The 69514-nt window shown below is 33.2% G+C and overlaps 6 protein-coding genes and 1 pseudogene across 8 annotated transcripts in view; 5 read left to right on the top strand and 2 right to left on the bottom strand.

The window, feature by feature from the left end:
• Positions 1-6433, bottom strand: part of EMB3144 (AAA-type ATPase family protein) — a 12028-nt gene extending 5595 nt beyond the window's left edge. For all 3 annotated transcript variants that reach the window (XM_022884918.2, XM_022884917.2, XM_089766317.1), the window contains exons 1-5: positions 6063-6433; positions 4646-4901; positions 2123-2498; positions 1646-1904; positions 680-811 (exon numbers count right to left, since the gene is read on the bottom strand). In XM_022884918.2, coding sequence (XP_022740653.2) covers positions 680-811; positions 1646-1904; positions 2123-2498; positions 4646-4901; positions 6063-6332 — 1293 coding nt within the window. In that variant the 5' untranslated portion in view covers positions 6333-6433. The remainder of the gene's footprint in view (positions 1-679; positions 812-1645; positions 1905-2122; positions 2499-4645; positions 4902-6062) is intronic.
• A 545-nt stretch (positions 6434-6978) lies between these two features.
• Positions 6979-13353, top strand: LOC111292881 (O-fucosyltransferase family protein). Its single transcript, XM_022885500.2, has 11 exons — positions 6979-7247; positions 7460-7538; positions 7742-7809; positions 9405-9493; positions 9602-9779; positions 10405-10533; positions 10792-10928; positions 11472-11685; positions 11820-12004; positions 12385-12480; positions 12698-13353. The coding sequence occupies exons 1-11, from the start codon at positions 7035-7037 to the stop codon at positions 12822-12824; spliced, it is 1515 nt and encodes a 504-aa protein (XP_022741235.1). The 5' UTR covers positions 6979-7034; the 3' UTR covers positions 12825-13353.
• Positions 13354-16383: 3030 nt separating this feature from the next.
• On the top strand, positions 16384-17407 carry LOC149516319 (chitinase 2-like). Its single transcript, XM_089767247.1, has 2 exons — positions 16384-16450; positions 16587-17407. Exons 1-2 carry the CDS (start codon positions 16384-16386, stop codon positions 17405-17407), a joined length of 888 nt encoding a protein of 295 aa, XP_089623373.1.
• A 718-nt stretch (positions 17408-18125) lies between these two features.
• LOC111292447 (putative indole-3-pyruvate monooxygenase YUCCA10) lies at positions 18126-20456 on the bottom strand (annotated as a pseudogene).
• Positions 20457-25361: 4905 nt separating this feature from the next.
• Positions 25362-35469, top strand: LOC111292353 (transcriptional corepressor SEUSS-like). The gene is made up of 9 exons (XM_022884683.2): positions 25362-26958; positions 27041-27160; positions 27906-27954; positions 29115-29329; positions 29427-29495; positions 30002-30099; positions 31691-31784; positions 33325-33394; positions 34122-35469. Exons 1-9 carry the CDS (start codon positions 25933-25935, stop codon positions 35057-35059), a joined length of 2679 nt encoding a protein of 892 aa, XP_022740418.2. The 5' UTR covers positions 25362-25932; the 3' UTR covers positions 35060-35469.
• Positions 35470-52566: 17097 nt separating this feature from the next.
• LOC111293190 (uncharacterized) lies at positions 52567-62730 on the top strand. Its single transcript, XM_089767246.1, has 17 exons — positions 52567-52684; positions 53398-53598; positions 53812-53891; positions 53969-54064; positions 54140-54261; positions 57986-57987; positions 59017-59075; positions 59170-59238; positions 60504-60571; positions 60686-60782; positions 61488-61562; positions 61734-61832; positions 61973-62116; positions 62197-62226; positions 62321-62383; positions 62482-62559; positions 62653-62730. Exons 5-17 carry the CDS (start codon positions 54179-54181, stop codon positions 62728-62730), a joined length of 945 nt encoding a protein of 314 aa, XP_089623372.1. The 5' UTR covers positions 52567-52684; positions 53398-53598; positions 53812-53891; positions 53969-54064; positions 54140-54178.
• Positions 62731-63502: 772 nt separating this feature from the next.
• On the top strand, positions 63503-65436 carry LOC111292728 (AAA-ATPase At1g43910-like). Its single transcript, XM_022885248.2, has 2 exons — positions 63503-64648; positions 64791-65436. The coding sequence occupies exons 1-2, from the start codon at positions 63650-63652 to the stop codon at positions 65196-65198; spliced, it is 1407 nt and encodes a 468-aa protein (XP_022740983.1). The 5' UTR covers positions 63503-63649; the 3' UTR covers positions 65199-65436.
• Positions 65437-69514: the final 4078 nt, after the last annotated feature.

The raw sequence follows: 69514 nt of genomic DNA, 5'->3' as shown, positions 1-69514 counted from the left end.
GCTTTACAAGAAAAAAGTTTGGTAAAGTTAAACAAAGCTAAAACTTAACGCTGGCAAGAATGAAATAATCCAGGTGAGTGATGGATACTTGTGCAACTCTATCCTTATCATTCTTCTTCCTTTTCTAGCTGCAGCCAGCTGGGACTGGTTAGGAATCAGATATTTTAAAAGCATTAGCTAAAGTGGAAAATGAATGGTATGCAACTTACTAAGCCTGATTTAAAGGTCAAAATCCTAAATCCAAGAAAAATTTTATAATTTCTATTGGAAGTTTAGAGACATAGTTTGACAGTCGTCTCAGATTTTATTGGAGAAGTTAATGTTTTCTTTATATATAAATTCAGATTTCTAGCATCCAAGAGCTTGCAGCATCTCAAAATTCAGGAAAAGTCCAGATCAATATACTTTTAGAAAGTATTGTGATTATAATGATTAATAAGGAAAAATTGGTCTTAGTATTGTTATCTTTAACATTGTATTTATCAGAAAGAAGAAAAATCACTGTAGCTAAAAGTAAAAGGTTTTTAGGCTTGTAATGTTATTACCACTTAGGGGTGCCAATTGCTCAAGTCGAAAATAAAGACCCAGGCCCAAATCCCAAGCTTTTTCCCAAAAGAAGAGAAATAACGATAATAAAGGTGAATTGTCTATTGGCCAAAAACATGGTTAATTGTCTTACACCGCCAATATCAGGTCCCCCACGCTTGCTGCCAATAGCATCGATCTCATCAATAAAAATTATGGAAGGTGAGAATGATCTGGCATTATCAAACAAGTCCTTTACACGTGATGCTGCAACGCCAACAAACATCTGGCAAGTTAAATCACTGTCAGCCAGATTTCTAGTTCCACCAATTTCAGATAGATTCCAATAACATTAACAACAACAACAACAACAACAACAACAACAACAACAAAAACAAAGCCTTATATCCCATAACTAGCTATATAAAAGGCCAAAAAGGGGGTCATGTTAGGTCGTAGTTTTGAATCTTCCAATAACTTTAAAAAGGAAAAAAAATACAATGTGGATAAAGGCAAATCAAAATTCAAGAATATATGCAGACTAAGAGGCTTGTCTTGAAAAATTCTGGGCCATTAGGGAGGCAACATGAAAACTGTTAACAAGCAAAGTATCAAAACTTGGCCTCTTAGAGAAGTAGCAGAAATCATGCATGACAGGAATCATGCATTAGACAAGACTCAAACAAATGCCTTGAGTTGCAAAATTTATATGTGTGAAAGATAAAATAAAAGAACAAGAAAGAGTAATTATCCAGTGTCAGTGCAAAAAGCCTTGGACTGACAATGCTGAGGTATGGATTCAAGTCAAGAGAACAGCCATAGACAAGCTAAATGATCAGACCATATTCAAAATTTCCCTACCTATGACTCTTTATGATAAATAAATAAATAAAATATCAAGATTAACAGCAATCCCATGTATGAAGAACAAAAGAAGTATATAAGCTGAAAAAAGAGCAAAAAAGCAATTAAAATATCTCTTCCAAATTCATTTGATGTAAGGCCATATTTTCCTAAATATGTTTAGGATAAAGCCTAAAAATAAAGCATCCAAAAAACCCAAAAGATAACTTTGATAAATTGAAAGCAATGAGAATTTTGTGAAGAAACCAGTCCTCACCTCTACAAAATCAGTTCCATTTGCTGCAAAGAATGGTAGTCCAGCTTCACCAGCAATAGCTTTGGCCAGTAGCGTTTTACCAGTCCCAGGAGGCCCATGGAGCAAAACACCTTTTGGGCAATAGATACCTCTACTTTGGAACTCTTCATCATTTTTTAAAATTCGTACAATCTCTTGTAGTTCCCTCTTTATATATTCTTGACCAGCGAAATCATCAAAAGTAACACCAGTTCTTTCCTCTGCTGATATAAATTTGGCCCTGGTTAAAAGCAGTAAAGTTAAAACCCTGGTAGAATGATTAGTTACCCCCAAGTAGAATGATTTGTTACCCCCAAAACTATATTTACAACATAACTGCCTAATCTCCTTTTGACCCAATAAAAAACACTTTCAAAAACAATGTAGGCATCACTAAATATTCATGACAGCATTGACTTGTTATGAGGTGCAAACTCTATTTTTTGGAGGACTACTTACCGACTCTTGCCTAATGATCCCAGGGCATGCTGCTCAAGTGGTTGCCTAATTGTTTTGCTAGGAGCTCCCAAATCACAAGGTATTAGCTTTGCATAAATGGGCCTCATCATATTATCAATCCAGAGATATAGTGCAATCGACAAGGCAAGTCGCATAGACCATATAACTGCAGTTGCAACAGTGGAGTAAACTTCTGCAGATACAGTGTTGACATTCAGGACATCAACATTCACAATTTGTTGGTGAAGCTTTTGCCAAACATCATTCCAACAATCAATGGGCATGCGATCCACCACATGGCGCCGAAAAATTATTTCATTCTTTGAATTTCCCACTGTCCCATCCGTTTTCCTATCTTTGTAGTATGGCAAAATCACTGCAGGACGCTCAACAGAGTTCAGAGAAAAATAAATAAAATAACAAGTAGCTAGAGACTTTGAAAATCTACAGGATAATGAAAAAATGGTGTAATCCAGCTAAGTTGAGCCAATCCAATAAAAGTTCGGGCAAAACTCAATTACTGGACTCAAATCCCAAGTTTATCCTGATCAAAGTCAAGCATTAATGATATGCCCAAACACGAGTCAAAAATAATAACACTACTCTAGTCGGACCAATTTGGCTCAATCATAATTGACTAAAGCAACAAATTCAAAATCAACATCAAGCTCAAGCTACAATGAAAAATGTACATTGATTATACAAGGTAAGATTGCAACTATAAAAATAGATATTATATTTCATTTACATATGTATATTACATATAAAGTTCATTTAAAATATATTTAAAAATTTTAAAAGCTCAATTTGGCTTATAAGCAACTCAAGCAAAATGCTCAAAATCTCAAGCTCAACTCTTCAGCTTGACTCAACAAAGGAATGAGACAAGCTCAAGCATTCATTGAGTCGAGCCTGAACAGTTCACAAGTTACTAGACTCGCTTACACCCTTAGATGCAGCCATAATGAAGGGAGACCAAATTAACAAATAGCATTTAGTTCAAGCCATTAAGAGTAAAAACATCAAGCAAATGGTTCAAATCAGAATATCATCTAACCAAACACGCATCTTAGATATGCAAAAGAACACAAAAAAGCAACAATCTATGTTACTTGAACTCGAGAATGAGAGTCAGATAAGGGTATGTGTCCGACATGGGTACATTCGATTTTAATTTTTTATTATATTTGGGGGTCAAACCTCCATGCCCATGTCTGTTGGATTTGTGTCAGACACGGGCAATTCAAGAAAACTGAAGAGTCGGAGCACATAGGCTACAAGAGTACAGAACAAAGTAAGCAAAAGAATCATCTTTAGTCTGCAAAATATGAAAAAATAATAATAATAACATATAGCCAATTGAAAGGTCCATGTGTCAGTCAAAATACGCATACCCAGAACTCATGTAGATAATCAAGAGTACAAACTAGGATCTTAAAGTACGAATTTAGTAAACTACTTCCAGTATCATAATTGCTAAGACCAACATACAAGATACAACATAATTTGAGTATTGAATATTTGGATTACTTCACCAAATATATTCAATAAGTATTCTTGACTTCCACAACCTAATATGAATCCTAGAGTCAGCAAATCCAAAAATTGTGTGAGGCTCGTTAACAGAGACAAATAAACAATATACCCAAGTATATGTGGACACAATCAGCCAACTTGTCTATTGCACAGTACAGGTTACTCCTAATTTTGATGCTATTTTCTTGTTTGTTTCCCTCATTCTGGTTCACGGTAAATAAAATGATATCTGAGTTCTTTGAAAATTCCTTGAGCTGATGGTCCACTTGGTTTTAGGACAATGCACCTGTTGTTCAATCTTATTTACTGATGTACTAAAATCTTAAAATTGAAGAGATGAACAACAATAGCTGTAGAACAACATAAAATCATTGTGCTGCACTACCATTCTGTAATGTAATCCACCAATCTAGGTCAACAGTATTTAACTAAAAAGAACTGAGGAATTCAATTCAAACAGCTACTTATGGATGAATCCAAGCATAACGCTCTATCCCAATCCTTTGTATTAACATGCATGATGTTGTGCCGATGCAATCAGTCAAAATAACATCTGAAAAAGGTGTCACAGAAACCCTTCACAATATGTGAATAGCAAAAGCTTAACACTTTGAAATCAGTTACAAAATAACAAATAATATCAATATACATAGATATAATAATTTTAGTCTACTATTTTAGTAGAAATGGACAGCAATTAGCCCTTCATTCTACATTTGCATCTATGACACCCTGAATAAGACCTCTCATAGTCAATACCTAGAGCAGTTATAAATAAAAAAAAGCATTATGACCTCTACATTATCAAATAGCTCAAAGATAATAACCTTATAAATTTGGTCACCTAAGTATAATTACATTTTATTGTGCAGTGCAAGCCAAAAACCATAATAAAAGAAGCCGCAAACAGATAAACAACAACCAGAGATTAAGTGGAGAGCAAAGAGCCAAAGGTTTAATGTAAGACGTTTAGAAAAACTTTCTTACCTGAAATTGTCTGACCATAGTTCGAATACTCCATAAATTGGACATTGTTCGAGTTAAGAAGTCCCATAAAGTCACTAAAGTCAATTCTATGTGAATTCTCAGGATCCCACTCTGTCCCCTTCAACTTTCGACGCAGGGTCAACAGGGCTCTGCTCCAACAGGAAGCCATGACAAGCTGTCTCTCTAACTGCAAGTCAGCCTTCCTTTCAAGCTCTTCCAGTTTATTTATTCTTTGTCTCTCTGCATCCTTTAATTTCTGGAATATTATGGAAATTAACAAAGGTTAGACAGAACATTCAATCATTACAAAACCAGTGGCAAACCTAAAAGAAAATGAGGGAAATGTAATTCTACAATCTGTGATCCTGACTGCTTAAAGTGCAAATTCTGGAGGGAAAAAATGCCCACATCTTAAATACTGATTCAAGCAAGTTTTTAACTAAATTTTTACAAGTGAGAACAAAAATTCTATGAGATGAGTGATTATACTTAAAGGTCAGATACCAGATAGTAGCATCATATTTATAGATAGAAACAAGAAAAGCACCCATATCAGCTGTAGAAGACTACAATAAACTCTGATATAAAGAACTTATTCCACGTTTTAGGGAAAATGAGTCCTAATAGTTGGACAAAAACATTTTGCCTATTTGTGCAAAATACAAAGAGCTTATAAGAAGTAAAGTTGGTTGTTCTTAGATTAAATCTACAAAATTATCAAAGATAACAAAGGATGAAACTTCATACACACCCATTTTAATAATTAAAAACTGCACAAATTGATAAATTATTTCAAATAAACAAAATCGCTAAACATTTCATAATCTATAACAAACAACACAACATATTCTCCACTTGGCATCAAATACCAGTAGACCTATATATGTAAGGTATCATGGCTGTTGCTTTTGCAACTTGCTTTTTACTTCATCAAACATACCAAAAATACGATATTATTTGTCATTATTTCTGCTACTTGTTTTTTACTTCATCAAACATTGCTAAAAATGTAGAATCGTATGTTGTTGTTTTTCCTACTTAGGTTAATTGCCCCCTCAAAACTCGCCAAGAAGTAAAAGAAAAGAGTAAGAACCAAAATCATATTTGATTAAAAAAAAGAGCAAACAGTAAAAAATGCAGTACATTTTTAGACATAATTGTTCCATAGGAAAGTTAAATGGCGCCTATTATTATTCACAGAAGTTAAACTTTTAACTTTCTAGTCATTCAAAATATATTATTTGCCCTTTGCGTCTGAAAACTAAAAGCAACAAGCAATAGAGAAACTTTTCCATTTCCGCTTTCCGCAACCAATATTGTTTTCTCATTGACCAAATAGGCTATAACATCAGTAAAAGATAATTGCAAATGAGGGAAAGAATAACAATAACAATAATAATAATAATAAAAAGGAAACCTCGAATAACTGAGTGGACTCGGCATCTTCATCTTCGACTTTGGTGGAAGCGACAATTGAGCCGGAACTCGAACTGGAAGTAGAAACATTGGAAGCAGTAATAGTGATATTTTTGCGTTTAATTAAGCTTAATTTAGGTTTGAAAGCATTTTTACAGGATGTATTACGAGAAAAAGAATAGGGGAATTTAATGAGAAGAGTTTTAGATGAGTTGCAAAAAATTGTTGGAGCTTCGATGAAAGTAATTGGCTTGGAGAGAGGACAATTCATTTTCCTTTTCTATCATAAAAAAAATATATTTCTGCTTCACTTTCGCTCACTCTCTAGTGCGGGAAAAAGCAGGAGAAAATATTGGACTTTATCTTTGCCTCGTCGAGGGATGCTGAGAACTGGAGTTCTTGTGTGGGTTTTGGAGATGAGAGCCAAACGCTGCGTTTTCGTAAACAATCCAGTGGAGTAAAGAACCGTCTCTGTAAAGAAGTAAAAAAAGAAAGAAAAAGAAAATGGATAAATGTAACGTCGCCGTTTTACTGCTGTTGGACAAGTTTTGGGCGTTTTGGCAGTGTTAAAAAACTGGACCAGCCGCTTAAATCCGTTGAATTGAGAACCGATGCTCTTCAATCATATAAAGGCTTTGGGTTGGGGATGAACCCGGTGACCCTGTGAAAATTTTGCCCAATACGTGATCAGGTTGGACCTGAATAGGCCCAATAGTATTAAAAAATTTTTAAAATTACTTTATTATTAATATTTTAATATTTTAAATATATTTTTAAAACTAAAATTAAATAAGTGTCTCGTTTTATTGAATGAAAAATCTTCTAAAGTTAGTATTAATTAAAATTAATAGTATGCGGTATTTTAATATTTATATTTAATATATTTTTAAACAAAGTATAGATATATATAATAATGATACTGGTGTTGCCAGGTTGAAAAACAGAAAGTGATGCGGGAGATCTGCTGGTTGGAATGGTAAACCACAGAGGCCCGTCTCTTATGAGAATCGCTTCAACATCCAAATTTCTGTCTAGAAAACAATCTCCCAGGACCATTGCCCTTTACGTAGTCTTCCTCTTTACTTTCTCAATCTTCGTTTTTGTCTTCAACGCTGGCAACATTGTGGAAGACCAACACAACCCAAATGTCTCCCACGAATCCCAACCTCAACCTCAATTTCTCCAGGTCTGTTAATGGGTGGTTATATTTGAGGCTTTTGAAAAATGGGTCATTGTCTTTTTACACTATCTGAAATTATATACACAATTTGACAGCCATCTCGGCATTGTTCTTATTATTAAATGTATGATTTTTGTTTGGAAAACCGTTGTATTTTGTTTAAGAAAAAGGGAATTCAAGAATAAATTGCTTCTATAATTTCTTCTTGACTTATGCAGATAGCTGATGAAGAACTTTGGGATGCTCCCTCCGGCCATGGTTTACGTCCATGTGTCAAGCCTACGAGCAGATATAAAGGTAAAATCTACAAATATGTTAGTTTTTATCTTACTCCCTCCGCACATAGTTTTAGTTTGTACCATGTTGGAAGACTATCCCCTTTCTTTTGGAGCATTTGTTTTGTTTAGCCTACTCTTTTACTCAATGTGCAGTTATTTTTTGTTTATCTGTTTGTAACCTACAATTCTGTTTTTCTCTGATTCCATTTTATGCTATGTCAGCTGCACAAGGATCCAACCGCTATTTAACAGTGAAAAGTAATGGAGGATTGAATCAAATGCGCACTGGTGTATGTTCTCTTATATCTATTTCTTTTGTTTAGTTTTGTTTTGCCTACTTTTTCCATACATGTGTCTAATTACATCCAGAGTCACATGCTATGATTTGATAGAAGTAGAAAATTGCCTGCATGGTTAAGAATTAAGATAGTTTTTGCCACCCAACATAGAATTTTCTTCTCTTTTATAGGTTTTATGCCTTAGATAAATGCGCTTATCTTCTTGCATGTTAACCTTTCACAAAGTACTAAGATGTGCATTTCCTAGAGGCAATTAGAGAACTTTTGTTCTTTCTACCCCTCGCACAAGAGGAAGTTAGTAGTATTTTCTTGTATCATTCCAGCTCCAATTTTTTCATTTTAAATTACAAAAATGCATAGACTAGGAATGCATCAAGGTGTATACTTTTGTGAGGATGGTTGCTTCATTACATGAGCTACAAATGGTAGAACAAAAACTTCATACCTGTATAACTAGTTGTATTTGAGTTTCCCTACAAAGCTTTTCCTTTCTTGAAGTTTCAAATAATTTGGATCAAGAAAAACTTCTTCATTTTAAAACTTTAACCTAGAATATGAAAGTTTGGAAGTTTCCCTATATCAGCATGAAAACTTCCAAATTATAAGCGATTGTGGCGCTCTAATAATTTATGGTAAAACGTTTTAGTTTATATATTTCATATCATACATGATCTAAGGAATGACAATGAGGAGGAGTGGGGTTAGGCAGATTATTGCTAGCCCAATCCTGTTTGAACTTGCCCCAAGCTTGGGCTACCATTTGCAATACTCCCTGCCAGCGAGGAAAATCTGTTCCTTGTATCTGCCCACTCTGCCGTGAAAATTTTATTTTTTTATTTGTACTTTTTCTTGAAATTATGATCCTCTTGATATAAGCAATATATAATTTTTGGCCGAGATATAAATAACATATGAAATACATCTTATTGCTTGAATAATCTTTCATTGGCATCAAACAACAAAAAATATGAGTATGTCTGTTTATACATATGTACTATAAATGTGAAACTGAAGAAATGTTGAAAATTGTACTTATTATATACCCTAGAGTGAGGAGGGGCAGAGCAATCTAAACCAGCCCAGCCCTCATTCTTCAAATAAAAACCCCCTGAACCACAGTGCGGCCTGTTCGGCAACCTTTTTTTCTAACATCCCTTGATGATCCAATTTTTTAGGGTACTTGTTTAGTGACTTAAAACTATTATAAACAACAATTTGATCAATTTCTGTTGAAACCAGTGGAGTTTTTTTCCCAGGTTTAAGAACTTTTTATTGCTGCTGTTATGGAATGGTTTAATAACTTAGAGCTATGCACTACATGTTCAGTACTCTAAGAGTAATGTGCATATTAGTTTTTACACATTTAATCCGGGTTGGGGGTCTATAATTATTGTTGTCGAAAGCTTTTAATAGTTAGTGTGTTGAAAAAAATTTCTCTCGATGTTTAACCTACTTGACTGGCTTGAACTTGTATTTGAATGAGTGCGTTTGTTAGCTCTGTAATCTATACTTGTTTTACTTTCAAGTTTCACAGATGCTGCCTTGTTGGTTCATTGACCCAAAATCCGGCAACCATTCTCTTGTAGATATCAGACATGGTGGCTGTGGCACACATAATGAATGCGACCTTAGTCATTCCACAGCTGGATAAACGATCCTTCTGGCAAGACTCAAGGTATTCTCATTTGTTTCTAGCTTAAGTCCAATAAGTTTGTAATTGTTTTGGTCTTAATTTGCTTGCTGTTATTACTTAAGGTCTCTCATCATGAATTCCATGAAACAGTGTGTTTTCTGATATATTTGATGAGCTTCATTTCATCAAAACTTTACAAGGAGATGTGAAGATTGTCAGGGAGCTTCCCAAGCAACTGGAACTTGTTCCTCGGGCCCGAAAGCACTTTACTTCCTGGTCTAGCATAGGTTACTACAAAGAAATGATGCAGCTGTGGAACAACCATCGGGTATATAAACCATGTTCTTTGCTATACTTGATAGCACTATATGTTTTTGGTTAAGGCCATAGTTTTAAATACTCTGCAACAGAGATATTTTAGATGTGATTGATCACATAATGATGCCTTGCAATCTGTCCCAGTTAACATTTGTCAAAATATAATTCACTATTAATTTTTTGTTTAACGCAGTATTACCAAGAGGAAAGGAAAGCATTCTATTTACTAAAATAATTTCTATGTAGTTTAATATTGAGGTGAAGTAGTCCAAATTATAATTAATAAATTTCAAAATTGCATGCTCTTTCCCCAAATTATGTAGCATGTATATTCATTCAAATACATATCCTTTAGGTATTAAGGGAGCCAAGAATACATGTGTTTGAACTAACATTATGAAAAAATGAATAGTCTCAAACTGGACTTTAATACTCCCTAAGTTCAGGTGCCCTGTTCAAATGTCATTACCTTGTCATATCTATGTTATACTGCTGCTAAAACCTTCTCATACCATTCATGATGATAGGATAAATATCATGCTTGCATGTGATTCAATCATCAAATTTTAGCCTTTTTTTTTTTTAAATCAAGGAAAGTTTTGAATCCAAGGATGCTGATCAATTAACATTTGCAGATAATCCATGTTGTTAAATCAGATTCTCGACTTGCAAACAACGATCTTCCTCTTGACATACAGAGGTTGAGATGTCGAGCTCTATATCATGCGCTCCGCTTCTCTCCCCCCATTGAGAGCTTGGGAAAGGTGAATTGCTACTCTTTGGTGTTGGTGCCCCTGTTAGTTTACTGCCTGCACACATGTACACTCATGAAAAGGCATGGAAAGCTTTTGCATTGCAGCAAAGAATTTAAGACTTCATAACAAATTCATCGTGTAATGCTAGAATATTATTAAGCCCAACACATATTCATGTTTACTTTCAGTATTGATGCATTTAAGAGGTCTCCTATGGGGCTTCCTTTTTAAATTAGGTTCTGAGTATGCATGATGATGACACCACAGAAGCTGGTGGATCACCTGAGAATGCAGAGTGGAAGATACATTGCACTTCACTTAAGATACGAGAAAGACATGCTTGCTTTTACTGGTTGTACTTATGGTTTGACTGATGCAGAATCTGAAGAGCTGAGAATAATGAGGTGACAACCTCTCCTTTGGGCTCTTGCATTTACTTTCTGGTTTAACGGGAATTTTTTTCTCCTTCATTAATTTAATTTGTCTTATTGAAACACATGGAAGAGCTCCCTACTTATGCCTTATGAAAGCAATCCAGTTCAATGAGGATATAGGCCTCTGCATTATTCATATGGTCTGGGTTATTATTGTGTCAATTACTGGCCATCTGTTGAACCATATATCAATTCCCTGGTATTTAAGAAACATAGAAAAGGAATTTTTACCAAATAAACCTGTTGGAATAAACTAACCTGATAATAGTTTCAATATATGGACTTTAAATTTTTGTATTAAATTCTTTGAAGCTTTGGAAAACGTTAGCCAGTTTCACCTTATCCTTAATGTGCTTATTCCCAGAATGTTATGGTTTGTTAGTCAAGTTTACTAAAAATTGGGGAAGAATGTGACTAAATTGACCAAGTTAATCATGGAAGAAGTCATCTTTTTGGTGTTTAGGTACATTTGCATATTGTAGCTTATACTGCTTTTTGTAAATATCTTTCCAGGGAGAACACAAAGCATTGGAAGGTTAAAGATATAAACTCTACCGAACAGAGAATAGGTGGCTTTTGTCCACTAACCCCCAAGGAAATGGGAATATTTCTTCAAGCTATTGGTTATCCTCCATCAACATTAATTTATGTTGCATCTGGTGAAATTTATGGTGGTGATGCTCGCCTTTCAGAGCTTAGGTCTTGTTTCCCAAATCTAGTTTTCAAGGTTTGTAAGTCTTATTTTAGCTTAGTTGCCTTGTTATATATAGCATGATGTGCATAATCTGCCATGAGGATGTGGTGCCTTCATAACTTGGTGAATTTGTTGCCTTCCTGACTTGGTGCTTTTGTCAATGACAGGAAAAACTGGCAACAAAGGAGGAGTTGAAAGCATTTGCTCAGCATCCATCTCAAAGTGCTGCACTAGATTACATTGTTTCTATCGAAAGCGATGTGTTTGTTCCATCATATTCAGGTAACATGGCACGAGCTGTTGAGGGGCACCGCAGATTCTTAGGCCATCGGAAGACTATCACCCCAGACAGGTAACAAATATTGAAAATATTATTTGAGTTCTTTTAGGAAGAGGTTTTCTATAAGGACGTGAATCATTGATCTTTGACTTTAAATTTGGAGTTACTCTTTTGTCCTCTATATGTTTTGCTTTTATGTTGAATTCCCAGAAAACCATTTGAAGACATGAATGTGACTTAAAGCAATTCATTGATCCAATTTATTTTTCTGACTAATTAATTTAAAAAGACATGAGCAGTGAGCGGTTCAGTCTTTCCTAGAAATACTTTGTATTGTAATGAGTGACACCCCATAAATACATGTATCTGTGCTCTTTTTTTCCTGACAGAAAATATCATGCTTATTAAAGCAATTTATATTCTTATCTCCAGTATTTTTTTTTTTTTGGCAGGAAAGGACTTGTCAGGCTTTTTGATGAGTTAGAAAATGGACAGCAAAGAGAAACATCCTCATTCTCTGACCTTGTGCGGCAGATGCACAAGAACAGGTAGCTATGTTGCAACTAGCAATTATCTGTTCTCCCTGAATTAGACCGATTGTACCATGCCTCTATGAAGTACCTAACACAACTAGGCCCTGGAAACTTGTACAAAATTAAGTACTAAGTGATAACATAATTAAAAATTGGAAGTATCCTATTGCAGTGTCCAATGGAATGGCATAATTTTGCATGAATTTTGATGTAGTTTGTATTTATGTTGCAGACAAGGAGCTCCAAGAAAAAGAAAAGGCGCTTCACCTGGAATCAAAGGCAAAGAACGTTTCAGGACTGAAGAATCCTTTTATGAAAATCCATACCCTGAGTGTATATGCAGTTCAAAGGCTGTATAAAATAAGCCATAAACTGATTTGGTTTGACCTCCGCAGTATGAGGTCAAAGTTGCTTGAATGAAAGGATCCTCAGTTGAGTGGGTATCGAATGTTAACCAAGATGGAAGGTGCCGTGAATACAAGCTTGAAGCAATGGATATGCTGCTATTTGACTGACCCAAAGTTGTAGATGCAGAACTCAGTTACACTGCCATAGCCTTCTTACTACAGTTACCTCGCAGAATGTTGTAGTTAATTGCTGATTCAATTTCTTGAACAACCCCTTTCCCCATTTCCTCTTATAGGATTTACATTCCTCTGGCAGGGGAAGCTTGTAGTATCATTTTTTGGAAGTTAACATTTTAGTCTGTGAATTCCATTGGAGGTAATCTCTTTTCTTTTTCTTTTTTTTTTTTTTATCTCTTTTTTCTCAGGTTTAAAAATATGATGACGGTGTCATGTAGTATTAGAAGACAGATAAGAGCCAACGATGATGTTAATGTAATTAAATAGTTTAATTAATAGACAGTTTATATTTTATTCCTCCTTACTCTGGTTCTCCCCTTCCCTTATACCGTTCACATCCCACCATCAATTCATAATCCCTCTTACCTTCCGCTAATTACAATTTATCCTTTTGTTTTGTTTTGTTTTCTCTTTCTCATATTTATCTTGAATATTTGGTCATTTAACTATTAAGATTTAATTTTTAACAACCAATCCAAATATGAAATACTTGTCCAATCCTATGAAAGATAGGCGAAGACATGTTCATACACAAAATGCAACTTTACCATTATTAAGGAAAAAAAGATGGAAGCCATGTGAAATATAAATTTATAATCGATCAAGTCATTTCAACTTCAAAAAGCATTCGAAATTTAATTTCCTGGACAATGGCATTCTGTTTCCTATTTGTCCAGACAATTATTCCCAATCTAGGCGATAAGGCTAAACCCACCATTCATTTGATTCCAAGAAAATTGACATCTTAAGATTTCGTGGCACTCCACTCCACTGAATCATACACCATCTGCCCAGCCCAAACTTGATATATATAAATATAAATATAAATATATATATATATATATCACTTTAATGGCCTCCATGATGTCTTAAGAAAACTTTGACATTGCATTTCCCACTTTTCACTGTAACAGTTTCCAATCTACAACTAAGGAAATAATTCGGATAAGAACATGCAAGGAGCAAGGGCTTTTCACCTCTTGTTCTACTTGTACTTCTTCCAAGAAAAAAAAAATTACTTGCCATGCATTTGATTATGTACTAATTAATTAAGAAACCTATTATCGAGGAGGATCCTGGACATCTTTCAGGATGATCGAGATTTATTTGATAAAGCTTCACGTTCTAGACGATGCTGTTTTCGCCGAAACAAAAACAAATAAAAAACCACTAGCCTTAGGTAGAAACCAAATGTATGCAGAAAAAATCGACCATGCATGTTTAGTAAATATTTGATGACACCTTGCATCCAACGTGCAACACTAGTTGAGTTTGTGGTAAGTGATATGTTCGATCGGCATCAACAAATCAAAATAGAAAACAGGAACAAATTTGAATGCAATGACAACCAAGAAGAATTAAATGGATAACTAATCATTGCCAAAACAAGTAACAAAAGCATACAGTTCTTCAGTTGATAGCAATCATTCTCTCTAGATAGTGATGGTTTCTTTGGTGATTCACATTCACTTTGCCAAGAGGTTATAAAACGTAATCCAAATTCCTTGCATGAACCATGTTCTTATAACTATGTAAAGGAAATAGAAACTTGACTGCACTTCACTATTTAAAAATGTCCATACAACATAATCAGGTTCTTATCATGTAGAAATGGATAACCATCACAATGTCTAAGCACGCCAACTAAAAGGGGCCAGATTATCTATGCTGCAGTCCACCCAGACAAAATCTACATTTTACATTCAAAACTTTGTACAGGTTTTGATAGTTGGAACATTATTTGCCAATGGAAAAGCTCCTATGAATTTATTTGGTTCTATTGAACCTTGATATAACATCATATACTATGAAATAAAAAACTGAGGAAAGAAAGAATCTGCAAAAATGAAGGTAACTTTTCTAAAGTTAGCCCAACATCCTAATAAAGTAACAGATTACAGTTTGATGTTCCGTAATGCAACAGAAATGAATGGAGAAAATGACTTTATTAGATTGATAGTAAACATATATAGAATAATCCTAAACTATTTCTATCTCATCAAGATTGCCCTAACAGTCACAAGAACGATAATATCAAGCAAGTGAAAGACAAAATCCAACTTCATCATAGCCAGGACAAAAGAATCAACTTTTACCACACTTGATCTCTGGCAGCAACAAATGCTACTACCATCTAAGAAATCATTTCATAGTAATTTATTTTATTTAGGAGAGATTGTTTGGCTCCAATGATTTTGATTACCCTGAGAAAATATTTTTGATATTTTTGACATCTTTCTTGACCTATTCAAGTCTTTTTGGGACTATATATTACTCCAGAGCAAATTTGTGACTAATAAAATTATCTCAAAATAAAAGATTGAAGCTACACTACATAGTTTGCACAGCTCTTTTTTTTTTTTTTTTTTTTTTTGGTATTGGGGGATGGAGGATATGAATTCAAGTCTTTGAGAAGGGGACGTATACACTAATCATTGAGCCAAATACTCATATGCAAATGTTTTAACACAGATTGAACTTCGATTAAAAAGGTATTACATACCACATATATATATATATATGTAGTCAACTGTAATTAAAATTCAGGTCTTCCTACATATATATTTTAAGATGGCCTATATATATATATATGCATCCATGATAGTCTTTTCACCATTTAGGTGTGGCAAACAAAGCTGAACACGTCCACTAAAAAATCATTCAAACTTCTACTCTAGCTATTTGAAATTGCACTCCATGTCAAATGGTTGAATATAGCTAGGAGCGGATCATATTTTAAGCAATTGGTCTATAAAGGAATCAAATCTCTGCTAGACCCGTATGTTCGCTTTTGGTACCTGACTGATTGAACAAGAACAAGGACAAGTGGACAACTAGAAGCTGATGAAGGCTATTTCAATATAGCAGCTGGAACACCTCTCTTGCCGACCCTTTGGTCAAATTAACATGGACTTGGTTTAAATTAATTAGCTTAACACTCCAACAAAATTCTGTCCTTTTCTACAGGCATTGGTTTTTTCTAAGCCGGTCTGTATCCGAGTCTATGCTAGCAAATATGCGTTTGACACATCTAATTCTCATGACGACTGCCATTGATTCTATAAAGCTACATATCATCAATAAAATAAGAAGGCGGTTAGAAATATGCTGCAATTTTCTAGAGAGAATTGCAGCACCAGCCAGAGCCTCACAACTCTCAAGGATCAACATTGTTTTTTCCAACTCAATTTCCTAGTAGAGTGCTAATTAGAATGGTTTATGCCGGCCAAATCATCTCCTAAAAGAAAATTTATATAATATATATATATATATATATATATATACATATAACAACTAATTAACGCTAAACTCCCTCATTGAATCCACCAGAAAGATGTTAAAGCTTCAGCTTTTTCTTTTCCATTTTTTAGGAATTCTGTTCTTCTCACAGCAATTTTGTGGTAAGAATCTAATGGCCCATGCATACATATATACTTAATTTTCATCAGTCTATTGGTTTCGCAGCATGTTCTAAATCCGTTACATATATATATATATTTATATATATATATATATATATATTATAATATGGTTCAGATGGCAAGGTGATGATGGAGTACATTGGAGCAACTGGTGTTCCTGTAAAATTTGATTCTGTTCCAATTGAAGATAGCATTGACTTCCACTTCATACTTAGTTTTGCTATAGATGGTGATCCCTCTGGCAATGCCCAGAATGGCAAATTCTCACCCTATTGGGCAGACACATTAACCCCAGAATCTGTCGCAGCAATCAAGAAGAGCCACCCCAATGTGAAAACCTTAGCTAGTCTTTCTGGATGGAGCCTAGGGGATAAAGTCCTCCGCTGGTACAACCCTGTCAACACCCAGCTATGGATATCAAATGCCTTTTCGTCATTGAAATCAATGGCAGAAGAATATCATCTTGATGGCATTGACATCGACTATGAAAACTTCCCCAAACAAAATTCATCTTTTGCTTATTGCATAGGTGAACTCATCACCCTCCTGAAGAACCAAAGTGTCATTTCTATAGCCACCATTGCTCCATTTCATACTACAACTATACCCTTCATTGAGCTATTTGATAATTATGGAGATGTAATTGACTTTGTCAACTACCAGTTCTATACTGATAAGGTTAGCAAACCAGAAGGTTACTTGGAAGCTTTCAAGCTTCGAGCTGGACAGTTCGAGAAGGATAAGTTGTTGCCTAGCTACGAGGTCAATGGGAGGGGAATTCAAGGTGACGCATTTTTTGATGCTTTAAGTCTTCTGGAAGAAAATGGATTTACTGTTAATGGAGTTATGATCTTCTCAGCCGATGCGTCTTCCCCCAATGACTATTACTATGAGAGAAAATCACAAGATTTCTTGCTAAATTCCACTAGTACGTGAAAAGTGTCTGGGCAAGTCACCTATTATAATATAAGTTAGAATAAATATGGCCATAATTCATAGGTGAGTTATGATGTGTATTGCTCATTGCTGTAACGTTTTTATCAGATGTATTTGATTAAATTCTTAATTTGGTAAATAATTATTTTTAGTTTGGTTTAAGAAATGCATTGATAATCATAGATTCTTGATTCATGATTTTAATTGAATTTTGCAGTCAGATAATAGAAAGCAGAAAAGCACACATCAGTACTGTACATCTTGTAGCAGCCTAGCAGGATATCCTGCTTCTTTGGGTAAAACAAACTATGTACATCGATATACTATATATTTACATTGATATCAACATAAATAACTTAAATAGATCAAGCGAAAGATACTATGTACATTTATATATATTTAAATGACATCGACATATGTGAAGATACATATTGTAAATTTATTTATTGTAACAGTTAATGTTGGATAAATTCAACACAAAATATATACAAATTACACTAAATATTGAAATTTTAGAAGTTGCTTTTATCGTGTAGCACTTAAGTTTTGCAATAATTTAGAGGTGGCTCCCATGGTATAATATTTAGTTCTCATCCTCCTGATGATTGTTTTAATATTATTTATGGAGATCCGTACTCAACTTGCGAGATATTATCCGTTTTGATTCAAAAGTCTCACGATTTTATCCCACAAAAGACGCCTCATAAATTTTGAATCTAAACCTTTGCATATATATCATAACAGATTCTTAAAGTATCATAATTAGAGCGTTCCATTTATGTTAAGCATGCATGTATTTTTATACATTACAATAAAAGATACAGATAAATAGTATAGTAGAAAGATTGATATTTTCTTTCTACAGCAACAAGCATACGGCTGACACTATTCGAAACATTACAAATTGGAATAACGAATTCCAATTAACTGTGGTTTGGAAACTAGAACAATCAACAAAGATGTTTTTTTATTAAATTGCTAAGGTTAGATGATTCACAAGCATGAAACTAGAATGGAAAAACCAATTATAAACTCCCAGCATAAAGATAGCAAGGAAGACCTTAATTATCAGTACTTGTTCATATTTTCACTTATTACTTTCTTAATGTCATCAGCAATGGCCTTTGCATCCATTGACACACCAAACAGTCCCCTCCTTGATAATCCACAACAATACAGGTTCTTTTCTCCCTTCCAATGGCGTGGGAAATCATTTTTGGGCAACCCATTTTCATTCAGAACATGTTTATAATCCTGTTCAAAAATATCATTATCACATTTTTTCAGTCTAATCACATGGTTTCATAATAATTTTCTGTGTAAATGTAAATTTGCAATATCATTTACAAATGAAAAAGAAAGAGTGAAGTTTGGAAAATTTACCTTGAGCCAATTATTAGCTATGCTTCTATGGCCACTTGCAAAAACTAGTGCATCAAACTCTCTCTCAGCACCATCCTCAAACAACACCTTCTTCCTGTTAATGCTTGATATCCCAGCTGGAACAACCTATATATTTATATCAAGCATGACAGAAATAAAAAGCATGAGAATATTTAACTTTAATTTAATATAGGGTCTCTATTTTAATCATTTGAAGTAATAGGAGCAAAACTTGATTCTAGCTCAGTAGCAGTAATGAAGTGTAGCCAACCATGATAAGGAGACAAATTTCCTAATTAATTAAAAAAGGTTTTTTTTCCCCATAAATCACACATAATATAAAGAGTAGCACATCGCACGACAAATAGATATATACAGTAATTAATTAAAGAGATTTGACTCTATAAATTGGTGGTAGAATATAAAAGATTCTAAAAAAAACACGTCGTGTTTAAGTTTTACCAACAATGTATGGAGCAAGACCCTTACCAGGCAGACGAGTTGTCCTCTGCGTGTGTGTGTGTTTTTTTTTTTTCACGTTAAAAAGGAGGAAAAAAAAAAGAAGCAGCAGGATATTATTGGCATTAATTGGGAATTTGATTTAATTGACCTTTATCTCTTTAGACTTGATCTTGTGGACAGTTCCAATATCAATTACAGGAGCCCTGCCAGCTGTTGATTTAAGAAAGAAAGGACCTTGCTTTGGTCGACGGATTCCATACTTGGATAGATCGCCATACGCTATGTTCGATATCAATACAACAATGAAATCCACCGCATAAACTGGGAGGTACTTGGATAATATCATCCCTAGCCGCACCATTTCTTTGCTTTACACGTGAAACTGCAAAAAAAGTCACATTTTTTTTGTTGTCAGATCAAATTAAATGGCCTATGTCTATATATTCCATAGGAAGAAAGAAGGATCGAGACATTATACTTATAAACCCTTTTAGGAAAAAAAATGATTAACAAAATAATTATAAGAAAATTTGTATGTCTCAATGTCCATTAATATATATATATATATATATTTTATGCTTCGATCGGGTCTTACAGGATTTCTGATAACAATCCAGGTATGAGCTCCAAAATTTGAAAGGTCACAAGGTATCTCCATTCCCGAATTACCACATCCAACTACCAAAACCTCCTTGTTTTCATACTTTTCGCCACATTTATATTCATTGGAATGGATAACTTCTCCCTTAACGGTATCTAACCCTGGCACCTCAGGAATGTGCCTGGCGCTGTTCTCCCCACTTGCAATCACCAAGAACTCGGCAACCTAAATTTCCACATTCCCTGATTGCATGTTCATGGCTTCTATTCGCCATTTCCCATCAACTTCATTGTAACTAGCCGATTCCACAGATCGATGATATAGAGGTTGGATATTGAATGTTGAAACATATTCATCCAGGTAGTCGACAAAAACGTCTTTTGGTATATAGGTAGGGCTGTGAGGTGAGTGTGGTTTGAAAGGAAGGGAGCAAAATTCTTTGGCTAGATGGAGTTTCAAGCAATCATAAGTTCTTTTCTTCCAAAGAGAAGCATAAACATCTTCTGTTTCAAGGATGATATGGGGAATGGAATGGGATGATAAGGATGCAGAAGTTGCAAGGCCAGAAGGTCCACTTCCAACAATCACTACGACGTTCTCCATCTTCTCTACTCTTTGGTATTGTTAATTAGAAAATAAATTTAAAAAATATAAAAATAATAAAAACGAAATTTGATTTTGAATTGGAAAACATTTACTTACACTTTTATAGTACAATAAAACTTCAAAATTTTCAAACAAAAGTAATGAACGGTTATATCATGTTGTTTAAATAGTTAATAACTCTTTTATTGTATTACTATTATAAACAATTGTTTATATTCAAAAACAAATTTTTTGTTTAAATGGTTATACCCGTTTTATTCTATACTTATTATTAACATTTGTTCGTTGTTTTTGTTTGAACATTGTGATTAAACGAACATTTTTTTTTTGTTAAATGAGATAGTTATCAAGAAAAATTCTGTTTTTTAAATGAGATAAGTAAAGAAGAAAAATTTATAATGAAATGTAAGGTTTTATGTATCTAATGAGTGATGATAAAAAAAACATCTAAGTTTCTTTTCCCACGATTCTGACTATTAATTGCATTATTCCCATTATTGCATATGTTGTAATGTATACATACATATATAATTACCAACTTCTGCATATTCGGGTTTTTTAATTACCGTATTGTAAATAATTACTAAATCACATTCCAATCAACGTACAAATGAGTTGGACTTTATATTTTCTTCTAAAAAAATTGATTACCTTTTGCTAATTTTGAGTTGTGTGTATATATATACTCCCATCATCTCTGTCCCAATTAACTCAAATAACAAAGTGTAGATGGAGGAAATAGAGCATAATATTCAACAAACAAGCAAGGCAAACATTAGCCAAAAGATGGAGCTCTCATGTCCAACGGTCAACAAAATAATTGGAGCAATAGTAGCTTAAAGATGCTCATGATAGATTTCACATCTCTTGATTATTGTAAACTCCTATATATTGTATTTAATTCTTTATCATAGTTTCCAATTCTATCGAGGAAGCTAACATTTGTGTTGTAATATATTTTTTATATAAAGGAAGGATCAGTCTTCAAGGACTCACGAAAAATTCAGTGAGACCCTATAATTCTTTTTTCTTCTTAAATTTCATCATATATACATATATATATATATGTATATATATCATAATTTTTTTATAGGAGTTTTTACCAATGCTCTAAAGATTAGGAAACAACATGCTTCGTATTACAAAATATTCAACACTAATTTTTTATAATTTGCTGATCAGTTGTTACAAAATATTCAATGTGTTTACATATGAGGGCAGCTCTTGCTCTGATCAATATGCTACTTGATGACGAATAATTGATAATGTACGTGGATTATCAATACATTAGATTATATAATATAAAATTTATTACTTACAAAATATAATTGTATATTTACACAAATAATTAAAATTAAGAAAGTGCATGTTAACATGAAGAGTTTGTTTTAGGTATATCACGTTAATATAAAATTTATTACTTTTAACGTTAACATGATTAAAAATTTGAAAAAAATAATTGAATGTAAATTTCAGCTCATTTTTATTTATCAAATAAATTTATTTAATGAAAGTGTTTCAATGGAAGTAGAGCTTTTATTTATAAATTAGATAAATTTTATTAATATTTATAATAATAATATTTTAAAATGATAATTTAGAAGTATAATGAACAATCATGTCAATTTTTACTAGTTCATCTATTTTGTTTTTTTAGCATTCCAACAAGGAGAGAAAATTTGTTGTAACAGACTATCGAGAAATTGTAAATTTCGGTATGAAATTCCTTATGCCGGTACAATACTCATGTATCTTTATGTACTGTCGTTTTTCCATTATTTTTTACTCACTTTGCTAATTAACTCCCCTCACACAATTAATTTTTAAAAATTAATTTTATAAAACAAACAATTTAACATACAATATGATAACATAATAAAAAAAATTACAAAAATAATATAATTTAAAATTTTAACATAATTAATATATAAATTTCAAAAAAAATCACAAAATATATTTTCTATTTGATACAATAATTTTTATATTTTATAAATATTACATATGAAATAAATAAATATTAACACACAAATTATAACGGCTGGCAAGACCTTACCTTTGTTCATCTCTCTCTCTCTCTCTCAACGGAACCCGCTTCATTTTGCTATTCTCAGATGTTATGCAAAATTACCGTGCTTTAGACTGGTTTGCTGAGACCTGAGAGCTATTCTAGTTCAGTCAGATTGGCATCACGGTTGGCCATGCTACTAAATTGGTTTCAGAGTCCATGAAGTGTGTGAATGGTCCACGAAAGAATAGAGCTAAAAGATTGGATACGGATCTAGATGGCTTACACTTCATAAGTTATACTGAATGAGTGAATGGTTAGATTGGCTATTCAAATTGTCTAAAATAAGAGAAGATAGTAACCATTTTAATTTTGGGTTCTTTTCCCTTTCTAGATATTGCACGTTCACATATATTAATGTTGGTAGGTTGTCAATGCTGTGCAGACAACTTTACTGCCATCATGCCCTTGCTTATTACCATTGAAGAGGTCATTGTCTTTGATTTCATTCTATTGAACGTATCTATGGTAATGATTTGCATATGAAAACATGAAAAATGTTGGTTTTAGTGTTTTTCACTTCCAAGAGACACAACTGTGGAGAATAAGAAGTTGCCTCTAAAACTTGGAAGAGGCAAAATAAGAGGCCTGTTTACAAGGTTCAAGTTTGATGATGCAACCAGAATGAGATATCTTGTCCAGACTGTACTCTCGGCAATCAGCAGATACCTACCAAAATTTAGCCCTACATTTTGTTTCACCTACTCTGATGCCAATGCAAGAAATGAGCTGAAGTCACTTGTCAAGGCTCTCCTCTGCAAAAGCTCAGTCTATGAGAAGGAACAACTTGAGGTGAACAAGGAGGATTTCTATGCTGTTTGCCAAGGGTCAGGCTGACTAGGTAGTACTAGTAATCAAGGGCCGTTTTGTTTTCCTTAGACGGTGCATGGCCTTCTTTGCATTGACACGTGGCACGTCAAGCACTCGCGTGTAGGTTTGTGATGTGATTGTGGTGCTATGCATTTGTGCATCACCTCCACATGCATTCCCGGACATCCCTTTTTTTTTTTTTTTTGCCATTGTACCATGCTCATGCATGGAAAATATGTTACTACTATTACTATGGTGTCATTTCTCTTTTAAATTAAAAAAGAATGATAAAATTTTTTTAGACATAATGTACAAACTAAAAATATTCTATTAATAACATTGTAAATTTTCTAAATTAAAATAAAAGTTTTTATAAGTTTGTTATTTTTTTCTTTTAATTTTGATTCTTTATTAAAAATTATAGAAAGAGAACTTTGGATATTCTAATTTTCTAATGCTAGCATTTGATATCATTTATTTGTGTAAAATTTTTCTTAACCGATTAACTAAAAATCACATAATTTAAAAATAATAAAGACCTTCAATTTGATTGAATAAAGTCAGAAATTAATTTACAAGAATAAATCTTTTGGTCCAAGCAGCACATAATTTAGACTTTTTGAAATTATTCTGTTCCATTATGAAACTAGTTCACAATAATCAATCAGCCATAAATATCTAATGCAAATGGACCCCCTGCTACTTTGATCCTAACTTTTTTTTTTTTTTGGTACAACTAATTAGTATGTTCTTCTTTGAATAATTATAGTATAAATTCTACTAAGATGAAAACTAAAACAGACTAAGAAACAACATAACCTAATACCAAACTTTTTTTTGGGTATAGAGGAGTATCAAAGGAGTAATACTTATTTATGTATATATTTTTTATGCCAAAATTTAAAACATACATTTTCTTAGATAAAAAATTTATATTTATGTATATTAATAAAAAAAAAGTTCAATAGTTAAAGTTTATTAAAAATTTGACAATAAATGATCATAAATTTTAACGTGTTAATTTTTAATTTATAATTCTATTAAAGCACGACAGTCATCTCTTGAAATTTCTTTTGGTGTAGGACACATCTGGTAATTTGTCTATCTCGATTTTTTTTAGATGCAAGGCAAAATATCAAAAGTTGTGTCGGTGAAAATGAGATAAAATAAATTTAAAAAAAAAATACATTAGATGAGAAGCGTCATCATCGTCAATGGTGGTGATGATATGTACCAGTAGCATGTTTGCACATTTATATACATATATTTATATAAAAGTTCAGTTCCAAAAAAAAAAGGGGGGGGGGTGTGAGGGAAAAAGAAAAACAGAGTGAAAAAGAAAAAGAAAAAAGCATAGGAGGAGCAGAGACTGCAATAAATACCCAGAAAAGAAAAAATAAAAATAAAATTAATTGATACTAACTTAAAACAATAGCGATAATCTTTTGATAATATTTAATATTTCTAATTCTAAAATAAATCCAATGGGAAAAGAGCTTTAACACAAAATCAATAGATCATTAATTCGGCTATGTTTGAAGTTGTGTTTGGGTTTTTATAGTAAAAGAAAAGATCAGACTTTTCGCATCTTCTCTCAAGATTTTTCAACACTGCCATTTAACTCTGTCAGTTCTCTCTCTTCTCTTTTTGTCAATCGGTTTTCCTTTGTCTGAGACGATGAACAAAAACTACTTAAACTTTTTTCCCATGCTTTTCTTCTATCTTTTCTTTTCTTTTCTTTTTTGGTCTTTGGTTTTTCATTTCATTGGTGAACTTTTTTCTGTATTTAATATGTGGGTTTTCATTGATATCAAGCCTTCTTTTTTGTTTTTGTTTTTATGGGTGTTGGTATCTGGGTTTAGATTGAGAGAAAGGGTTCAAATTTAACAGACGGGTTGTAATTTTAGCCTTAAATCCATGAATTTCCTTTCTTTCTGCCACTTTTTCTTTGCAACCAAATATAGATGAAAACTTCATTACTTTGTTTGTTTGCTTGTTTTTTTTTTTTTTTTTTTTTTTTTAATTTGGGAGATGGAATAATTTCAATTTGCTTTTTTTTTTAATGTTACAATATGTCACTATCGTTTTCTTTTTATACTAATATATTAGCGTAAACCACGGGTGGGAAATATTTGTGCCAAGAAGAGGCGACTTATTTGATAGTGGGTTTTGGCTCTGTTTTTTTGTGATTTTTTTTTTCATGGCTTAATTGTTATAAATTTCAAAAAGAATTTTCACTAAATGGTCCCAGCTTGTCACTGTAGGTTCTTGTTTGTGAACAGTGCTGGAATTGTTATAATGAGTCATGACCGTATTTTCTTGCTAGGAATTAACCCTTTTATTCTTCTCTGTTATCGTCTATAATTCAGGTTTTAGTGGTCAGAATGAAACTGTTCCCACTTGTGTTCTGAAATGCTGATCTGGGGTGTCGAGTTCTAAATATGGCCTGGATTTTGCTTCTTGGTTGAATATACATATAGCCTTTCTCTGTCAAGGTGCCTTGGGAGGCTCAAAAGGATATTTGGGTATGGTGAATTCAAGCTGTATTACTGGAGTTTTCTGAATTTGTTGAGCTGTTGCAGTCTTATTTAGAGAAATATGGTGCCGTCTGGGCCGTCAACTCCAATTGGTGGTGCTCAGTCTGTTTCTGCGACACTTATGCGATCAAATTCTGCTATTTTAGGATCTCAAGGTGGTTTAATGCCTCAGCAAGCAACATTTTCATCACTTGTCTCAGCAAGAGCGCAGCATAACATGAATTTGCTAGGAAGCACAGCAAACATTTCATCACTTCTCAATCAGACTTTTGGCAATGGGGGTTCGAACTCTGGCCTATCTGGTATGACTGGTTTCCAGAGGGGAGGTTTTGATGCCACAGCTCAGTCTGATCCTCTCGCTGCTGTAGCAAATGATATTGGTTTTAAGGTACCTCCTTCATCGTTCACTCCATCAAATGTTTCGAATTCTGGGTCATCAGGCCAACTTCAGAATCAGCAAATTGCAAGCTCTGCTGGAAACCCTGCACTGCTGGATCAACAGCAATCTCAAGTTCAACAATTTGAGCAACAAAAGTTTCAGCATGATCAGCAGTCAATGCAACAGTTCCCTTTTTCCCACAGTCAATCACAGCAGCAATTTCGATCAATCCGAGGAGTGTTAGGTGGCACAGGTGCAGTCAAGTTGGAGCCTCAGACTATGAATGACCAGATTGGTCTCAAGCAACAGTTGTCGTCATTCCAAAATCTTGGACCAGTGAAGCAAGAACGTCAACAGAACCAAATTGGAAGAGGCATAGGACCTGTAAAATTGGAACGTCAACAGTCTGATCAAGGAATGCTTTTGCAGCAGCAGCAACAACAACAACAGCAGCAGTTCCTCCAATTGTCTAGGCAGTCTTCTCAAGCTGCCCTTACACAGATGAATCTTTTGCAGCAACAGCGTATTTTGCAGATGCAACATCAACAACAACTATTTAAATCACATTCTCAGCAAAGGCGTCAACTACAGCCACAGTTTCAGCAGCAGAACTTGCCAATTAGATCTGCTGCTAGACCAGCTTATGAACCAGGAACTTGCGCCCAACGTTTGACCCAATACATATATCAGCAACAGCACAGACCTGATGTAAGATAATTTTGCTTGTGAAAATATTCGTTCATCCGGTGATTGCTGTTCCACTTGGTTGTAACACTTGTTCTTGGTTCAAGATAACAATATTGAATTTTGGAGGAAATTTGTTGCTGAATTTTTTGCTCCTAATGCAAAGAAAAGGTGGTGCATTTCGTTGTATGGAAATAGTCGCCAAACTAATGGTGTTTTTCCTCAGGTATGTTGTCTAAAGAAATTAATTAATTTACTCTTTACTGTCCATAGGGAGAGGAAAACCTGGTGCTTTAGAAAGAGAGAGGATTGGTGGTTGGCATGGAGTATCCTTGGTGCATTCCCTTCCCAGAATTTTAGATTTGCTAAATGATGTCTCCCATTATCACTGTTTTTTAATGTTTGATGTGGGTGCAAAATCTGAATAATGAGTTATTACAGATAATTACCTTTGTGGTTCAGTTATGCTATTTTGGAAAACAGTCTGACGCAAAAAAAATTGTCAGATAAGGTGCTATAGCTTCCATTGTAAGCCTGGCCTCATTTAAGGATAAGTAAGAAGATTTTAGTTCTTAGCATGGGGAAAAAGTTGTATGGTTTCAAAAGGACTTTATAATTCAAGTGGACAGTTATTAAAAGTATCTATAGAAGTGGCAGTTGGTTTTGGGATGTGACAATAATTTTCTCTATTGTTGTTAAATAAGATTTGGATTTGGATGCTTGGAGAAAACATGCTTCTATTGTTAGAAAGGAAAACTTTGGTATTAGTGAAGAGAAAGAAAATTTAGTAGTTTTTTGTGTGTTGACCGAGGAGAATGCTAGGATCTTGATTGCATATCTATTTATATCTCATTGGAGTCTTGGTCAATTAAAATGACGCTTCCCACTTTTTGGAATGCTTCACAACGTTTAAGATTTTGTTGTGTTGCCATTAAGAGGAAATATTAGAAATTTAATTGAAGCTTTCGCAGGATATATGGCACTGTGAAATATGCAACTGCAAGCCTGGTCGTGGTTTTGGTATGTTATTTCTTTCACCTCATATTTTATGGTAATTTAAAGACTCCTGCTTTTGAAGTTGACTTTATCTTGTCATAGTAAGTTAGGAGCTGACTATATCTTGGTATATTAAGTGAAGAAAGTGTTCTGTATTCTATGTAAATGGTCCTACTTCTTAACTAGTGTGTTTATCAAGTTCTGCATCCATGACTACTAGGAAAATATTGAAAACTACTATGAGGGTTCAATCCTTATTGATTCACCTTTGGCAAACAATTAGTGACAAAGCTCAAATCTCATGCTTATATATATGGACTTTTTATTTAAATGCAATCCTTTGTAGCACATTTTGGATACTTTTGGTGCCCTCTTTAATCAAGATCTGGGTTTTCTTTGCATGGAAGAAAGAAAGATTCTAAATACTTTACCAATAGAAATGGTGTATGCTACCTTTCTTATGATTGTCAATTTGGATTTGCATCCTAATTTCGGTACATGGGCTTCATCTAAAGCAACAATACAGGATAAGTTGGGTCTTCAATCTCCACTCTTATTGTCTGAGTCATAAGTATCATAGACGCTAGGCTGTTGCTCTATCTGTTTACTCTCAGGTCAATTAATAACTTCCTTTTTACTTGGTGTACATTTGAAATGGCAATCTTTTATATATGAATCAAACATAGGTGATGCTATATTGCTTCTTTAACTTTTCTATCTCATTGTACACAAGTTTTAGGAAAAGAAAAGGAAGGAGTAGAATAGTGAAACTGTTGAAAGTAAGATAATTGGTAATTGTAAGGTCTAGACTCCATAAAGCTGGTGCCAATAAAAAATGAATGTTATTGTACGATGTACTGCATGATATTTTCCTCCCTGCTGCACAAGTTTATCTCTATTTAATGAGTGGTCCATGCTGAAGAAAACTAAGATATGCCTTCAAAGCTAAGCAGCTGAAAATCTAAGTAGAATTTCATTCATCTTCAGTGAGAGAGTAAAGAATATAACTTGTAACTGTATGGGGAAAAGGGTTCTATTAACTATAACAAAAGGGTTTCATTACTTCATGTACCAATTTGCACAAAAAAAAAAAAAAGCATGAAAAGACGTCCCCTCTTTGTTGAAATGGAATTTAATGTAAACGTCAAATTCTTCCTTCACACACATTGTCTTTGTACGTTCAGAGACAACTGTTGAGGTTCTGCCCAGGCTATTTAAAATCAAATATGACAGTGGCACTTTGGAGGAGCTTCTTTATGTTGATATGCCTCGTGAATATCACAATGCAAATGGTCAAATCATCCTTGACTATGCAAAAGCAATACAAGAGAGTGTTTTTGAGCATCTTCGTGTGGTACGGGATGGTCAACTTCGTATTGTTTTCTCGCCAGATCTGAAGGTTTGGGTACGCTAACCCTGTGTTAATGGAGGTTATAACTTCTGGAACTTCCAATTGGTTGCCATTCTATTTATCTTATCTTTTTCATGCTATCTAGATTTGCTCTTGGGAGTTTTGTGCACAGCGTCATGAGGAGCTTATCCCTCGAAGATTGATAATACCTCAGGTATAGAAATTGATGCTTTATATGTCTGATGTAGATTTATGTGCTTAACTTTACTTTGCCTTACTATAATGCTGGCACATTAAAAATCATTATTCATTGCTGAGCAAGTTCCTCTTATCTCCACTCTAAAAGAACATAGATAAGCCTGATGTTCATTTTAGAAACAGGGGACACAGGGAGTAGTAGAAGGTGAAGAAAAATGATTAGGCTACCCCTCCCTTTCCCTGCTCCGAGCCCTGAAAAGCAAAAATCTCTGTTTTTTCTATAGGGTGGGAGGGAGGGAGTATGATCGGAGAGAACTGGCGGATTTCAGTATGGTTTTTTTCCATTGCTCTTTTTGTATTTGCTTTGACTTATCTTCTCTGCTGGAGGTGAAGAGTGGTTAGATGGGCTTTGATGAACTGAAGAACATTCTTTCATAGATTCAATGAAGCCTTTTACCTGATATAAGTTGGGGAAGAGCTTCATTTTCTTATACTTTGATAATTGACCAAAGTGGATTCCAGGTAAGTCAACTTGGAGCTGCTGCGCAGAAGTACCAAGCATCAGCACAGAATGCATCATCCAACTTATCTGCACTGGACTTGCAGAGTAACTGTAACATGTGAGTTTATAATCTTATTAGATCACTCTCATAGTTTATGACTTATCCTCTCCCTGCGGTCACTGTAACATGTTAATTATTTATTCATAACTGTGTCATGAATATACACTAAAAGGTTTTTTAAATCATTGTAAAGAAACTTTGTTACCATAAGTTATTAAGGTAATTTTTCTTATCTTGCAAATGTTGTTGTAAATCAGCTGAATGCCATTGAATTCAACTTTAAAGCAAGTAAAATCAAATGTCAATATATGGCCTGATAGGCTTAAACATCTGTTACTGGCTGTACCTAGCCAAAGTTAGATGCCCTAGGATATATAAGCTTATTTTTGTGTCCCTGAGGCCATATGCCCTTCTTCTTTTCCAAATCCTGCTGCCACCCTTAAGCATCTCCTCTCCCTCTCTTTCCCCTATTTGATTCAAGGCATAGACCAGCGCAAACATGTGAAAAAATCAATGATGGCCATTGTGACACCCAGGCCAGTCTCCCATCTATTCTTTTTCTTTTGCTCTGTGTCCTTGTTGTAAACTCAGATCTTCTAATCTCTCAGGTCAAGGCAGCACCATCCTAGATGGCTTTTTCATTGATGGTGTTATCTTCTTTTCTTCCTGCTTTTGTTTTAAATTCCCTGTATCCAGCCATGTTCATACTGTGCCTTTTTCTCAAAGAGAAAATTAACTCATTTATTCTATGCCATATTTAACTCTTGAATTTCTATGTTGGCATATTTGAGATATATCCACATCGAACACGGACATGAGGGCTGTGCCCATTCATGCTTCCTAGATTGGTTCTGAATTGACAATCACAAAATGTTTATTGCGATTTTTTTTTTTTATATTACTAAGGATTGGTGATAGAAGGAAAATTTGAAGGTATCATCAATGGATTACAACACACTGAATGAAACGAAGATGCAGATGCCTGCCAGAATGAAAGGGAGTCTAACAAAATCATAAAGCCATATTATGTTCTATGGTATTGGTTTCTGTGGGGTAGTTAGAGGACAAAATATCCATTAGATGGGTCTAGCGAAATGGACATGTTGACACGACATGTAAGATAAGCTAGTCTAAGAAATGAAAATATTCGTAAGAATGTGCATGGCAATCAGCAAAACTTAAATGGTTTACTCATGCAATATAGACTTAGGGATGCTCCCATATACGAGTGATTGGATTCAATTGGGACTGAAGTAGAGGTACTAAAAGATGATGTTGGGAAGGTGATGAGAAAGGACTGGATTGATGTCTTTGGATCTTCAGAGGATGTAACCTTAAACCATGTGGGCTAAAGAAAATGAATTCATGTATGTGATCCCAAACTTGTTGGGAGTAAGACTTAGTTGGTTTAAGTGTAGATGATAGTTCAAATATGTTTTGAATTATGCCCCCGTATGTTTACTGAATAGTATGTAAAAGTGGTGTATTTGGACATCTAACTGAAGGTGATGTGGAGTGGTGTTCTTGCAAGGGAGACCATTCCATCATTACCTGATTCACTTATTTCATGCATGACCTTTTGTACATATGCATACTTTTCACGTGTCACCTTAGATTACTTTGTCGGTTACACATTTGATTCTTACAGGTTTGTTGCATCTGCTTGTCAATTAGCGAAATCCTTGGATGTTCCTTTAGTTAATGATTTAGGGTACACAAAAAGATATGTGCGGTGCCTTCAGGTATTATAACCTGCAACATTATTTTCCGTCATTATGAATTATAGCATTTGTTTATGGTTTTCCTTTCTGCTCTAATGACTTTAGTTCAAACTTAGATAAGTTTTGTGATCAAGTATAGTTGCTAGTTTTGTTGCTCTCAGATCATAACCTTTTTGCATGGTAAAACCTGTTGCATGGCATGGTATTTTATTAAACTGTGAAAAATAACAAATGCACAGAACATGGCTTATTTCTCTTTCTTTTTCTCTATATTTTTTAATAAAATTCTTCTTCTTTTATGTCTAGAAATATTGGGATCTTCTCTCTTCTTTTTTTCTGCTCTTTTTGCATACAAATCAAGTTGTTAAGCAAGATCTAATAATTGAATGAGTACATGTGACGTGGAACTGAATGAAGCCTTAATTTCCCTATTTGTCCTGTATTAGAGCCATGTAACTAATTTTTATAAAGAAACTTAGTGGTTTGAGATTTATGGGTTGGCAATTTTTATTGATTGCATGAAATTCTATAGTACGATGGAATTTTTAATAATAAAACTAGAGCTACTGATCTAAACATTTAACATGAGTACAACGGCCTTTGCGATCATTTGACCAGAATTCTAGGGTTGCCATTTGGAAAATGAAAAAGCCATGTAATGATTTTTAAAGCTGCTCATGTTAGCACTGGTAGTCGGTACCCTTAGTGGCACATAGTAGCCGTAGCCAGTATGAACAATTTTGCAGAGGTGTGTTTTTCATGAATTAATGTACAGAAAATAATCTGATGATTTTATGAAAGTATGGGGACTAAATTCATAGTGGGACTAAATACATACTTAAACCTTATAATTTTATTTTATTTTTATAGTTTCTTGGTGACATTAATTAGTTATACATGTCAAGTATAGGGACATAAATGCTGTACTGATTGGAAAATGAATTACTAAATGAATGAGCCTTATCTTTATAATAGTGTTTAAGCTTGATGAGATTTATAGGTCTTCCAATCTATGGAAATGATTAGCTACAAAATTTTTAATATGATTAGTATTGTAGATTTAGGAGAGACTAAAAATTTTAGAGGTAGACTATGAAAAACACGGATACAAATAATAAGAAATGATATGAGGATTAAAGAAGTAGATAAAAAAGTTGTTTTTTATAGAACTGAGTGGCGCAAGAAAATTCAAAACTACAACTTAACATGAATTTTTTTTTTGGCCATTCATACAATCGATCCTAGAGTTATGAGATATAAGGCTTTTGTTGTTGTCCCCCCCCCCCCCCAAAAAAAAAAAAAAAAGGAAAGAAAAAAAATGTAAAAATAATTTGTTACATGGGTGATCACCCATGAGGCTGTCACAACTCTATGAGCTTTTAGACAAGATAATAACTTTTCTTATAATCCTACTTTTCTCTTTGTCTGCGAATGTGCCTTCTCTGGCTGATGTTTTCTTGATTCTCATGCCATCTTACATGAAAGCACAAATTCAAAGCTTAGCTTGAGAGGAATTTAAGTTACTTTTGTACATGATCTAACTGGTGGTTTCCAATTGCAGATATCAGAGGTTGTTAATAGCATGAACGATTTGATTGATTGTAGCCAAGAGACAGGGATGGGACCCATGGGTAGAATTTATAAATTCTGGTCTTAAAATATTTATGATCATTATGCATGTTCACTGATTTATTAAAAAGCAATTTTGTTGATCAATTTGTGTGATGCTGATGTTGTTGATCTTCCTGGCCTATCTGAACCCCTAATAATTAGGTAGAGCAGCAAGAAACCTGAGAAGATGCAGGTTCAGGTTTTCATTGCCTTATAATAATCCCAAATACCCTCAGTTGATGGAGGCAACAAATGATCCCCACCTCGATTTCAAGTTCAATTGATGTACTTTGGCTGGATCATGGATGTGCCGAAGCTAATGTGGCATAATATTTGGATGCCAGATACCTTGACCAGATTTTACAACTGGATCAACACTAGCTTTTTTTTTTTTTTTTTGGAAATAAAACTTAATGTGGTTTTAACTAAGAGATCAAACTAGCTTACAGGGGCTGTTTTAATGGGCATTATGCCATTTAGGAGGATCAGTGGCTCCTGTTTGGCATAGACTGAGCTTGAGGCCCTGAGTGATACTTGTATTGCACTGGCTTCTTTTGTTTTTGCTTTTATTTTTCATATAGTGTTGAAGAAGGTTCTCATAAACTTCTCTCATAGTACTTTAATAAATCAAAATTATTTAGGAAACCTTGAAGTGTCACAATTAGCATTGCTGTTGATCTCTTTTTTAATTGGTTATAGTTTTCACTCTGCCTTAAGACATTGGTAATTTTTTCGATTCATGTTCAGAAAGTCTGGCCAAGTTCCCAAGGAGTTCCCCATCATCTGCACAGCATAATTCTGCTCGGCAAACTGAGGAGCAGCAGCAAATTACTGGAGAAAATGCAAATAATGATCCTCATTCAATACATTCAACTGTTCTGCGGCCTTCTACAAGCAATGGTGTTGCTAGTGTAAACAACTCGCAGGGTGCAACATCCACTTCTACTTCTGCTACCACCATTGTTGGGCTTCTTCGGCAGAATTCCATGAATTCTAGGATTGAAAACCAGATGAACAATCCAAATGGTCCCTATGCTGGAACCCCAGTTCAGATCCCATCTGCAGGGTCCTCTACTACTTTGCCACCCACTCAACAAAATCCATCTTCACCTTTCTCATCTCCGACACCATCCTCATCTAATCTGCCTCCTCAGGGTTCTCATAATGCCTTGGCTTCTTCAACTAGTGCAAAGAATGTCAATTCAGCAAATTCATCAGCACAGATTGCACTGCAGCAGTCATCTCAGTCAAGTGAGGTTGACCCCAATGAATGCCAGAGCTCCGTTGAAACAATCATTCAAGAAATAATGATTTTATCACAGTTCAGTGAAGCAGGTAGCATGGTCAGTGTTGGTTCTGTAGGGAATAACTTCAAGAACAATAATGGGCTTCCACAGGTGAGTGGCAGCTGCCTGATGGGGAATGGGATCATTAATTACAATTCAGGCATTGGAGGTGGAGGATTCGGGAACTTGAGTGGTGGCATGGGTCTTTCTCCCAATCCCACTGCTATGAGATCTGTCATGGGCAACAACTCTATGAATTTCACTGCAAGGGGGAGCATGCCATTGATTTCTCAAGATGCTGTGAACCATCAGCAACGGGAATTAGCTATCAGAATACTTAATGGGCTTGGAGCAGTAAATGGCTTTAATAACCTTCAATTTGATTGGAAATCCCCCTAAATTAGCTTTGTTCACTACTCTTTTATGAATTTGCTGAGGTTTGTGATGGTAGTACGGAGTGCATGTGCCATGCTTCATGGTTTGCCTTGAGTTTGGAGTGGTGATGCATAGGTAAGAGGATTTTTTTCGACCTGGTACTGACTATAGAGAGAAAGATAACAGGTAATTCAGCCTTGGCAGGTGGAAGAGTTAACATATAATTCTGTGTGTCTAGAGTGTGCTTAAAGGGTTCCCTTTTGGACGTCTGTGTGCCATCTTTCCTTGTAACAGGTGCCACAAGGGAACTCGGCTTGAGGGTTTCTGAGAATAGCTTCCGAAGATTGTTCTCTCTGATGAAATTTTGTATACGTGATTGAATATATGTAATGCTGTTACATGTAATGGATGAAATTTGCATCAGCTTGTCTGAATGATGTTTGCTGGCGGTGCTTGGTATGCAAAAATATTCAACAGGGATTAAAATGAATAGTTGGCAACGGGGAAGGACGAGTTGCATTTGTGTGTGAAGCTGGCAACATTGACGGCCAAATACCAGTACTGCAGACTTAAATTTTGCCGTTCTAATCTGTCACTCTCTGGGAAAGCCGAAAAGGACTTAGCTTTCTAATAGAGAGATTAGTTCATTGCTTATGTATATACTATATAAACATGGAGCATGTGTAAACAGAATAGAGGAAAAAGAGAAGATAATTTTTTATTGATTAACATGAGAATTAGAAGGATTTAAATAGATTAAAATTTAAGTTTCATATTTACCTAATAACTAAATTACTTAAAAATCTTAATTTGATAATATTTAACAGTTTATATTTTATAACAAGATTTTGATTTTTTACATTCTCTCTCCAGTTGGTGCATAGATGTTAATCATGTCTAACTTGTTGACTAGTACTTCAAAATCAAGTCTAGACAAACTTTTGCTTAGAATGCTTGTTGTTTGTTGCTCTGAGGTGACAAATGGCATGCAGATTACTCCACTTTCTAATATTTCCTTAATAAAATGCCTATCAATCTCAATATGTTTTGTATGATCATGTTGAACTGAATTATTAGCTGTGCTTATTGATGTTTTATCATCACAAAACAATTTCATATGGGGTTTTGATTCTAGCTTTTATTCTTTAAGAACTCTTTTTACTATATCATCTCACATACTCTATTAGCCATAGCTTAAAATTCTGCCTTTGAACTACTTTGTGCAACAACATTTTGCTTCTTACTCCTTCAAGTGACAAGATTACCCCAAAGAAATGCATAAGAATTAGAAGTTGATCTTTTATTGGTGATTGAGCTTGCCTAATCCACATCTATGAAAACTTCCACACTTCTCAAATGGTTTTTCTTGAACAATAATCTTTTTCGAGGTGTATTCTTAAGATATTTCAAAATACTGCATACTGCTTCAAGAGATTTTTCATATGATGAGTGCATAAACTGGCTTACAACATTGACTATGAATGCAATGTTCGGCCTTATGTGGGAAATATAGATTAGTTTTCCTACAAGGCGTTGGTATCTTTTTTTTTAATTGGCATTCATTTGGTTTTTCTTCCAAGCTTTGGTTTAGGTCCATTGGTGTATCACTTAGCCTACAACCACTTATTCCAGTCTCTTTTAGCAAATCTAAGATGTATTTCCTTTGTGATACAACAATTCTCTTTTTCGATTTGGTAACTTTCATTCCCAGAAAATACCATAATGGTCTTAAATCTTTGATCTCAAATTTTGTTGCAAGGTATCTCTTCAATACAGCTATCTCAATATCATTTCTTCCTATAAGAATTATGTCATCTACATAGACAATCAAAATTGCAATCTTACCACCATTAGTATGCTTCATGAATATAGTATGATTTGTTTGTCCTTAACTATAGCCTTAATTCTTGATTGTCCTTGTAAATCGCTCGAACCATGCCTTTGGAGACTGTCATAACGTCTAGATCCAGGGATCTATCGCTAGATATTGATTTAAGGGAGTCACCACTAATCTTTTTTATCTAGGTGCGATTGGCCACCTAAAGAATCTGTCCTTTCAGGGAACACCTAAGTTTCAGGGTCCCTAAAAGAATAGGTTCAGGTCTACTAACCAGAATAGGGCTCGTGAGTTCGGTTACGTGTGAGGAAGGTTATAACATCCTCACAACGCCCATCAAAAGATAGTACCGACTTAAAATTGTGTTATACAACAAGCCTTAAAATTTTACCAAGTGATTAATTATTGAAAATTGTTCTCAATTAACTCTAATACTTTTAGCAAAAAATTGAGAAAATCCCCTCACTTCAAGAGTATGCAAGAAAACTACTATTTCAGTTGCAGAGGCTCCATCGTCGGATTATTTAACATTAAAAAACATAAAAAATAAAAAGGAAGAAAAGAATGATTGTTTTTGTGCAGAAAAAATTGATACTTTCAACTTTTCTCCAAAAATATTCTTTTGAAACTTTAATTTCGAAGAAAATTGATACTTTCAACTTTTCTCCAAAAATATTTTTTTTGATTTTTATTTAAAGAAAATAAAACAAAATAAAAGTGAAAATAATAAAAAAAAATAAAGAAAAATAAAACAAAAATAAAAATAAAATAAAGATAAAAGAATATTAAATAAACTTAATCTAATAATAAAAAAAACAAACAAATAAATAAATTAATAAATTAATTAAAAAAAAAAACTGGAGCGACTCGAAGAACGGCTCGGCTCAGCTCGGCTCAAGGAAAAAAAACGGCTCGGAGAAGCGGCTTAGGAAGTCGGCTCGGCTCGGCTAACGGCTCGGAAAGGCAAAACACGCTCAGGTAAAAAATGGGTCGACGCTCGGGTCGAGTCAGATCTTGGCAAAATGCACGGATCTTCTGGGTTATTTAACGTAAAAATGACGTCATTTTGAGAGGGTATATAAGGCTGATTCCTTCATTTTTTCAGCAGACCGAGCCTTCTCCCTCTCTCTCTTCCTTCTTTTTCTCTTTCTTCTTTCTAAAACGCTTGAAGAACTCCGGTTGAATATTCACCGGATTCTGAAATTTTTTGCCGAATTTTGGGTTTTTCGTCGAAAGTTTACCGAAAAGCTGATCGATTTTTGAAAATATTACCGAAAACTGAAAAGTTGGCCGAAAACTTCGAAGTTGGCCGAAAGCTTTGAAGTTGGCCAAAAACTTCAAACTTGGCCGGAATCTTTGTCGAAAAATTTAATGTTCGTCGAAAAATTCATCGAATCAGAAAATTTTTTAAAAATTTTTAGAAAAAAAATTCGCCAAAAATCTCTAAAAAATTTTTTCGATTCCTAAATCTGTTCTAACACTCTAAACCTTTCTTAGCCTTCAAATCTCTTCTATATGCCTTTTTTTCTCAACCAGTAGCTTATTTTCTCACTGTTTTTCTCTGTGTTCTGTACCTATTTATAGGGATTGATCAGAAGAGTTTCTGATCAATCCCTTTTCCTTTTTGGTTGGAGATTCAATCTTTGAATCTAATTTGGATTCTAATTGAATCCCTATTCTCGGTAGGATTCTTCAACAGAATTCAATCTCAGCCTAAAAAAAAAATCAGATAAAAAAAATAGATAATTAGAAAAAAATAATAAGATAAATCAATAATATTACAAGATAAATAAAAAAATAATAATAACAGATAAATGAATATATAACTAGATAAATAAAAATACATATAAAATAAAATGAAAAAGAAAAAAAAGAAAAAATATAAATAAATAGTAATAATAAATAATAAAATAATAAATACATAGGATACAAAGGAAAATATATACATAAAATATAAAATAAAAATAATAAAAATATAAAATAAAATTGGGCTTACCCATTTGGATCAGGCCCAATTGATTTGGGCTTGGACCAAATTGGATGTCTACAGCTGTCCCTTTTTACACATTTTCTATGAAACAGAAATTACGTAAAAACGTAGACACCCAATCAAGACTCAACTCGACATTTTTATTTTTTTATTTTTGATCAAAGCTCCTCTAAGCAGAGGCTCAACGACTTTGAGAAACATAAATGGCTCCTATAATCAGAGGCTTAATGACTTTGGAAAATAAATTGCTCCTCTAAGCAAAGGCACCACGACTTTGGAAAGTAAATTGCTCCTCTAAACAGAGGCACCACGACTTTGAAAAAGTAAATTGCTCATTGACAATCATGTCCAAAGGAGTTAAAAATTGTGTTTGAAGGAATTTCAGGAGATTATTCCTAAAGGCCTTATAAATCAACCCCGATACCAAGAGACATCCTATTTCAAGGATTAGGAATTTACCTGACAAGTTTTTTTTTCTCAATTTTAAAAATGTCTTCACATCTATCTTCTCTATGTGGGATCTTGGAACACTCCTGCTTCTTGAATTTATACACTATACTTTCTTGAAAGTAGTATATGCTATGCAATGCATATGAATTTCAATGCATGCTATGCAAATGTTGGCCAATTAATTCCTATTCAATGTATGGTACTCAAGTTTCTCAAGCTCTTTTCTTAGGCATCAAGCTCTTTGATTCTTCAAAGATTCAATTACACTACTCTTCTAAGATCGAGCCAGTGTAGCTCTTAATTATCTTTTTCACTTATATTCTTCCTGTAAGAAATCTCTTCCCAAATTCAATGTCCTAATCAGGAACTGAACATCTCGATTCTGCCTTTATCACTCTTGACTTATTCAATGTAATGTAAAAATCTTTTCATGTTGTTATTCATTCATCAATCATTATTTCAAACTCAAAAAGTAAGAATACATTTGCACATTTCTTCCATGACGGGGTACTAAGAAGAAAGGAATATGAATGGTTGAGAAACAGTCATAAAAAAAAGACACAAAGAATGAAATAGAATGTCTCTTATTAGCAAAATGTTGGCTAATTTCAACCAAGGGAGAATTACAAGGATAAGTATGGGGATAAAGCCCAAAATGGACAATCAGATAATCATGATAACACATCTCAAAGTTTTTTTTCTGAAAACCCAACCCTCTGATGTATTTAATAACTTGAAACTCTTTCGAATTTGCTAGCCTCCATGTCAGCAGACTTTTAAATTCGATGCTATATTCTCCTTATCTAAGCTGTCTTTTCAGGTTTTCAACTTAGACAAACCCCCTATGACTCAAACTGCCCTTTTAGGGTTTTCGCCTTGAGTCTTCTTTTTTTATTCACTTTTTTTTATTTTTTTTATTTTTTTATTTTTTCATTTTTTTTCAAGCATAGTATTTTTTCACAGCATCAGAATTTATAGGATGGGGTAAATCATTTCCATCTATCTCAGTTAGTATCAGCGTTCCACTCGAAAAAGCTCATTTCCATATACGACCTTTTCCAATTCGGAGTCCATTTTCTTCTACTATCGTGCTAGATTGGGAGAATTCTTTTCAAGACCAACTCTCATTCTCGAAAGTAACGGGGTCAAATCTTCTTATCATGAGCCTCATCATTCTTTTTTGATATAGTTGATCATGGTACAGTGTAGTCAATCTCTTTTTTCTATGAAATTTAACTGCTCATAATGTTCTCGAATCCATTCAGCTTCTTTCAACTCAACTTCTTTTAGAACTCTTAAGGAGAGGATCTCTACTTCTATTGGTAGTACAATTTCCATCCCATAAACCAAAGAAAATGGGATTACCTTAGTAGAGGTACGAACTGACGTTCGATATGCATGTAATGCAAATGGTAACTTCTCATGGCAATCTTTGTAAGTCTCGATCATCTTCTCTAAAAATTTTTTTATGTTCTTATTGGCTGCCTCAATTGCCCCATTCATTTTCGGATGGTATGGTGCCAAGTTGTGATGCTTGATTTTGTATTGAGTACATATTTTTTACATTATCTTACTATTTAGATTCTTGGTATTATCTGAAATAATTCTCTCTGAAAGTTTATATCTACAGATGATCTCTTTCTTTATGAACTTGCAAACCACAGAACGTGTCACACTTGCATATGATGCTGCCTCTACCTATTTTATGAAGTAATCTATCATTACAAAAATGAATCTGTACCCGTTAGAAGCCTTTGGGATGATTGGACCGATGACATCCATGTCCGACATTGAGAATAGCCATGGTGGTGCCATAACATGTAAGGCAGATGACGGAGCGTGGATCTTATTAGCATATATCTAGCATTTATAGCATTTACGAGCATAATCAATGCAATCATTCTTCATCGTTAACCAGTAATATTCTACTCTCATGATCTGTCTCGCCATCATATGTCCACTAGTATGTGCATCATATATTCCATAATGCACCTCTTCAATGATTTTTTTCATTTCAGTCTTACTTATGCACCTCAATAATACTTGATCCCTGCTTTTTTTATACAAGACATCCTTATCCAGGAAAAAGCTCATAGCTAATCTTCGGATGATCCTTTTATCATCTTTTGTTACTTGCACTGGGTACTGTTGATCCTTAATATACTGTAGGACATCATAATACCAGGGTTTTTCATTTTATTCTCCCTCTACATTAGAGCAATAAGCTAGTATATCCTTAACATCTAGCTTGATGGGTTGAATGTTAGTATTGTCATTAATTCGAATATTACAGTTAGAGTAGCTAATGCATCAGCAATCAAATTCTCTTCTTGAGGTAAGTGGTCAAACTGGATATCTTCAAATTGTTTCGTCAACTCTAGAATATACTTATGATATGAAACGAGTTTTGAATCTCTCGTCTCTCATTCTTCTTTCAATTGATATATAACTAGAGCTGAGTCTTCAAACACTTTCAGTGCTTTCACTCTTCTATCTATAACAGCTTGTAAACCCATGACACATGCCTCATATTCATCGATGTTATTTATGCAATTAAAATTTAACCTTGCTGTTACAAGGCGTTATTGTTCTTCTGGAGAGATTAGAATTGCCCTAATTCCATGCCCCAAGGCATTGGTAGCTCCATCAAAGTACATTTTCCAACATTTTTCTCCATGCTCCCCTTCCTTCAGTTGGGAAATAGTCATTAGGTCTTCATCAGAGAATTCTAGCTTCATTGGCTCATACTCTTTAGTAGCATGATCTGCAAGAAAGTCTGCTATAGCGTCTTTTTTTATTATTTTTTAGCTCACATATATAATATCATATTTTGAGAGAATTACTTGCCATCTAATGATTCTTCCAGATAAAGAAAACTTCTCGAAGATATACTTAATTGGATCCAGTTTTACTATGAGCCATGTAGTATGATAGAGCATATACTGTTTGAGTCTTTTGGCAGTCCACGTTAATGCATAACACATTTTCTCCAACGAAGAATACTTGGATTCATATTTCGTGAACTTTTACTCAGATAGTAAATAGTTCTTTCTTTTCGGCTAGCCTCGTCTTGCTGCCCCAGCACACATCCCATTGAATTTTCATATATAGTTAAGTATAAGATTAAAGGTTTCCCTGGAACAAGTGGCACCAATACTGGAGGGTTCGATAAGTATTGCTTAATTTTATCAAATGCCTCTTGACATTCTTCATTCCATTTCTCAGGATTATTCTTACAGAGAAGCTTAAATATGGGATCACATTTGTAAGTAAGCTGAGAGATAAATCGAAAAATGTAGTTCAATCTCCCTAAAAAATCTCGAACTTCTTTTGACGTGCTGAGAGGTGACAGATTTTGAATGGCCCGTATCTTATCAGGATCGACTTCAATTCCTTTTTCACTGACCACAAAGCCCAGCAACTTTTCTGACTTTACCCCAAAAGTGCACTTGACTGGGTTTAATTTGAGCTAGAATCTTTTCAACCTCTCAAATAACTTTCTAAGGCTGGTGACATGATCTTCATCCTCACAAGACTTTGCAATCATATCATCTACATACACCTCGATCTCTTTGTGCATCATATCATGAAAGAGTGTTACCATGGCCCTTTGATATGTTGCCCCAGCATTCTTTAACCTAAAAGGTATGACTTTATAGTAAAAGGTTCCTCACATAGTCATAAAAGTAGTTTTTTTCCATATCATCTGTAGCTATTTTTATCTGATTATACCTTGAGAAACCATCCATAAAAGAGAAAATCGAATGCTTAGCTATGTTATCTACCAGTATGTTGATATGAGATAAAGGGAAGTTATCTTTCGAGCTAGCCTTATTCAAGTCCCGATAGTCTACACACATTCGTACCTTTTTATCTTTCTTAAAAATTGAGACTAAATTGGCTACCCATTCTGGATACTTAGCCACTTGTAGAAAACCTACATCAAATTGTTTCTTCACCTCTTCTTTAATCTTTAGTAGCATTCTGACTTACATTCAAAGCTTCATCCGTCTCAATTTTTGTTGAACTGGCTTACATTCTGGCTTTAGAGGTAATCTGTGCTCCACTATCTCTGTGCTCAACCCTGACATATCCTGGTAAGACCAAGCAAATACATCTATAAATTCTTGAAGTAGGTCTGTCAATCGTTGCCTATCTCTTGATGAAAGTGAAGTGCCCATTCTGACCTCTTTCTTATTCTCTTCATCTCTCAAATCCACTAAGTCCACTACCTCATGATGAGGCTCAATTGGCTTATTTTCTTGTTCAATCAATCTCATTAAGTCCGAAGGCATAACATATTCTTCAGAATTCTCTTCATTGTCAAGTTCATCAATGCTAATTGAATTCTCAAAGCTAACCTCTTGATTGTTATCATGATTATCTTCATGTTCATTTAAAAACCTAAAATTGAATGAAATGGGATATGTTGGCAAGATGTGCTTAGAAAGATGGAAATAATGAAGACACAAGAAGAAATGAATGAAAATGTATCCTTCTTATTTTTTATTAAAAATAATAAAAGATGAATGGCCCAAACAAGAAAGATCACCCCAATGCCTTGGGTAATAGCTATTGAGATGTTACAATTACATTGTATTAGTATCAAAAGTCAAAGGCATCTTGATGGCACTCCAATTATTCAGCTCATAATCTGACAGACAAAGGTGAAGCCACTCTTCTTGATTAAGCCTCATTTCATCTTCACTTATAGCATTCACATTATGATTCGGCAAAGGATTTTAACTAACATTCGGTGCTGTCACCCCTCCCGTATCAAAGCAAATCATTCCATCCTTGATCAACCGTTACACTTTGTGTTTCAAAGTGGTGTAATTTTTGATGGAGTGACCAGCAATCCCATAATGGTAGTCACAATGAGTTGTGGGGTCGTACCACTTGAGGTAAGGTGGCTTGAGGGGTTCCAATTTACTTGGAGCGATAAAATGACTATTGTAAAACTCCTTATATAATTTTGTATAAGTCATTAGAATTGGGTCAAACACAAGTTTCTCACGGGTAGTTCGTTGCTCTCGCGAACCACTAATGGGGTTAGTTGGGTGATTTTGGGGTCTTGGGTTAGGCTGATTATTAGGACTGTACATGATATTTTGAGGTCTATGAGGGGTTTGATATGTTTAGGGGTATGGTGATTGTACAAATGGTTGGTATGGGTGAAGGGAAGTGTTATTTACAGTAAGGTAATAGGGCAGATATTCTGGTAGTGAATAGGGTTGATAGCCTCTAAATTACTATCTATCAAAGCTCACAGCCTGAGCTTCAGTTTCTTTCTTCTTCAGAACTCTCTTGCTAGATGCTTCATTTCTTTTTAGCTTGCCATTCTTGATGGCACTCTCAATAATTTCTCCCGAAATTACCATATCAGTAAAGTTTTTCGTTGCATTCCTTATCATATTTTCATAATAAAGAGGTTTTAAAGTGCTAACAAACAGCACTGTAGTCTCCTTCTCAGTCAGAGAAGGTTGTACTTGAGAAGCAATATCCCTTCACCTCTGGGCATACTCTTTAAAAGACTCGTTTGTCTTTTTCTCTAGATTTTATAAAGACAAACGATCAGGAGCCAAATCAATAATATGTCGATATTGACCGATAAAATCATGTGCCATATCGCTCCAAGAGCGATTGCGAGTTCTATCCAGCTGAACATACCACCTGGCAATAGAGCTTCTAAGGCTATCCTGAAAGACATGCATTAAGAGTTTTTCATCATGAGCATGAGCTACCATTTTTCGATAATACATTGTGATGTGAGTTCTGGGGCACTTCGTATCGTCATATTTTTCAAATTTTGGTACTTTAAACTTATGGGGAATGACCACATCAAGGACTAGGCAGAGCCCAACAGCATCAACTGACCCATAAAAACTAAATCTTTTCACAGCTCGTAGCCTTTACTCTAGCATACTAATCTTGGAGCTTTCCTAAGTTTCCACTATTATCTTTTCTTTCTCTTTCTCTTTTAAATCATCTAAATCAAAAATTGGTTCTGCTGCCTTTTCAATAAAGACAGGATTTACATAGCTACTATAATACCCTGGGTTAGAGGCTGACGGTATTTCAGGATATGTTGGATATGTGAACTGCTACGGTGGAACCTCTTGAGTAGACTGAGCTTGAGGTGTGCAAAAACCGGGAGGATATAAAGGGTCAACCACTTCTTGCAACGGGAGAACTTGTTGGCTTGCATTTTCTTCCACTCCCTTTCCTTTATTCAGGTTATTAAGAGCATCCAGAATCTTGCTCAACTCACTTTCCATCTTTTCCTGTGCTTTTTTTATTTTTTCAAATCTATGAGAATTTTACTGCTCTATTTGCCTTGTTCTAGATCTTGTGTTGTATCTATAGACAGGGTTCTCACTAGATGGAGCTATCCTTGAACCTTGAGTACCATATCTTAGAATTAGTAATGTTATGCTATGCTTTATGTATGATGCTTTGATGCACGAATGAAATGTATATTTTTCTGAATGAAATCTAATATGAAATGGATGCAAATGATTGTGTTAAAACATAATCATGAAAGTAATGCAGATGCATAAAATTAGACAAACAACATAGTTAGTTTCATGGATGAAATGAAAGTGATGCTGATGCACAATGTTACATATGATAATGAAAATGATGCACAAAGTTAAACAATAAAAAATGATTAGATAAACACCCTTTTTGTGTCTTAATTTCAGGGTATATCTATCATTGGGTAGAAAGGGCTCTATCTTAGGTTTAGGCACTCTTAAGGTTCACTATATGTGGTTTAAGGTCAAAGTCTAAAGGTTCCCAAATTGCTCCTTACATCCTTGTCCATCACAGACTAGTTAGGCACCCTAATCCTCACCCATTACAGGCTATAAGCTGAAAAGGTTCAATTTGAGTGGGAGTATTTCGCTAGCCACTGCGGAGGCATTAGACCTCACGAAAGCAATAAGTACTTTACTCCCTCTTAGAGGGACGAAGCTCGGGTGTAGAGCTCATGTTATGCACATGCATATGAATGACATAATTAACAAGGTAAATAAACATGAATGAATAATAACACATATATACAAAAAGGTTCAATTTTATTATGCTTTTGGATAACATAAATTATTTGCTGGCCTGACTCTCAAAGTCCCCAGCGGAGTCGCCAAGCTGTCATAACATCTAGATCCGGAGATCTATCGTTAGACATTGACTTAAGGGAGTCACCACCAATCTTTTTTATCTAGGTGCGATTGGCCACCTAAAGAATCTGTACTTTCAGGGAACACCTAAGTTTAAGGGTCCCTAAAAGAATAGGTTCAGGTCTACTAACCAGAACAGGGTTCGAGAGTTCGGTTACGTGTGAGGAAAGTTAAAGCACTTTCATAATACCCATCAAAAGATGGTACCAGCTTAAATTTGTGTTATCCAATGAGCCTTAAAAATTTACCAAGTGATTAATTATTGAAAATTGTTTTCAATTAACTCTAATAATTTTAGCAAAAAATTGAGAAAATTCCCTCACCTCAAAAGTATGCAAGAAAACTACTGTTTCACTTGCAAAGGCTCCATCGTGGGATTATTTAATATTAAAAAACATAAAAAATAAAAAAGAAGAAAAGAATGATTGTTTCTGTGTAGGAAAAATTATTACTTTCAACTTTTTCCCAAAAATATTCTTTTGACACTTTAATTTTGAGGAAAATTGATACTTTCAACTTTTCCTTAAAAATTTATTTTTTGAAAATTTATTTTTAAGGAAAATTGATACTTTCAACTTTTCCCCAAAAATATTTTTTTGAAACTTTTAATTTCGAGGAAAATTGATACTTTCAACTTTTCTCCAAAAATATTTTTTGAAAACTTTTATTTTCGAGGAAAATTGATACTTTCAACTTTTTCTCAAAAACCCTTTTTTAAAAATTTATTTTTAAGGAAAATTGATACTTTCAACTTTTTTCAAAAATATTTTTTGGAAACTTTGATTTTCAAGAAAAATTGATACTTTCAACTTTTCCCCAAAAATATTTTTTTTTATTTTTATTTAAAGAAAATAAAACAAAATAAAAGTGAAAATAATAAAAAAATAAAGAAAAGTAAAACAAAAATAAAAATAAAATAAAAATTAAAAATATTAAATAAACCTAATCTAATAATAATAAAAAAAACAAACAAATAAATAAATTAATTAATTAAAAAAAAAACCTGGAGCGGCTTGGAGAACGGCTCGACTCAAGGAACAAAAACGGCTCGGAGAAGTGGCTCAGGACGTCGGCTCGGCTCGGCTAATGGCTCGGGGAGGCAGAATATGCGCGGGTCAAAAAATGGGTCGACGTCGGATCTTGACAAAACGGGCGAATCTTTTGGGTTATTAAACGTAAAAACGATGTCGTTTTGGGAGGATATATAAGGCTGGTTCCTTCATTTTTTCAGCAGACCGAGCCCCTTCCCTCTCTCTCTTCCTTTTTTTTCTCTCCCTTCTCTCTAAAACGCCCGAAAAACTCCGATTGAATATTCATCGAATTCTAAAATTTTTGGCTGGAATCTGGGTTTTTCGTCGAAAGTTTGTCGAAAAACTGATCAATTTTTGGAAATGTCATCGAAAACCGGAAAGTTGGCTGGAAACTTCAAACTTGACCGGAATCTTCGTCGAAAAATTCAATGTCCGTCGGAAAATTCACCGGAATCTGAAAATTTTCCAAAAATTTTCAGAAAAAAAATTCGCCAAAAATCTCCAAAAAAAATTTTCGATTCTTAAATCTGTTCTAACACTTCTAAACCTTTCTTAGCCTTCAAATCTCTTCTATATGCCTTTTTCTCTCAACTAGTAGCTTCTTTCCTTACTGTTTTTTTTTGTGTTCTGTGTTCTGTACCTATTTATAGGGATTGATCAGAAGAGTTTTTGATCAATCCTTATTCCTTTTTGGATGGAGATTCAATCTTTGAATCCAATCTGGATTCTAATTGAATCTTCATTCTCGGTAGGATTCTTCAACAGAATTCAATCTCAGCCTAAAAAAAAAAATCAAATAAAAAAAATTAATAGATAATTAGAAAAAAAATAATAAGATAAATCAATAATATTACAAGAAAAATAAAAAAATAATAATAACAGATAAATGAATATATAACTAGATAAATAAAAATACATATAAAATAAAATGAAAAAGAGAAAAAAGAAAAAAATAATATAAATATATATAAATAAATAGTAATAATAAATAAATAAATAATAAATACATAGGATACAAAGGAAAATATATACATAAAATATAAAATAAAAATAATAAAATTATAAAACAAAATTGGGCTTACCCATTTGGACCAAGCCCAATTGATCCGAGCTCGGACCAAATTGGGTATCTACAGAGACTACTTTAAACTATATAAAGACATTTTTAACCTGGATACTTTAGACCCAAAACTATCTTCAAATCCTAGTGAAGCATCCATAAAGACCTCTTATTCTAAGTTACCATTAAGAAATGAATTCTTAACATCTAATTGATGTAATGACCATTCCAAGTTTATAGTTACAAACAAAAGCACACGCATTGTATTTAGTTTTACAACTGGAACAAACATTTCTTGGTAGTCTATCCCATATGTCTGTGTAAAACTTTTGCTACCAACCTTGTTTTGTAATGCTTAAATCTCATATGATTTGAATTTTACAATGAATACCCACTTAAATCCTATAAGCATCTTCTCTTTTGGCAAGCTAACCTTTTTCCAGGTGTCATTCTTCTCTAAAGCCTTAATCTTCTCAAAGATAGCTTCCCTCCATTCAGGAACAATTAGAGCTTTCTGTATATTCTTATAAACATCCACACTAGACAATTGTGAGGTAAAAGCATAGAATGAAGGTGATAGATTTTTATATGACACATACTTGAAAATTGGATGCTTATTACATGTTCTAACACCTTTCCTAAGAGCAATCGAAATATTTACAGAATTAAAAATGTCAACTTTTGAAGGATCAAATTCATAAGAGGTACTTAGACTTAAAGAAACTGTGTTATTTGGATCTAACCTCATAGCAAATTCTTGGCTTTGTAAGGTTGTTATGTCATCTTTCTTTTGAATCTATTTTTTCCTTAAGTAAACAATAAGCTTAAAACCTTCATTTTTATTTCTTAAGTTATTCTCTGTTCTAGTTTCTATTTCACTTACAGGTAATGAAGTAGGTTACTTCACTTCTAAATATGATACTCCAAAATACAAACTCATTAAAGTATCTTGTTGTAACATTAAATTTGTGTTTTACCTTTAAGTTCAAACTACGAGTCTTCACGATTATAGTTATTCTCCTCAGAGAAGAGTGTAAAAAAAAAATTTAAGATTAAAAAAAATGACATTCATAGCTATAAAAAACTTTTTTGTTTAGGGATGAAAATAATGATACCCTTTTTGTGTTAAAGAATATCCAAGAGAAACACATTTTATAGCTCGTGAGTCCAATTTACTACAGTTATGGTCATACACATGCATGAAAGCAACACATTCAAACACTTTAAGAGATAAATCATATATTAAATGTGACATTGGAAAACATTTTTTAAAACATATTTAATGGTATTTGAAAGTTTAATAATCTTGATGGCATTTTGTTAATTAGGTAAATAGCAACAAGAATAACTTCCCCTCATAAGTATTTAGGTACTTTAGTTGTAAACCTTAAAGACCTAACTATTTTCAAGAGATGTTTATTTTTTTTCTGCTACTCCATTCTATTGTGGAGTGTTAATACAAGAGCTTTGATAAATAATCTCTTTTTCCAAAAAAATATGTTCTAAGAATCTAATTAAAGTATTATTTCTCGTTATTATTTCGAAACACTTGAATTTTTTCTTGAAATTGTGTTTCAACCATATTATAAAAATTTTTGAAAACATGTTCAACATTTTATTTTTCTTTAAGTAGATAAACCTAACAAATCCTTGTATGATCATCAATTAATGTTAGAAATCATCTTTTCTCAAAAATTGTTACTGTTCTACAAGGACCCCACACATCATTATGAACAAGAGCAAATAGCTTAGAGAACTTATAAGGCTAAATAGGAAATGATGCATGATAATGCTTAGCAATTTGATAAATATCATATTAAAAAAAGATGGATTTTTATTATTAAATAAATATGGAAACAAGGACTTCAAATAGTGAAAGATAGGATGACTTAACCTAAGATGCCACAACATTACGTCATTGTTAGAAGAGATAGAAATTGGCCCAAGATGAGTCATTTGAGCTTATCCACACATGTTACTTTCATCTTCAAGATAATAGAGTTTTTCACTTTCTTTAGCATTGTTAATCATTTTTCCCAAGTTTGATTCCTAAAATTCATAGTGAATTAAAAAGAATTTAGCACAACATTTTAAATCACGAGTTAATTTGCTGATAGATAGCAAATTACAAGAAAAGATGAAGATGATTACCTTTTTGAGCTAAAGAACAATAGAAAGACGTATTGTTTGAGAATTGTGTGGATTGAAATAGTCTATACAATTGGTCTAATTATTTTTTTTTTAAAGAAGATATCATTGAGGCTCTTGCTTGCTCCTCGACGCTTATTTGAAATGCGCTTGATTTATGGTTGGACGATCTTGGCTTTCAACTCTATGGTTTCCCATGAAATTTCCAACATGTATCTCTTATGTGTCATAGCTTGTGGCAATGATCACACCACACTTTCTTCCTTCTTTAATTCTGCTGTGTCTATCCAGATTGATTATAAGACTAGGTCTTAATGGCGAGAGCAAAAGCTTCAGTAGTAGGTTGGTTATTCTCTCACAACATCACCTTTTGTTGGCCTTATTCTTTTCTTACTTCAGCAAACACTTCACAAAGAGTTGGAAGTGGTTTCCACCCAAGAATTCGATTTCGAACCTTATTTAGGTTCTTGTTCAGCCTTGCTAAAAAAAACTTATACTTTATCATTTTTCATCCTCTTCATGTATCTTACACTATTATTTGCACATTCCCAATCTTCTTCATAACATAAGTCTAGCTTTTACCACAAATGCTTTCATCTCATTGTAATGTTGTCACCTTTTGATCACTTTGTTTAGAATGCCATAAATTAGTCTTCAACTCAAAGATTTGAGATGAGTTTTTCAAATTAGAGTATGTCTCTCAAACTACTTCCCATACTTCTCTTATAGTTGGCAAAACAAGTAAGTTTTTTTGATTGCTGGCTTTATGGAATTTACAAGCTATGTAATCACTAAAGAATTCTCAAATCTCCATGTCTTTAATGTTGGGTCATTGCTAGCTGATTTCTTTAGTGGTTGAGCTTTCTTTTGCCATCAATCATGAGCTTCATTGATTGCTTCCATTCTAGATAATTTTTACCATTTAATTTGTGAATGGTTAATTAGGTAGATGAATTTTCAAATCGACTAATATTTATGGTAGAAACACCTTCACTAATAGCACCTGCAGATGCTGTGCATTTTTATCCAGTCATGGCTGTTTTGACTATCACGATTGTCAATAGAAATGCATATTCTTTGATACCATATAAACAGAATAAAATAGAATAGAGGAGAAAGAAAAGATAACTTCTTATTGATTAACATAAGAATTACAAGGATTTAAATAGAATAAAATTTAAATAAGAATCCTAAACCTCAAAAATCTAAATAAAACACATTTTTAGGGATTTCAATTTTTTTTCAATCCTAACTTTTTTTAATTAATTTTAGACTTTTTTAAAAAAAAATAAAAAAATCAATAAAATAAAAATTTAACCTTAAATTAAAATCTTGGATTAAATGAAATATTTATATCTCTCATTAATGATCGATAATCCATCATATTTATGATATTCAATCATATATATATGTTTTAGTAATATGAACAAAATTGGGTAAAATTTAAGATTTAAATTATCGGATTTAGATGTAACAAGATTGATCCGAACTTAACCCGATATGATTTATACTTAATTTGCTTTGCACATACTATTAACATTTTTAGTCACATGCAAGTAAATGCACCCTACCTCTTTGCATGTAGATATGTTATATATGCATTTAAAATTTTGTTTAAATCAAGAAAAGTGAATTTTAAATAGGAGCGGTTTCCCTCACTGTTAAGGTTTTGGCCTTTAGGCACAATTAGGAACCTTTTTCAGCTTACTTTATTTTATGAATTTTACTTAAGTAATCAGCTTCAACTTGTATGTATCATTTCTTCTATTAGCTATTGCCTATTTTTCTTTAACTTTGAAGAAAATTTAATTAGGTAAAAAGGTATGTGTAAAGAATGATATCAAAAATCTCATAAGTGTCGAAAGGGGCTTCAAAGGCTGAACCAACAGTGGCTTAGTTACCTTCCATAAGCAAAATTGAAAAAATAATCAAATCTAGCGCCTTAGATAGAATGTACTATTTGCTTTTGCTGCTCAACATAAATTCAACCTTATTTCGTTAGATAATTATTCAATTTGGATAATTGCTTGTTGCAACATAAAAATGAAAAAAAAATGAAAATGAATTATAGGATTAGTTTAATCAACATATAGAAATTACTCTGCCCAATTTGTTGTATAATTTTGTTAAGTTTTTCAAATAAAAAAAAAGATTTTGTTAAAATTAAGCTAACTACGTTTGCTTTGTTTAATAATAGATGTAATTAAGAATTAAAGATCAACGTTTTAGGTTTTGTTTAGTTGTTACTTTTGCTACTTGTTGTTAGCTATTTACATTTTACATAAAAAAATTTAATTGGATTAAAATATACCTCATATTCAAACATAGTTGTTGCATATATATGTGAAATCATGTATTTTTGTCGTTCACAAAAAAAAAAAGTTGTTTTAGTTGTTCTAAAATATTATTGGTATCTCTGTCCAAACACATTTTATACTTTCTACTTAGAATTAAAAAAAAAAAAGTAGCTGAAGCAACAATGAAATGGAGCCTTAGTTGATTGGAGTCTTTCTTTTATCAAAAATGGGTATATGTTTTCTCGAGTAATATGCCTTTAGAGTGTCTTTGAGATTATGTGAAAGAAACTATCCATTTTAGGTATGAACAATTGGTTCATTGGCATATAGGATTAGATTAATGCAATCTTTTAATGGTCTTATTTTATACAATAAAGATAATGACAATGAGAAAAAAGATGAAGATATGGATGTCGAAGTTAATATGCAAACTAAAGACGTAGCCCAAGCACTTTCTATGGTAGATGCTCTTGGCAAAACTTTCAAGAACAAGTTGGGGATACAATTGGAAGATCTTACAGATGGTTTGAAGGAATTTGACATAGAACATTATGATGATAAAGATGATTGTATCTTTGATTAGATTATCTACTGTTTTTATTTGCTTTTTTCTTTTATTTGCTTTTTTCTTTTATTTTGTTGTTATCGAGATCCTGATTTGCAATTGATCTTGAAACATTTTTAAATTTTAGTTTGATAGTAATCATGACTCTCACATGTGCCTTACTATACGTGCATGTTTGATTATATCTAATGAAGCCCCTACTCATTGTTGATGTCAGGTATTGAGCTATTTAGCTAGGAGTTTAGTGATTTTTATTATCCAAACAATGTAATGGATCCATTTTTAAAGGATGAGGATGTAAGAATGAGAACTTCCTTATGGTTTGACCTTTTTTTTTATAATTTCTTTAGTTTTTATTACTGGGACAATTTTAGGATGATGATTCAGAAGAGATTGAAGACATGACCATTAGACCTATGGATTCTGTCATAGTTTGTGCACACAATGAAGATGATGTTAGGTATCTTAAGGCATGTTGCCATCACACACACACATCAGAAACATACACCCTAGGCATTCATTGTGCACTATTTCTATACAAACAGATTTAGATATATGATGATCCAGATGAAGGTGATTCAAACATGTATGTTCACAATGATATCATTATTTCATCATTTTTGCTTTGCACTACATGGCTTGTTTGCCTGCTTAGAGGGGAAAAAAGGTTAGATTATGGGAAAATATTTATTTACAATTGATTATAATATTGTAATATGTATATTTATATTTGTATCCTTAGAATTAAGTATTCGTGTCTTTAGAATTAAAAATAAAAAATTAAGATAAACAATTCCTCAATTATATGATCAATTTTTGAAAGATTTAGTTTCCTAATTTACCCACTAGTTAGTTGTATATAAACCTAAGGTGTTTATATAATTTTTTATGAGCAATTTTTCAATATACCTTCAATTTTTCATATAGTTTTATTTCTTAGTTTTTTTACATGGCATTAGAGCTAAGAATTTCTTTCATTGACTTTTCCTAATTTATCATGTGGAAGGCTTTTTTTATCTTTGCCTACACGTGATATAGGCTTGTTAAAATGGATTATCCTACACCTAATAAATTTTTAATATCTTATAGTCTTATATTTAGGTTGGGCCCCTCCACTTACGGCCAATTGATTGTGAGTTGAATGCTTTATATGGTATTAGAGCTTTAGGCTATTCTTGGGAAGCAAAATTTTTAGCTTTCCTTGTTGACTTCTATTTTAGGCGTTCATTGTCGAACCCTGTTAAGGTCTTTATAGCCATTTTATTTTTTCTTTCTTTAGCCTTCATTGCTAAAAGTCATTTCTGGTTATATCTTGAAATTTGTTTCAATTCAAAAAGAGATATCACTACCATCCAATTTGAGAAAGAGTCAATTGAAAAAATTATCGAAGTATTACAAATGTCTCGAAAATAAGAATAGTTGGACAAAAAAAATTGAGAAGCTAAGAAGCCTATTGAAAACCCTTGAAAAGTATATTGGGGTATGTTCCTTGGGTAAGGTCTCTAGTTCAGGTAAAGCTTCTAGTTTTCATGGATTAAATGTCTCAGTTAAACCTATTACAAGTTCTTAGATCATTAATTTATGAGTTATAGACCATATGATATATTCCTCATAGAAGTTTAGTACATATACCTTGTGTCCTAATAATAGAAAAATTATTGTTGCAGATGGTTCACTTACTACAGTGGCAGGATTAAAAGATGTTCAAATTAATCCCTTGTTTGTTCTTAAAAATGTTCTTCATGTTCTTGGATTATCTATTAATCTGATATCTATACAAAAACTTATCAAAGATATAAACTGTAAAGTGACTTTTTATCCATCTTATTGTGAATTTTAAAACTAGAGTTCGGAAAAGAAGATTGGACTTGCTAAGGAAAATGATGGACTATATTATCTTAAGACATCAAACATCACAAGTAATATTAAGAATAGTTTACCTTTGTCATTTTTTTTATGAAAAATCTCTAAATAAAGATAACATCTAGATTTATCCATTTTCGTCTTGGACATGCTTCTTTTGGAACTTTGAAAAATATATTTCCTTTTTTGTTCAAAAGATTAAATGCTGAAAATTTTTATTGTGATGTTTGTGAACTTGCAAATAATAGACGTATATCTTTTCTAATTATTAATAAAAGAAATTCTACTCATTTTTTCTTGATTCATAGTGACATATAAGGTTTCTCTACAATTCTTAATATTTTTAGTGTAAGGTGGTTTGTTTCTTTCATAGATAATTATATCAGGGTCTCTTAAATACTTTTACTTAAATTTAAGTCAGATGTGAATAATGTGTTTTTAAGCTTCCAAAAAATTATCCATAATCAATTTGGAGTGAAAATCAAGAGATTTAGGTTTGGTAATGCAATAAACTATTTCAACCAGAATTTATCTACCTATTTCCAAAAGAAAGAGATTATTCATGAGTCATTTTGTGTTAATACTTTACAGTAGAATGGAGTGACAAAGAGGAAAAATAGTCATTTACTAATCACAACCCGAGCTTTACTTTTTTAAGCAAATGTACCCAAATCTTACTAGGAGAAAGCTATTCTCATTGTCACATATTATAAATAGATTAACTTCAAGGGTTTTGGGATTTAAAACTCCTATGAAACTACTCTCACAATTTTATCCTAACTTTAATACCACAAACAACCTCACACCTAGGATATTTGATTGTACATCATTTATTCATGTTCACAGTCACAATAGGGGAAAGTTGGATTTCAGAGTAATTAAATGTATTTTTATGGGATATTCATCAACTTAGAAAATGTATAAGTGTTATCATCCTCTTACCAAAAACTTTTATGTGTCTACAAATGTCATTGTAGAAAAAAGTAAACTATTTTTTACTTAACCTTATCTTCAGAAGGAGACTTCATTCATGGAAGATAAGGATAAAGACTTTTTTTGCTTGATTTGTCATTTTCTTCAACATTTTCACCTATTAATTCTTTTAAGTCGAAACTTATTTTTTTTGAGTCCAAGTCAAACATTGAATTTGAGTCTGAATCCATTTCAAACACAGAAGATGTGACAAAAGATAATATTGTTCTTTATTCTATGAATGAATTACAAGTGTACTCAAGAAAGAAAGTTTCAGATCTTGAATCAGTGCCAGTCTAAAAACCTGATCCTAACTCTGAAAATAAAGTAACTATAGTCTTTAACATTATTTCTCAAAATAAGCATGAATCTCCTAAAACTATAACTATTGATTATGATCTACCTATTGCCATTAAAAAATGAATCAGAGAATGTACTAATCATCCACTATACCCAATCTCTAATTTTGTGTCATTAAAAAATATTACCATTTCACAAAAATTTTCTTGTGAGCCTAAACACTATTTTTGTTTCAACTACATTATCTGAGGCATTATCCAATGAGAAATGGAAGTAAGCCATGAAAAAAAAATGGAGACCTTAGAGAAAAATAAGACATGAGAACTAGTAAAGTTACCGGAAGAAAAAAATCTAGTTGGGTGTAAATGGGTTTTTAGTATAAAATACAAGGCGGATTGTATTATTGAAATGTATAAAACTAGGTTAGTAGCTAAGGGCTACACTCAAACTTATGGAATGGATTATCATGAAATTTTTGCTCCAGTTGTCAAGATGAATACAGTTAGGATTTTGTTATCATTGGCTACAAATTACAATTGGCACCTTTAATAATTTCATGTAAAGAATGCTTTTCTACATGGTGATTTGAAAGAAGAAATATATATGAAAGTTTCATTGGGATTTTGAGGTCATCTAGAAGTAAACAAAGTATGCAAGCTAAAAAAGGCTTTATATAGCCTTAAACAGTCTCCTAGGACTTGGTTCGGCATATTTGCCAAAGTAATACTAGCAATGGGATATAAGTAGAGTTAAGAAAATCACATATTATTTATCAAGTACTCTGATTCAGGAAGAGTCACAGTTTTATTAGTGTATGTTGATGATATAATTGTAATTTGAGATGATGAAAAAGAGAGAGAACCTTTAAAATAGTATTTGACTAGAGAATCTGAGATAAAAAAGCTAATGAGATTGAAGCACTTCCTAGGAATTGAAATAGCTCACTCATGACATGGTATTTTCATCTCATAATAGAAATATGTTATGGATCTTCTGTAGAAAATTAGAAAACTCACATGTAAACTTGCAAATACCTTTATAAATCCTAATCATAAACTTGAATAAGCTAATGAAGATATTACTGTAGATAGAGAGATGTACTAAAAATTAATTGAAAGACTCATTTATCTCTCACATACTAGATCTGATATAGCATATGCTGTGAGTGTAATAAGTCAATTTATACATAGTCTTAAAGAAGTGTACTTATAGGCTATCTACCGTATATTGCACTATTTGAAGGCCAATCCTAAGAGAGGTATCTTATTCAAAAAAAAATTGAAGCTGGTTTTAGAGGCATATACAAATGTTGATTGTGCATGTTCAGTAACTGATAAAAGATTTACCTCAAGCTACTGCACTTTCCTAAGTGGTAATCTTATGATTTGGAGGAGTGAAAAATAAAATGTGGTGGCAAGATCAAGTGCTGAAGCAGCTCAAGGAATTTGTGAACTACTATCGTTAAAGATTATCCTAGAAGACCTGAAGATCAAGTGAGATGAACCAATGAGACTCTACTATGATAATAAGTTTGCAATAAACATTGCACACAATCTTGTGCAACAAAACAAGACACATTGAAGTAGATCGGTATTTTATAAAGGAAAAACTAGATAGTGGGTTGATTTGTATAACGTATGTATCAACTAAAGGTCAACTTACAAATGTGTTGACTAAAGGTCTCAATAGTGCAACATATCAAGAAACTATTTTCAAGTTGGGAATGAAAAACACTTATTCACCAATTTGAGGGGGAGTGTGGGAAAACATTTATTTACAGTTGATTGTAATATTGTAATTTATATATTTATATTTATATCCCTAGAATTAAGTATTTGTATCTCTATAATTAAGAACAAAAAATTAGGATGGTATTAGTTTTTTGAAAGATTTAGTTTCTTAGTTTACCTACTAATTGGTTGTATATAAACCTAAGGTGCTTGTATAATTTTTTATGAGTAGTTTTTTAATATACATTTAGTTTTTCACATAATTTTATTTCGTAGTTTTTTGACATAGACACTTATATTCATTTGTACTATTAAAGTTTTTGTGGGTATTTGTCTATGTCTCTGTTTGTGTGCATGTGCGCTTCCAAGAAGTACTTCAATTTTCTCGGGCTTGTTCTCGAGAATTTATAATTCCTAATTTCCATGAGCTTGATTTCAAGTGGACGTTGTTGTCTATTTTTTTTCTTTTTTTTGAAATCTTAGGAATGGGAAAATAATGCTCTCATATTTAGCTGGTGCTAATTCACATGTATCCACTTGCTCCTATTTTATTGCAGGGAATTTTCCGGCTGTTGGTTCAATGGAGCCATCAATTGAAATATGGGACCTTGACATTGTATGTTATAGAAAATGTTAGTCTTACTTATCTCATAGGTTATAAAGTTACTGACAATGAGTCTATTCAAAACCATCTATCGTATTTTTCTTAGATCGATGAAATACAGCCATGTGTGGTATTAGGTGGCACAGTGGTGAAGAAGACAAAGAAAGGAAATCAGGTTTTTTACTGAATTCCTTCCTAATTTATTGCCCTTAAAATTTTTTAAATTTTATAAGTTTGCTCTTTTGTCAAATACTTCATAAGTTTATAGTGAAAATATTTTTGGTCTTTTCATGAACGTTAGTTCTTTTACTCATGGATATCTCAATGTATGTTAACATTGGCTACATTGAATGTGATAAAGAACAAGTTTGTGGTCCATCTTCAAGTGTCTATTTTAGTTGAAATTCCTTTTATGCAATTCAAAGGGTGATTACTTTCATTTAATGTTATTCATTTATCATATGATCTTCATAAATATGACCACTTTCTGGCATTCTATCCCTTTTTTGACACTTTTGACAAACACCACTTTAGGTATCTAGATGGATGTTATCATGTAATAGAATGAAGAGTTGTGCAGAAGGGATTTCTTTGTAAATTTATCATCTGTAGATAGTAAGATATGACTCCAAGTTGTCTTTCAAATACATGTTCTTATATGAACAGTGTATATATGGCAGTGGAGCTTCTTTTGGCAATGGACATGTCTATGGTAGTATTGTTTTGTCTTCTTTTAAAGGGGGAAAAAATAAAAAGGAGGTGGTCTATGGTGGTGTGTTTATCAAAAGAACGTTTTTAGATAGAGTGAGGTTAAAGGTTTCAGTTCCTGTACACTCAAGTACAGGAGGGTCTGTAATGGTGAGCGAATATGCTTTTCTCACTCTTCCATGCCGTTTGTCTTTCATCCCTGATATTCAATCCTGCCCATAGAGGAATAACATCATATTATCAGTTCATCCTTAGCTTAATTACAAACTCTACTGCCATGACATTACCATGAGGAGGTCCTAAATAAAAATAGCTCAGAGCTGAGATGGTAGAAAGGTTATGACCTTATTACCATTTTCATAAAAATTGGTGTGGATTCTTTTGTTTTTATTTGCTGCTTGGTAATTTTTTCAGTTCTATTTAGTTTTGATTTTGAAGAAATCTGACTCCAACTAAAATGATATTTATGCCATATTTAATGCAGTATAAACATAATTTTTGGAAATTGCATCTGTTAGTCTCTGTATAAGCTATGAAGTACACATACATCTTACTATAAATATGGTGTATAATGTGTTAGGAAATTAGGTGATGATTCCACCTCCCCCCCCCCCCCCCCCTTTATGTCATAAATCTGTTAAAAATATTCACACCAGTTAACTAAAGTTTAGATTTGAGAATAACAACTTATTATTATTATTTTTTTCACTTCCTTGCTTTGCTTTGCGTTAGAAATCAAAATACAAGGAGGGCAGTCATACTGGTGCAGTTCTTGGTCTAGCTTGGAACAAGGAATACAGGTTATTTTGATCTTCCAGATTTTGCCTGTTCTTGCTTTAATGGAAATTTATGAGGAAATTAATTCTTATACTTGAAGTTTTTCTTTTTTTTTTTTCTTTTTTTTAAAAAAAGAGGAATATCCTTGCTAGTGCAAGTGCTGACAAACAAGTGAAGATTTGGGATGTTGCTGCCGGAAAATGCAACATAACCATGGAACATCACGAGGGCAAGGTAAGAATTAAGTTTTACTAGCACCATAGAAGTTGTCTTCCAAATATATTTGGAATATGCAGGAAAAGAAAACAAATCTCTATCCGCACTTAATAATTGCATATATGCTACATATTGTGTTTGAATCTAGTTTTCATCTCCACAGCTCATTATAGTGGCGTGTTGAGCAGATATTGCCTGTGCAACTGTTATATGAAAATTTTAGGATATTAAAACAAATGAATGAATATTATCTTCAAGGTAGGGTCAATCTAATTTCAGGGCTCTATATTTGATCTCGTTACCAGTTTTTCCTATCACTGACCTTTCTTCTCTTGGATTAGTGTTTTGCTGTATGTGTGTGTGTCCATATCTATCTCGCTGAGCAGAACAAGCATTGAGATGATGCAGTGCTTATATGTGGCATCTGCTGATTTCATCTCCATTTTAAAGCATTAACAGATATTAAAGCAAAAGATGTTTGGAACTGCGCAAGTGGGTAATTTGTAGAATTTGTTTGCTTTTGTGTTTGAATACAGATAATTTGTTCTTAATCCTTTAGATTGTTATATTAGATGGCAAATATTATATGAAAACCACCACAAAAATTTTGCCTTCTAGAACAATCTCAGTTGTAACTATAACTACTTTATTGATGTTGAATTTTGTTATTAATTGTTGCTCTAATTTTAAATATTCCATTTTTTTTTAAAAAAAACTTTGCAGGTTCAAGCAGTTACCTGGAATCATCATGTGCCACAAGTTCTGCTTAGTGGATCTTTTGATTGTTCAGTTGTCATGGTAATTAAATTGTTTACTTGCTTAAAGTTCGTACATTTTTTCAACTGTTCTGCCAAAGCAACTTGTGTTTGCCTTCTGCTTTTCTGCCAAAGCAATTTGTGTTTGGTTTTTTCTCTTTTGATTGCTTTCAATGTATTGAGAGAATAATTTTACCATGGTTATACATTGCAGAAGGATGGGAGAGTACCGTCTCAATCTGGTTTTAAGTGGTCAGTCACTGCTGAGGTTGAATGCCTGCCATGGGATCCACACACCGAGTACTCATTTGTGGTGTGTGCTTCAGCCTTTCACTTAGGGCTAATGTCTTAGAGATGCTGTTGCATTTATTTATTTCTTCCATTTAAAAACAAAGAGACGGAAGACTATCTTTGTTAATTGGCTGCATATTGAGATTTTTTTGTTTTAATCAGGTGAGTCTTGAAAACGGTACAATCAGAGGTTATGATATTCGAGCTGCCAAGTTGGATCCATCTTCCGAGTCAAAACCAAGTTTTACTCTCCGTGCACATGACAAAGCGGCTTGCACCCTTTCATATAATCCTGCCGCACCAAATGTATAAACCTATGTCTCGTTCTCATTCCTTGGTTAGGTTATTTATTTCCTGTGCATGACACTTGTTTTATTTTGTCACAGCTTCTTGCGATTGGATCCATGGATAAAATGGTAAATTAAGTTTTTCTTTGAGTGCTTTCATATACCATGGAAAGTTATGAATATAGTTTAGGTGGTTTCAGTGGTTGATCTTCATTTGCTTCAGGTAAAACTTTGGGATTTATCAAACAATCAACCTACATGTGTTGCGTCCAGGAATCCTAAAGCAGTAAGTGTGATTTAGAGGAAGCATTTGGGAAGCCATGTGTTACTTTCTGATCTCTCCAATATGTATTCATTCTTACATGTTATTGTGAATCTTAGTAGGAAGCTGTCTTTTCCATTTCCTTCTCACAAGATAGTCCTTTTTTGCTGGCTATTGGGGGCTCAAAGGGAAAATTGGGAGTGAGTGGAGAATCTTGCAATAGCATGTTTTTATTAGTATTGGAATTTGGTACCATTGAATGGAGGGTGATTATATTACAAACTATAATGCAGGTTTGGGATACATTATCCGAAGCAGCCGTCTTAGGGAAATTTGGGAACTACAGCCAGCCGAGCAGACCCAAAACTTAACTTGAAAGGTGAAAGCTTTTGTTGTTTCTTTGACAGTTTGCATTTATTTGAGGATGAGTTTCTTCATGGGTTGCAAGAAATGTTTTTATGGTTTTGAAATCATTTTTGGGAGTATATTTTGTAATCCAATGCATGGAAATTTTGTAGCTATTACTTAATGGTGAAAAAGTAAGAAAATAAAGGAAATGAGTGCATTGCTTTGAAGTTGAAAGGAACTCTCTTAGATGATCCAGGCTTCATTTCTTAGTGTTTGTTGAACAAATGACCAAACAGTTTCCAGATAGCGTGAACAATCTTCCAAGTCAACGAGGTTTTTTTTTTTTTTGGGGGGGGGGGGGGGGGGTGGGGTGGTGGGCAACGAGCTTAATCTTGTAAGTACTTGAAGAGAGTATGCCAGAAATGTAGTTCCAAGAAACCCCCGATCCTAATTCGATGTTATATTCTTTTCTTACGCTTGTGCTTGTAGTTTAGCAACGGAAATGTTCCTTCACTTTATCCTTTTCTTCTCCATTCTTAATTTTTTTGGGTGGGGAGGGGGGTTTAAAAATTTTCAAATAATTTTGTTAATTTATTGTGATAAATAAATTCTTATAATTATCTAATAAATTTCAAAGCAGAGTGCTTTGAAACGGTCATCACAATCCATCACTCGGAGTTATACTTGAAGCTCAAGTTGCGTTTAATGTTTGAATTTGTTTTTCAGAATGTTGTATGTTGTAAATTGGAAGTTTGAAGCTTGAAATATTCTTTCTTTCATTGCCCGCCAAAGGCGTTGAGAACGTTTCAATTGCGTGATTAGTACTAGCATGAAATTTACGTGAACAAATTCCTACTCTCTTCGGTTCAAATTCAGTCCGCCTGCTTATAAAATAACTCTTCTTATTGTCATTCTCCAAAGCCTAAATAGCAAGAGATAATAATGTCTTCACTGTTGGGACAGCTGCCTTCCATCACCACCCTCTTGTCCATCTATGCCTCCGTCTCCGCCATGGCCATGCTACTTCGCACAATGTTGAATGAAATGATCCCCTACCGAATGCAAAACTATATTTCCTCTAAATTCTTTGACTTGGCCTCTCGTTGTCTTTCCTCTGACTTCACTTTCATTATCGAGCAACGTTGGCAAGCTCTTAATAACGAAACATTCCGCGTCGTCGAAGCCTATTTGCCTACTAGGATCGGCCCCTCAACAGATAGTCTGTTGATTGGATCCAACGAACCCCTAAATCCCAGAGTGCCACCAAAAAAAAGCATTCCCGTTGATTGCAAGATCATTGATGAATTCCATGGCATGCGCTTAGAATGGACCCTTCGTTCTATTGACTCCAAAAAGTACTTCCCTCGCGAAAAAAGATACTTCCGCTTGACCTGTAAGAAAGGTGACAGAGATAGAGTAATGCAAAGCTACTTCCCTCACATTGCGAAAACGGCACAATCCATCTTGAACAAGCGTGAGACCCTCAACATCTACACCTACGATCAAGAATCTTCCATGTGGGAATCCACAGTTTTTAAGCACCCTGCAACCTTTGACACTATTGCTATGGAACCAAAGCTGAAGCAGTTCATAATGGAAGACCTTGACTCATTTGTTGCACGCAAGGATTTCTTTGAGGGAGTTGGCAGGGCTTGGAAACGAGGGTACCTTCTTTATGGTCCACCGGGGACAGGGAAATCTTCACTGGTCGCTGCAATTGCAAACCACTTGAGATACAATATATACGATCTTCAAGTCCAAAGTGCTCGAAGTGACGCTGACTTAAGACATATACTAACCTCTACCACAAACAGGTCCATTCTCCTTATTGAGGACATAGACTGTGGCACAAAAGTCTCTCATGATCGTGCCAAGGTTCAAGATGATCAAGAAGATAAGGACGATGAGCAACCAAATCGCATTTCTCCTAATGATCCTGGGGTAATTATATTTTTGCATGATTCCCTTACTCTTTCCATCATTTCCTTTGTTCTGGCCTTTGTAACTTGTGACTTCTTAAAGAGGTTAGGTGATGTGAATAAGGTGATTCAGTTACAAGCTTACAATTGTGGTGATTCTGTAGGTAACATTTTCAGGTTTACTCAACTTCCTAGATGGCTTATGGTCGAGCTGTGGGGATGAGAGGATCATCATCTTCACCACAAATCATAAAGAGAAGTTGGATCCAGCTCTGTTGCGCCCAGGACGAATGGATGTTCACATTTACATGGGCTATTGCTCTCCTGCTGGATTTAGAAAGCTTGCAGCTACATATCTTGGAATCAAAGACCATTCCTCCTTTGTTACTATTGAAAATCTTTTAGAAAGTACGACAGTCACTCCAGCAGAAGTAGCACAGCAGCTCATGAAGAGTGACGAGCCTAAAGCTGTACTGGAAAGCTTCATCGACTTTCTTCGCAGGAAAAGGAATGAAGAAACTCGGGAAGCTGGGGCTCCTCCTATTCAGAAACAGGATGGAAAAGAAAGCTGAAGCTGAAGTAGCTCTTTTATGTTTGTTCTAGTATCAATTGGTATTCAAATAGTGTAAAAGTAAATTCCTGATTCAGGTTGATTGTATTAAATTCCTCACATCTTGCTTATGATGAATGAGGATTGTAATAAGAAAATTGAAATGCTCAATTTGGTAATGACATCTTTTTATTATTAGGGTTAGCCAATCAGTTTATTAGACGGCGGGCAGAGAAATGGTATTAGTTGTGTAATTTACAGTATACTTGTTAAATTACATTGCGTGATCAAAAAATAATATAATTCATTGGGGAATTAAATGATTTTAAATTTTGAAGAAATTGTTTTGATTTTAAATTAGATAAAGGGAAAAAGAAAAACAAGCTTTTAAAGAAAGACAATGTAATAATTAAAGGAAGTGATGAACTGAGTCATCATCATCATCATCGCGACTTTGTAGGTGCAAAGAATTAGGCTCACAAACACAAAAATCTTTACTTTTTAGAAGCCAGCCAACCCAAGAAGAGCTAGAAGATAATGATAAATGTGATTCCAAAATAAAACAACAGCTCATTTCAATTAATCAGTTTTATGGATGTGGGTCCAAAATATCTCGTTAATTACAAATCACAAGTTAGTTAAAAAGGAGTTCATCTAATTTTAATCTACTTCTTGTAAACAAAATAAAATTGGGAAAAGCAACCATATGCTACGTAGCTACAACAAATTAATTAAGAATATATATATATATATATGCATAAGACAATACAACCGAGCAGGCAAAAGCCCATGTAACCAAAAAGCATTGCTTAATACAGTTCCTTAAGCAACTCCCTCTTACAAAAACAACAAAAGTATTAGACTTCCTTAAGCTGCACATTCTTCTGATCCCTATTACAAAAAAACAAAAGCATTGCCAATGTATCTGTCATCTTTCTTATTAGTCTCTCGAAAAATATTGACAAAGTGGACATTTATCACCTCTGCAATCTATGTGTCAATTAATTTGAGGAAGATGTTCCAAAGTTTCCACATTTTGGCACCAGCTAATCGCGGCAACTCTTGAAACATATTCAAGAGCAAATCATCCACTGTAATTAATACGCTTATGCTCAATTACTATTTCGATCCTTGCAAGCCAAATTGACCGGAGTGAAGATGGGACAGAAGAATACCACCACTGTTTAAGAATCCCAGTGAACAAACTGTCAAAATAGACCACTGTTTATATTTTGATCACCCAATGTAAATTTATCAAGTATACTGTAAATTATGTATGATATCGATGTATCCAAAATATGTTGAAAATTAGATGATTTATTATGGGCCTAAGCTAAAAACTTAAACAAAATCATCCTTTGTTTCAGATCAATGACAGTGTACTTTACTCTTCCTTTATGCTTGATTGATTTGCTTAATAATGATTAAAACTTATTGTCAAAATAATAATAATAATAATAACAATAATAATAATGATTAAAACTTCATAATTTAACAAACAAAGAAGAAATTAATTTTTTTTACATGCCATATATACGTGTATATATATATATATATATCTACAATGTTACCTACTAAATTACATTATTGACATGTAAAATATTAAAAAGTCTGTTATATATTTAGATGTTTGTTTCAAAATCTTATTCTATAAATCATCAAAATAACTATCAATAAAAATAATTTATCTGATCAACTATAGTCTAAGATTTCTATTGATTAATAAATTTTTTGAAGTAATTATTGATTAATATTATATGCAAATACTATTAACTACTCTTGCTTACTGCCCGCCACCCCCCCCCCCACCAAAAAAAAAAAGAAAACTAGTATTGCTCCACTCATGCTTCTATCACTATAAGAAATTTGACATATAGTGACATTAAAAAAAGTATCGGTAAAACCTCAAAATCCGACAGTATAACACCATAAACCCTATACCGATAGTTAAAATATGTATTCTGATGAATTTTTAACTGTCAGTATATTCTTTATCGATATAGACTTATACTGATGATTTTTAAGGTATCAGAATAGTTTATAGAGATATACCTATGATTCAATATCGTCAGTAAATGTATATTGTTGGTATAGTATCTGTTATGTGTTAAACAATTATATTTTTTATCGACAGTTAACATCCGTTAGTATAGACTTGTATATTTTAATTTTTATTGCCTATATCGATAATTAATGCTCATCAGTATAGATTATTAGTATAGCCTGAAATATTTCAATAGTAAAATGCATTAGTATAAATTTGAAGGCGAGGGTAAAATTTTTTTTTTGAATTATATTTTGAATTATTAATATTAATTTATTTATAATCATAATATGATATGATTTCATATAAAGTAAAAATACACAAAAAAATAAAATTATTTAATAACATTTGAAATAAAACAACAAGCAAATTGTTTTATAATCCACAAATTTAAAATAAATCAAAAACTAACATCATTGTATTAAATAATAAAAAAAAGAACATTAATATCTATAATTGAATGTCTACAAACATGGTGCTCGAACTTTGCATCAAAGAATCCTCTTGGTGCTATTACTAATAGCAGAACCTCAAATCTTCTATACATATTTTGAACAATGTTTTAAAGATTGTTCACATCAAATGCATATTGATCTACTGCAACTCTTGTTCCAATGCCGGAGCCACACAATTAATTTCCTAATTAGCCAAATTGTTATTTAAGAAATTCTTATAAAATCGAAGCATGCATTAAAATTTTAGAAAAAAAGATTTTTTTTTGTGATATTTTTATTCGAGAGGCCTAAAGATAAGTTGCTTACTAGATTAAAAAGAGAAACTATTCCCCAGCTACATGTTGCATAGTCACATTTATCAACATGCCACCAATTCATAGTAGAATAGATGAAGTTTTCATTTATTTTTCCTATTGAAGCTGTTCCATTAACAAAAGCAATGCCGTTAATAACATTTTTAGGCCCTTCTCTATTTTTCGAAGTAACAAAGACTAAGCTTAGATTCATATAATACAACTAAAAATACAAAAAAAAAAAGGCATGACTTGATGACACAAAATTGAAATGCAGAAAAATAAAAAATACTTTTGAGAAGTGATGAGAGTCTTGATGCTTCAACTTTGATTCAACTCTAAAACAAAATGGGTGTTGATGGGTTTAAGTTTGTAGAGTCAATGAGAGGTGAAGAGAGTTGATGGGAGTTGGAGATTAAGGATGCAGAGTTGGTATGAGGTAGAGGTAAAGAAAATGATTTAAATTTATAAGCCTGTAATTTTTTTTGGATTATTCAAGGCGTTTTTTTGCCATAAATGCCTTAAATAATCTCTTAAAAAAATTCAATGGAGTTATTCAAGGCGTTTCTGGTAAAAAATATATTGAATAATCTTTTCAATTTTTTGTAAGGGATTCTTTCAAAACACTAAAGGAATGGATCGAACCTACGATCTTATAGTTAATAGCTGTATACTCTAACCGACTAAGCTGCTTCAGTATTTTTATTAACAATTATTCAATGTGTTTTTGGCCAAAAATGTATTGAATAATTCTTTTATAAAAATTGAAAGAGATTATTTAAGGTGTTTTTGACAAAAAATACCTTGAATAATCTTATTCAATTTTTTATAAAGGATTATTCAAAGCATTTCTGACCAAAAACACATTCAATAATATCTTAAGAAACCCTCAAAAAGCAAAAAAGAATGATCAAACCTACAACCTTATAGTTAATAGCCATATGTTCTAACCAATTGAGTTGCTCCAATGTTTTTGTTAATGGATTATTGAAGGTGTTTTTAAACGCCTTGAATAATCCTATTTAATTTTTTGTAATAGATTATTCAAGGCATTTCTGATCAAAAATACCTTTAATAATCTTCTGCAACTTTTTTGTATGGATTATTAAAGGAGTTTTTAGTTGAAAACGCCTTTAATAATCCATCTCCAAATTTTTTTGAATGGGTTATTGAAGGCGTTTTTGGCTAAAAATGCATTCAATCCCATTTAATTTTTTGTAAGCCAATAAATTTTTTTGTTTTGAGCCTATAATGATGGTTAATTTAATAACCATCAATATATAATATATTTATACTGATGGATAATCATATATCATCAAAAAAATTTATTTATACCGACAATTAAATAAAGTGTTGGTATAAGTATGGTATATTTTGACGATATTAAAAATCTGTCAATAAAAGTCTTTTTCACTTATGGAATTTGACTATCAATAAATAATCCATACAAAAATTTTTTTGTATGGATTATTGAAGGTGTTTTTGATAAAAAAAATACCTTTAATAATTCAATTCAATTTTTTGCAAGCCAATAGTTTTTTTATTT

Source organism: Durio zibethinus, chromosome 10 (assembly GCF_047325235.1).
Source record: "Durio zibethinus cultivar Kanyao isolate XHJ-2024 chromosome 10, ASM4732523v1, whole genome shotgun sequence".
NCBI classification, from domain to species: Eukaryota; Viridiplantae; Streptophyta; class Magnoliopsida; order Malvales; family Malvaceae; genus Durio; species Durio zibethinus.
Note: the sequence above shows the minus strand (reverse complement) of the source record. Positions and strands in the feature narration are given on the sequence as shown.

Bases quoted from the DNA above. Each gene is read 5' to 3' on its own strand.
- LOC111292881 (XM_022885500.2), top strand. From the start codon at position 7,035: ATGGTAAACCACAGAGGCCCGTCTCTTATGAGAATCGCTTCAACATCC. The intron at 9,780-10,404 runs GTATATAAACCA...TAACATTTGCAG, and splicing joins AGCTGTGGAACAACCATCGG to ATAATCCATGTTGTTAAATC. The intron at 10,534-10,791 runs GTGAATTGCTAC...ATGACACCACAG, and splicing joins CCATTGAGAGCTTGGGAAAG to AAGCTGGTGGATCACCTGAG.
- LOC149516319 (XM_089767247.1), top strand. From the start codon at position 16,384: ATGTTAAAGCTTCAGCTTTTTCTTTTCCATTTTTTAGGAATTCTGTTC. The intron at 16,451-16,586 runs GTAAGAATCTAA...AATATGGTTCAG, and splicing joins CTTCTCACAGCAATTTTGTG to ATGGCAAGGTGATGATGGAG.
- LOC111292353 (XM_022884683.2), top strand. From the start codon at position 25,933: ATGGTGCCGTCTGGGCCGTCAACTCCAATTGGTGGTGCTCAGTCTGTT. The intron at 29,496-30,001 runs GTATAGAAATTG...AGTGGATTCCAG, and splicing joins GAAGATTGATAATACCTCAG to GTAAGTCAACTTGGAGCTGC. The intron at 33,395-34,121 runs GTAGAATTTATA...ATTCATGTTCAG, and splicing joins GACAGGGATGGGACCCATGG to AAAGTCTGGCCAAGTTCCCA.
- LOC111293190 (XM_089767246.1), top strand. From the start codon at position 54,179: ATGTATGTTCACAATGATATCATTATTTCATCATTTTTGCTTTGCACT. The intron at 59,076-59,169 runs GTATGTTATAGA...TATTTTTCTTAG, and splicing joins AAATATGGGACCTTGACATT to ATCGATGAAATACAGCCATG. The intron at 61,563-61,733 runs GTAATTAAATTG...TATACATTGCAG, and splicing joins TTGATTGTTCAGTTGTCATG to AAGGATGGGAGAGTACCGTC.
- LOC111292728 (XM_022885248.2), top strand. From the start codon at position 63,650: ATGTCTTCACTGTTGGGACAGCTGCCTTCCATCACCACCCTCTTGTCC. The intron at 64,649-64,790 runs GTAATTATATTT...GTGATTCTGTAG, and splicing joins TTTCTCCTAATGATCCTGGG to GTAACATTTTCAGGTTTACT.